The 61,923-nt window shown below is 39.1% G+C and overlaps 1 protein-coding gene across 1 annotated transcript; it reads left to right on the top strand.

The window, feature by feature from the left end:
• Positions 1–19,590: 19,590 nt before the first annotated feature.
• On the top strand, positions 19,591–59,443 carry LOC139733820 (CCR4-NOT transcription complex subunit 4-like). Its single transcript, XM_071644629.1, has 18 exons — positions 19,591–19,617; positions 20,827–20,895; positions 22,298–22,410; positions 23,088–23,177; positions 25,349–25,409; positions 26,274–26,366; positions 27,771–27,935; positions 28,541–28,608; positions 30,340–30,546; positions 35,993–36,139; positions 37,231–37,456; positions 48,771–48,984; positions 49,877–50,002; positions 51,469–51,645; positions 53,733–53,902; positions 56,009–56,147; positions 57,093–57,209; positions 59,227–59,443. The coding sequence occupies exons 1-18, from the start codon at positions 19,591–19,593 to the stop codon at positions 59,355–59,357; spliced, it is 2,340 nt and encodes a 779-aa protein (XP_071500730.1). The 3' UTR covers positions 59,358–59,443.
• The last annotated feature ends 2,480 nt before the right edge of the window (positions 59,444–61,923 follow it).

The following is a 61,923-nucleotide window of genomic DNA, read 5'->3' as shown; positions in this document are numbered from 1 at the left end:
AAGGTCATACATGATGTTCCAGGCTCGTGTAAACGTTCTCGTACCTACTGTAGGGCCCGAATTCACGAAGGTGGTACAATCTTGTCCATGGTTTAAACCATGGACAAAGACCGTTGTTTTTTAATGGGCGCCAATTAAGTGTCGTACGTCCTATTTCGCTACGAAATCAGTCATTTCGTCGACGAATAATCATTTTCTGAATAGGCCATGCGACACTTGGCCCTCCATAAAAAAATAAATAAATAAATAAAAAAATCGGTCTTTGTGCATGGTTTAAACCATGGAAAAGATTGTACCACCTTCGTGAATTCGAGCCTAAGAGAGCAGGCAACAGATATTTGCCAAATGGAAATATTTGCGAATAGAGGTCTTGAAAAATAAAGAGAATAGTAAGAAAAATTTTGCTTCTTTTGACCCTATCTTCAGAATGTACCTTTATATGTAATGACCAATATATCATTTAAAAGGTATTATTTTGTACTTTATGACAGAGACTGTACTTCAAAATCTTCAAAAATGGACTTATCGGTTTTTGCAAACAAATTGACCAGACAAACACATTGAAGGATTAATGGTGGAATTGCAGTTAATGTGAAAAGAAACACATCTGTTATCTTATTCCATTATACCCTTTACTTAAAGAGGTCATCTTTATTGTTTTTGACTTACTGCCTTTCATCTTCTCGTTCCGTCCTTTGTTGATTCACAGCTACAGGTGCAACACGACCACAGTTCGGGGTTTTCCCCGCGATACACCGCATGGCTGCCTCATCTTCGTTTCCCTGTATGACGTAATGCACCTCCGTTTATGACGTCGACACAACTCCCAGGGGTCCAACCCAAAACCTGCTATTCATAAGTCTTCACCTAATATTGCTCGAACTGCCATAGCGAGGTTCTGCGTTTTGAATTTGCCGACACTGAAGGCACGCGCGTGCCTATTTAATATAAGACGGATGATAATGACCACCGAACTGATGGGATCACATCAAGGAGTTATGTTGTGACACGTCACAATAGATCCTAGTCATGGATTCATTGTGATATTGCATGGTAGATTATGGTATTTCAAGTTAAAGTGAGGTGTTACATATCGAGGAATGGTGTGGAATGCCACGACATATTGCGGCAGGCTTATAATGCATCAGTATACAGCTGTACTTTCGAGGTATTTCGAGATAACTGCTGCCTTGTTCTCTCTCAGATATAAAACAAGCTATATATACCAACGTAAAATCAAACGCGTAAATCGTTATATCGCAATCAGTCTTCAGACGTTTATAATTTGGAATGAATTGTATCAAATCAGTGTTGTCAATAATTGCCTTTACCTCACAATCCTTTATACGCATTTCTCGACATTATTTTTCACTTTCGCAGAGGGCGCTGTGCAAATTGATGGTATGGCTAGGACGGAAACAAACAGTAATCGCAAAGTATGACATGTATTCACTTCATTGCCTCACAAGCACCCTGTTTTAGTGGGACTTGACTTTGACACAAAGCTGATTATGAAGGCAAAAACAGAAATCTTGATGACTTTGTTTTGCAGGATGGTCCTGACAGTGCCTATTCAAAAACTCCCACATTGATCTAAACCGTAAACATATCGCGCATATTACTGTTTTCTTTTTCTTTCTTTTTACGGCGGCAGTAAACCTCATGTCTCCATGGTGCTGTGTTTATGAAACCAGGGCCCTGTTTCATAAAGCTGTTCGTAAAGTTACGAACGACTTACGAATGACTGGTGATCAGTTCTGATATGCTATACTTATCAGAAATTCAATAATTCAGCACAAGAACAGATACCAGTCGCTCGTAAGTTGTTCGTGACTTTACGAACAGATTTATGAAACACCCTTAGTACGCCTCCTTTGGTCGTTAGTAAACCAATGGATGTGTGAATCTGAATTACACTCAGTCAAGCAGAATGATTGTAGATATCCTAAGTATGATGAAATGTTTAATGTGCAATATATAGGGCCTGCAAAGTCTCACAAATCCTAACACAATCACGTATAGGGCATAATGTAGACGAAAGATGCCAATATTAAGGAAAAAACCTTCAAGATCTATGCACTGTTACTGTACAAAGGCCATGAACAGGAATATTACTTGTATTATGTGTGAGATATTGGCTTGATTATCGCTGCATGGCTAGCTCAGTGTTGACGTAAACTAACGTGTTAAAGTATCCATTGTTTTACATCGTTAATGTAACAGAGTATTCGCGATTACGTTACCTTTAAAACTAGAATAATCCTTTCTTGTTATTCTTCTGATACAGGCGTTAATGTCTGTCATTAATTTCATACCGTTTGTGTATCCTTAATATGCTTGTTTGTGCATCAGGCCGGGAGTCTATGATTGACCGCTGGAAAAAGTCTGCATGCTTGTATAGATTAATGCTGTTGTTGAAATTCTACGTTCAAGCGTAGCGACTTGACTAAGAGTTTGTTGAACTTTATATCCAGGGGCTTGTAAGTGGCTGCTTTGTGGGCTATGGACGACGTCTGTATACGATGGGATCGGAAATACATGTTGGGCGAATGATATACATAATGGTTGGGTTTCCTTCATATTGTAAATAGGAGCAAATGATTCACGTGTTTGAATAAACAAGAAAATAAAGTTATATTATGTAGAAATTCTGATGGATATAACATTTGTGTTTTGTTACAGTTGTTTTTTTTCCTTCACTTTTAATGCATTTTTTTCACTCATGCACGAATTAATTTGCATTACCCCTGATAATATTCAAGGCGATTCCTGGTAGCATGCGCCACTTGAATAGTAAGAACTGCCGATAGTGATGATACGAAAATAACTATTGATTATATATTCTGAGAGCAAGAATGATAATCATATTTTTCATCAGAATATCATCGCATTATTAATTCTGAGTAAAATGATAACTATAATGATAAGTATAACAAAAATAAAGAAACATTAATAGATAATCATCAATTCATCTTTTTTATTTGTACAACATGGTATGGAAGTTTGAATCTGTCACACATTTTACCATGGACATAGCTTGACAACGACTTGAAAAAAAAAAACACATTAGATTCATGTAACATGGAATGGATAGAAAAAAAAAATTCACGGAACTAAATATTGTTCAATCAAAACACCTATAGCACAATATCATACATCCTTTCACAAATAGTATATGGAGCGTCAAGCATGCCAACATTCTGAAATGCATTATCTAACGTGTAACAGTTCTTTCAATAAACAATAGAGAACATATGAAGAGTTTGTTCGCAAAAACCGATAAGTTCATATTTGCCAAATGGAGATATTTGCGATTAAAGGTCAAGAAAAACAGAGAGAATAATAAGAAAATTGTTGCTTCTTTTGACCATAACTTCAAAAATGTACCTTTATATGTAGTGACCAATATATCATTTAAAAGATATTATTTTGCACTTTGTGACAGAGACCGTACTTCAAAATCTTCAAAAATTGACTTATCGGTTTTTGCAAACAAACTCTTCATATACTTTTGATCCAAAACATAATTTCAGATTTCGATAACGAATCACACATCCCATTGTCCTTCTTTCCATTACACTGTTTTGCGCTGAGTCGAGCAGCTCCTGAAAATATTCACTGCACTTGAGCCAATTAATTATGACGATATCTACTCTACTCTAAATCATTTTTGTATTACACTTAATTGTTTTGAAAATCAAACCGTGCTATTGAATGAGTGAGCTATTAAAAGTATATGTGACTCTGCACCATAAAACCAACAAAAAGTCACCAGACATGGATTTTTATTGAGGGCAGATTCTAAACGAGCAAACTCTAAGCTTTAAAATGATGTATAACTCAAATCAAATGGACTCTCCTAACCTATCTAAATACTGGAAAGAAATCACACACTCATGAAACGCGTGATCTGAGAAAAGAGGCTCTGAAGTACAGGGTCTATAAATTCAAGCTCTTAGTTTTTACCAAACCTTGCTAGCTGTGTGATGAATGGGACAAAACACAGGATGTAAACAACTGGAGCAACAATGAAGGGATTATCAGATTAAGGTGAAATTGAGCATGATCTATTAACACATTCTGTCCATGAGTAATGCAAACTTTTAAAGCAGTAGCTTTATCCTATCAAAAGTTATGAGACTTTTCTACAAGTGAAGAGTATAGAAAGGATTTCAAGAAAGGAAAAGGGACCTCTAAGACATACCTGGGGGTGTTTCATCAACGTTTGTCAGCGCTGACAACTTGAATCACCATAGTAAAAGTCAGTGACCAGAGCATCTCAGCCAATCAAAACCAAGGGATTTGCTGAAATTGTCAGCGCTGACAAACGTTGATGAAACACCCCCATTCTACTATACCCTCCCCCCCCCAAAAAAAAAGGGTTGTAGAAAAACTGCTTAAAACACACTATCCCATTCATGTTATGATCCCAAACTTAAGGATAACGTAGAAGAAGGATATCTCTTTCAGACAGGTAAAACTCAAGATTGACTTGGTTGACCTATTTCACCTTTTTTGAGTCCTCACGTAAAATCAAGGGGTGCGACTTTTTGTTCGTTTTGTGTTGCACGGTCACATGTATTTTCCTTATATTCATAATAGCTACTTTAATTACTTCAATAGCCGAAGTATCAGTGAATTGTGCTCACACAACTCCATTGCCTTCCTAACTTGGTGATGTTCGATTTGTTGCTTGGCTTTCATTGAAGGTAAGGGTATGTAGGGGTGTCCATGGCACAGTCACATGCACGTTTTTCATCACCCCAAAATATAATTTTCTGTTCAGCACATTCACATCTTATGAGCATTATGTTAAAAAAAGCAAAAGAAGCCTTCAACGTGCACCCGATAATATTGAATTCAGGTCTTGCTGTTTTAGAATTTTTCCAGCCTGGATCTCAATCATTGTATGACAGTTTCAGACCTTGTACGAAAACTTGATTTCTTTGTAAAAGTGACGATTATATAGTAACTTATATAATATTGAATTAAAGTAATGCCAATTGTTTTCTTAGTGAAATTTTCTCAAAGAATTCCAAGTAGTCCTATGAACAAAAAAAGAAAGAAAGATGTGAGTACAAATTACTGCAAACATCGCTTTGTTACAATGGTAAACTTCTTTGATATCTTGCAATAATGTTTAAGCAATATTATAGGTTTTTCCGCCCAATTTCATCAGATTTGCACTCGATTTAATGATGCGAGCATTCATTTTCGAGCGAATTTGAATGATCACCGAGATCAACATTCAAAACACTAAATACTTTATTCAATTCAATTTCATCAGCATTCGAATTCCTGATTTTGTCACATAAACGTGTAAACAGCGCGTTCAAATTAAAAATGCACATGAAACGCAGTCAAATTCGCACCAGCATATCTGCGATGAACATTAAGGAATTCAAATTAACGAATAGGCAAACATTTACAGCATCTGGGCAGTGTTTTTCGTTGCTGCTCATGTTCTTTGTATATTCTCCATCTGTTTGAATAATGAGACTGAGAGACTGAACATCGAAATTATGAATAATTACGTAACAGAAAGAATATCCCAATGCAATGTATCCCACACTCATTTCAAACCTCAAACATGACCGAAAACAAAATCTGTAATACATGTACAACTACAATCACACTTGACATATCGATGTTCTCATGTGATCTCTCATTATGTTAGCAAAGTCGGAGTTTAACTATTCTGTAAAATAATGTGATAATCCATTTTGATTTGGAAATAAAGTGAAACTAACCGAATTGAAAAAGAAAACGTGAAAAAGAGATGTCGAGATTGAAATGATAACACTGAACGTTGATGAATTTGCCATTCATCAACGTGAGAATTGCATAGAATTACAGGACTTGGTAATATGCTCACTGAATTTGAACGCTCGAAGGTCTAAGTTGTGTGCCTATAAATGAAATTGAAACTGGTATTCGGTGCGAATTTCACCGTCTATCCAGCTGGCGCGAAATTGAATGCCAACTTTGAGCCTTTAAATTGAATGAATTTCCCTCTAAAATGAATGAAATAAAATCTAAAAGAAATGACATGAAATGAAATTGAATACTCAAATAATGAAAATGAACCGTGAGAGTAGAGCAGTGACAAAAATCCCTTGAATTTGAACGCCTTGTCATTAATTCGAATGCAAATCTGATGAAATTGGGCGGGAAAACCTATATTATTACAGTTCATAGCTATAGTGGGCATGTATGTCATAGTATTCTAAGTGAATATTCAAGCGACGAGTAAACCTACTACCATTATTAATTCCAACAGGCTAATTTGAATTGAGAGGAAAGTTCGTTCAGTATGAGTTGATTTGATGAATTCAACACAGTTATATAGGCCTATAACGATAAACTCCTCCGTTCATGTTTCTGTGAAAACATAGATATGAAAAATATTAGTATATTGACGTCGTAGGTCTTATGCACTGCGTCGCCGCGCGGTTCTGGGAAACACTGCCTCCTACGGCGAATTCGTGTACAGGCCTGGGGCTTCCGATCTGTCAACTCACGTGCTAACCTTTTTGAGCCGCTTTCATTTTCTACAGTCACCGTATGTCTTTCAAAGTAAACAAACTGACATCCTCAGCACAGATCGGGGCTGTCAAAATAATGCTCAGTGATGTGACCCTTACGTCATACTGTTTGAGAGAACTCTACAATCAATCGTTGTTGTTGTTGTTGTTGTTGTTGTTGTTGTCGTTGTTGTTGCTGTAAGGAAGAAATCCATTGCAATTTTTTTTTAATTTCATAAGAAAAAGAGAGAGAGAGAAAAAAAAAATCCCCTCAGAACGGTGCAAAAATGATCAAAGTCGGAAGTTATCAAATTCTGAAATATCAAAGCTTTTCGGAAAATACTACTTCTTGATCAGTCGTTAGGCCTACATTAATTTTTTTTTCTTCAAATCAGCAAGTTGACGATGTCACGCCATCACAACAATTTCTTTGTCATTTCATAATTATACAGAAAATACACAAATCTCAATTCAGTTTTATTGGTACAAAAGTTGCCTCTAAACCACTCGAAATGAATAAGAACACAATTTTAACGACGGCATACTTTGGTACAGGACTATGAATTATTTGTGTTAGCTAAAAATAACATTATTCCCCCAAATTTCATACAAAACATAGGCCCTATACATGAAAAAAAAATTAAGTGCACTGCGGATCGACTCGCTCATTCTTTAATTTTTATTTGTATTTCTTTTTAAGTAGGCCCTATTCATAAGAACTGGTCAAGAAATGTTCTCAAAAAGAAAAAAGAAGACTGTCGACAAATAAGCATTATTATAACTTAAAGATCCGACAGCCTACTTGAAAGAGAAGAAAAAACAAAATTGGTAAAACAAAAAAATGAAATTATTTATTTTCTTAAATCTCGGAATGTGCTGAAGAAATGAAGAGTTTGTTTGCAAAAACCGATAAGTCCATATTTGTCAAATGGAGATATTTGCGATTAAAGGTCAATAAAAATAAAGAGAATAATAAGAAAATTTCTGCTTCTTTTGACCATAACTTCAAAAATGTACCTTTATGTGTAGTGACCAATATATCATTTAAAATGTATTATTTTGTATTCTATGACAGATACCGTATTACTTCAAAATCTTCAAAAATGGACTTATCGGTTTTTGCAAACAAACTCTTCAAATCCTGGAGGTAAATCCTAATGTTCATAGTGAGCAGGCCTTACAATTGCTATCAATGATTTTCTTTAAATCTATAAGTTCTATTAGTTTCTAATTAAATGTTGTATTATTATGTTTTGCGTATGACTCAGCATCACAAAACCAACAAGAAGTTGCCAGACATGGATTTTTAGTTAGGGACAGATTCTGAAAGAGCACTCCCTAAGCTTTAAAATGATGTATTTCTCAATCGAAATCGATTCCCCTAACCTACCTAGATGGAAAGAATGCGCACGCGCTGGAAAAGTGTTGTTGTTGTTGTTTTAAAGAACGAAAGAAGAGAGAGAGAGAGAGAGAGAGAAATGGGGAAAAGTGTAACTGAGTGTGGCGAAAATGCGATAGAGCACCTTTAAAATATGCGGCTCATGCCCTTAATTTCTGAATATGTGTAAAAATCCCATAGAGTTTGCCCCCGTGCATTTCCAATGGAGAAATTGTATAGAAGGTTTTGGAACACCCTATAGTTTTGTGATACACCCTGTACAGAAACCAAGGTTAATGATGTCCAAAGTAGGGAAAAAGGCCAGAAGCCCTAGGGAAAAAGGCCCAGATAATATTAAGCCATAGAAGCAGGGTTGTATAGTACTCCAATACATTTTGATACATGATGGGTTAATAAGACAGGATTGGTCACGTGACCCTGGCTCGAGAGGGTATAAATACCGCGAGCTCACTGCACAACTTTTCAGTTGGGTTGGGGGGTAAGTGCGGATCCACAGCACTCTCTCTCTGTTTAGGAATAACTATAAAATTAATGGGGAACCACTAGGCCAGTGTAACAGAGCTTAGCAGAGAGAAAACCATCGGTTGTAACAGCAGGAACTACAATATAGCAATGCTGCACTGAACCGTATTTCGGACTGTCGTTTCAACACCAGCCTCCTTCTTGCAACTGGTAGTCTTTGGTACTAGACCCTGTGAATGGGTTGCTGTATGGTTGATTGGGAGAATGATATGCCTGGTTTCTAATGCGCCTAGTGAGTCCGAATGCACGTATATAGACGTGGTGTATGAGATAGGCTGCATATGAGAGCTATATGAATAAGGTGCTGATGTGCTGCTACACATAGTACACATTATACCTGTAGACACAAGAATTAAGGCTCTTGGACCGCTCCCCGGCTACGCTACAAAAATTGGTGGCAGCGGTGGGATTTTGGGAAGATTTTGAAACAGGCAATTGTAGTATACAGGGATATACGTTGAGAAAAGCGTTTTGAAATCCCAAGATCCAGTGATACGAGCCCATACTATCACAATGGAGAATCTAGTTGGCAGTCCAGGCATGGAAAGCGATGAAATTATTTTTCAACCACAAGGCAGGCAAGATGAGGGTAATGAAGCCAGAGACTCATCGGAAACAGATGTATCTGACAGGGAGGAAAATGAGGATTTAGCAACAATGCTAGGCAGGCTTTTAAAGCAGAACAAAGCTCCCAAAACCAAACGCAGTAACACAGCTAAGGCTCCCACTTATGACGGATCGTCAGCTTGGGATGATTTTGCAGTCCAGTTTGATGTTATTGCAGAACTGAATGGATGGGGTTACAAGACAAAATCAATGCAGCTGGCAGCCAGTTTGAGGGGAGATGCTCGAGCCGTCTTGAGCGATCTCGAATCAGAGAAAAGGCACGATTTCAAGTCACTGGAGGCTGCCCTAAAGGCTAGGTTTCAACCCGAAAACCAAACCGAGATGCATCGGGTAGAATTAAGAAACAGGAGGAGGGGGAAGGATGAATCCTTACCTGAGCTAGGGCAAGCGGTGCGGCGCCTTACTAGGAGGGCGTATCCCACAGCAAAGGCGGAGCTGCAAGATGTTCTAGCTAAAGACCATTTCATAGATGCGATTCAGGACCCCGATATCCGATTTGGAGTGTATAACGCTCATCCTACTTCACTTACGGAGGCTATTGGGGCTGCTGTAGAAGTTGAGGCTTTCCAAATAGCAGAGCGTAGGCGAAATTTCCCACAAAGGAAACAGGTCCGTAACGTTAACGTTGGGAATAAGATGGGCAGTGTAAAAGATGATGGAGCAGTCATTTCTTCAGATGCAGTGGAGAAAATTGTAGCTGCAGTTATGGCAGAGCTGTCAAAGGCAGGGGTGGCGAAAAAGACTGGCTTCCACAGAGATTCTGAGCCCACACAAATGGGCGGGCGTTCATCTGGTCCGCCGAGATGCTGGAAATGTGGAAGACTTGGGCATTTGCAGAAAGACTGTAAGAACCAGAGCCCCGAAGGTAGAATGCATGCACAACACGGTGGAACTGCAGAAAGTAGGCAGGGAAACTCAGCCCAGCCGAGTCCAGGGGTCGGGGACCGGCAGTAGCTCACGGCCCCATACAGTGTTTACGCGCTTTTGCAGTGGAGAAACAGACGGCATCATTATACCTGTAGAATTCAATGGGCAAGAAATCCACTCTTTGGTAGATACGGGAGCAAATGCAACAATACTAAGTACAAGGGCGTTTGAGAAATTCGAACCAAATCAAAAGCCTGAATTACAGTGGACTGATGTAGACATGACCATGGCAGATGGTGAAACCAAACCAATACAAGGGAAGGGCAAAATGAGCATCAAAATTGGAAATGTCACCCTGCGTCATGACATTTGGATAGCTGACATAGAGCCACAAGCAATAATCGGGATGGATCTGTTAAAGCTTTGCAAATGTACGATTGAACCAAGTCAGAATATGGTTCGGGTTGGAGATGAAATTATTGATGCAGAGCAGCATGACTACCCAACCGTCTACACAGTGCGTTTAACAGAGACAATATGCATTAAGGCAGGAGAAGAGATCGTTGTCCCAGGGAGACTAGATGGGGTACCAACCACATTACCAAATGGAATGATTATGGAGCCGAATGAGAAATTCGTGGAGAAATACCCACTACTAGTGGCTAGAGTACTAATAGGCACAGACAGAGACACAGTCCCAATAAGGATAGCAAACGTCGCTGAAGAGACACAGACGATATACAAGAACACTAGGGTAGCAACATGTCAGGAAGTAGATGAGGTGCTATTAGCCAATGACGAGACAACAGAGGAGTCTATCAGAACAAGCACAGACAGCACAGGCGAGAATGTCTCTGAATATCTGAAGGAATTGCTGGAAGCAAGTACAGAAACACTCAATGCTAGTCAACGGGATGCAGTGGCCTCATTACTACACAATTACCAAGACATCTTCTCCACTGGCAAAAACGATATAGGCAGAACTGGAATTGTGAAACACACAATAAACACGGAAAAATCTGAACCTATCCGACAACACGCCAGGCGCCTGCCCATTCACAAGAGGGAGGATGCAAAAGAACAAGTCTCCGCAATGCTAAAGGAAGAAATAATAGAGCCTTCCTCTAGCCCATGGTCGTCGCCAGTGGTGCTCGTCAAAAAGAAAGACGGATCAACTAGATTCTGTGTAGACTATCGCAAACTCAACGACATAACCAAGAAAGACAGCTACCCGCTTCCACGAATAGATGACTCGCTCGATAGACTCGGAGGAACAAAATGGTTCTCGACTTTAGATCTGTCTAGTGGCTATTGGCAAATTGAAATGGATGAGCATGACAAGGAAAAGACCGCATTCGTAACTGAGGGAGGGCTATTCCAATTCAAAGTAATGCCTTTCGGACTCTGCAATGCACCGGCAACGTTCGAACGATTGATGGAGCAAGTGCTGCATGGTCTACAGTGGCAGACATGTTTGGTGTACTTAGACGATATCATTGTGTTCGGAAAGACATTTGAACAACAGCTAGAGCGACTCACGGAGGTATTTCAACGACTGCGTGATGCTCATTTGAAACTATCCCCCTCGAAATGTGTTCTCTTCAGGCACCAAGTCCCATTCCTCGGGCATATCATTTCTGAACATGGCATAGCAACGGACCCAAGCAAGATTACTGCAGTGAATGAGTGGCCGAGACCAAAAACAGTGAAGGAAGTCAGAAGTTTCCTCGGTTTTTGTTCTTACTACCGGCGCTTTGTGAAAGACTTTGCACGCATTGCAAGACCCCTGCACAAGTTAACGGAGAAAGGCGCTCCGTTCAGATGGACGCAAGACTGCGAGCAAGCTTTCGAGACACTCAGGCGCGCCCTAACATCGTCACCTATCCTCGCATTCCCACGTGATGATGATCCCTTCATCATTGACACAGACGCAAGCAATGACGGAATCGGCGCAGTACTCTCACAAGTACAAGATGGCCAGGAACGTGTTGTAGCTTACTTCAGCCGAGCCTTGAATAAAGCAGAAAGGCAGTATTGTGTGACTAGGAAGGAGTTGTTGGCACTCGTTCAGGGAGTGAAACACTTTCACCCTTACATCTATGGAGCAGAATTCCTGATACGTACTGATCATGGGGCACTGCGGTGGTTGATGGGGTTTAAAAACCCGGAGGGGCAAGTAGCACGATGGCTTGAACTCCTCGGTACTTATAACTTTCGGATCCAGCATAGAGCAGGAAATTCGCATGGGAACGCTGATGGGCTTTCACGTAGACCATGCGTGGACTGTAAGCATTGTGAGCAGAAAGAGGCAAAGGGCTTTGCTTCGGATGATGAGCAGGAAGCTCATGGGACTAATGTCCGGGTTCACAGTGTGGGGATACAGTCGGGTCAGCCTGAGGACGCTCAGGACAGACCGGATAATTGCTCTGGTATAGGGAGCTGGAGAGTTGGGCATGTGGCCGATGCTCAACAAGAAGACAGGTGTCTTCGGAAGGTTATGGCTTGGAAACAGGCAGATTATCGACCACCGTGGGAAGAAGTGTCACTGGAAGGACCAGAACTCAAAGCATATTGGATGCAATGGGACAGGTTGCATCTGAGGAATGGTCTTCTCTACCGTAGATGGGAGAGTGAAGATGGCAGTCAAATAGTCTGGCAGCTTGTTGTACCTGAAAATCTAAAGGCAGAAGCATTAAAACAGCTCCACGATCACAGAATAACAGGTCATACTGGAATCACACGAACAGGGCAGAGAGTAAAAGAGAGATTCTACTGGTACGGTTACCGGAGAGATGTGGAGGAGTGGTGTAACTCATGCCAAATCTGCGGAGGAGCAAAGAAGGTATCTCAACGTAGACAAGCCAAAATGAGACAGTACAATGTCGGAAAGCCAATGGAGAGAATAGCTATCGACATCATGGGACCACTTCCTACGTCAAGGAACGGGAATAAATACATTATGGTAGTAGCTGACTACTTCACAAAGTGGACAGAAGCTTTCCCAATCCCCAATCAAACAGCAGAGACAGTAGCAAAAGTGCTGGTAGAAGAGTTCGTTTGTAGGTTTGGTATACCAGTGGAAATCCATACCGACCAGGGAAGAAATTTCGAGTCAAACCTCTTCAAAGAAGTTTGTCGACTACTGGATATAGACAAGACACGCACCACACCCTTTCACCCTCAATCGGATGGGATGGTCGAGCGATTTAACAGGACACTCCAGGCAATGCTCTCAAAAGTCGTAGCGCCTGACCAAAGAGACTGGGACGAATGGCTCCCATACGTGATGATGGCCTACCGGACATCAATTCATGACACTACTAAATTCTCACCATGTGAAATGATGCTGGGAAGAAGTGTGAAACTCCCAATTGATGTTCTACTACCCAATACAAGCACAGACACTAAAGAAGAAACCAACTATGCATACACGCTGGAAACGAAAATGAGGAAAGTACACGACCTGGCGAGAGAAAACATACGAGGGAGCAGCACTCGCCAGAAAGCAACGTACGACAGAAGAGCGGTATCCAATCCATTGAACAGGGGTGATGCAGTTTGGCTAATCAATACAGCAACAAAGAAGGGACTTTCCCCAAAATTGAGACAAAATTGGCTTGGTCCGTATAAAGTACTCGACAAGTTGAGCGATGTAACCTATCGGGTAAAGAAGGAACCAGCAGGGAAGCCAAAAATTGTACATCGAGACAGGCTGCGACTTTTCAGAGAAAGAATACCGGCAAAAGTGGCAAGAAAACAAACACCCGAGACACAGATTCCTACCAACGAAGACGAATATCGACTATTTCTCCGCCCGAGAAGGAAACCAAAGCGGTATGGGTCTGATGGAGTAGACTAATGTGCGAGTGGCAGTGATCGTCCTCCGTCGTTAATACGTAGTGGTATTGTGTCCAAATTCGGATGAGTAGTGGTAGTACCTTTCACTGTGTGTGGTTTAACATACAGACACTGGTCCACACTCATCCAACCTCAAATTGTATCCTGATTTATTTTGGCAAATTTTGGTTAGAATAAGAATGAACAGAAAAAGAGAGAAAAAAAATTACATTTTGGACTGATTTATATAACGAAGCTAGCCCCACGTCCTGGCTAGCTGCTGAGAACCAACGACACAAACCTGGGAAATGCAGCAGAGGATGATCAACGACACACACACTGGTTTTGTAGCTGAGGAAGATCAACGACACAAACTCCGGTGACTACCATGCCCCTTGAAGAAGAAGAATCCATGAAGAAATTTAGGATGTTAAATAATGCATGTAATGAGACATAGAAGAAATTGAAGCTCTCGAAGAAGATGAAGAATGGAAGAAGAGAAGAAGACGAAGAAAGTATAGACATAAGTCTAACTGTCGAATTGGATTGTTTTGAACCTGTAAGCCCGAATCATGGAGGTCCCAAATTATATTGTTTGGAAAAGTTTGATTTTGTTCCCGGTTTATATCAATGAGAAATTGGTAGAAGAAGCAAATTACAAGAAAACCCAACTATGTCCTAACATTTCGGCCTGGGAATGGGGAGAAATGCCCCACCAAAATTCAAACTCCATGATTCAGGATGTATATATGTACCCTTTGTAAATACATTTGCAAGTTTGTAATCTGCAAGCTCTGTTGACACCCAAAAGCTCATAGGGGAAGTACGAGATAATAGTGGGAATATAATTTGATATGTTTGATTTTTAATGCAGTTGATAATGAAGAGAGTAATGACAAAACACTCCACACCAACCTCCAGGAGTAGGTTTCATTTTAAGGAGGGGGTAGTGTGGCGAAAATGCGATAGAGCACCTTTAAAATATGCGGCTCATGCCCTTAATTTCTGAATATGTGTAAAAATCCCATAGAGTTTGCCCCCGTGCATTTCCAATGGAGAAATTGTATAGAAGGTTTTGGAACACCCTATAGTTTTGTGATACACCCTGTACAGAAACCAAGGTTAAAGGACAAGTTCACCTTCATAAACATAAGGATTGAGAGAATGTAGCAATATTAGTAGAACACATCATTGAAAGTTTGAGGAAAATCGGACAATCCGTTCAAAAGTTATGAATTTTTGAAGTTTTTGTGCAGTAACCGCTGGATGAGAAGACTACTGCAGTGTGTGAATAACTTAGATGTCACATGCGTACAACAATATAAGGAAAATATAAAGAGAATTTCACAAAATTTCATCTTATGAAAAAAGTTCACATTCCCCCGACTCGTTACCGACAAATGTTATGGGTAATATTATTCCCCCTGCCTTTAGAAAGAGCCAAGTCAAGTAAGTGCTCTTTTATCTTATGTGAAAAAAGTGAAAATATGTTGAATTTTCTTTATATTTTCGTTATACTGTTGTACGCATATGACTCACAAGCTGTAGTAGTCTCCTCATCCAGCGGTTCCAACACAAAAATTTTAAAAATTCATAACTTTTGCATCGATTGTCCAATTTTCCTCAAACTTTCACTGATGTGTTCTACTAACATTGTTGCATTCTCTCAATCCTTATGTTTATGAAGGTGAACTTGTCCTTTAATGATGTCCAAAGTAGGGAAAAAGGCCAGAAGCCCTAGGGAAAAAGGCCCAGATAATATTAAGCCATAAGCAGGGTTGTATAGTACTCCAATACATTTTGATACATGATGGGTTAATAAGACAGGATTGGTCACGTGACCCTGGCTCGAGAGGGTATAAATACCGCGAGCTCACTGCACAACTTTTCAGTTGGGTTGGGGGGTAAGTGCGGATCCACAGCACTGCCACTCTCTCTCTGTTTAGGAATAACTATAAAATTAATGGGGAACCACTAGGCCAGTGTAACAGAGCTTAGCAGAGAGAAAACCATCGGTTGTAACAGCAGGAACTACAATATAGCAATGCTGCACTGAACCGTATTTCGGACTGTCGTTTCAACACCAGCCTCCTTCTTGCAACTGGTAGTCTTTGGTACTAGACCCTGTGAATGGGTTGCTGTATGGTTGATTGGGAGAATGATATGCCTGGTTTCTAATGCGCCTAGTGAGTCCGAATGCACGTATATAGACGTGGTGTATGAGATAGGCTGCATATGAGAGCTATATGAATAAGGTGCTGATGTGCTGCTACACATAGTACACATTATACCTGTAGACACAAGAATTAAGGCTCTTGGACCGCTCCCCGGCTACGCTACATGAGAAAAGAGCCTCTGAAGTACAGGGTCTATAATCAAACAAGCGCTTTTCTTTACTAATCCGTGCTAGCTGTGCGAATTATAAGGGACAATTAAACACAGAATGTAAACCACCGGAGCGACAACAATGGAGATATTATCAGATTAAGCTAAAATTGAGAATGCTCTAGTAACACATTTTGTTCATAACTAATGCCAACTTTCAAAGCAGTAGTGTTATCCCTTCAAAAGTTATTGAACTTAAAATGAAGAGTGCAAACGATTTCAAGAAATGAAAAGGGGCCTCTAAGAGAAATACCTGATCATTGTACTCCCCCCCCCAAAAAAAAAGGTTGTAAAAAAACTGCTGAAAACACACTTTCCCATTCATGTTATGATCCCAAACTAAGAAAAATGTAGGAGAAGGATAACTCTTTAAAAAAAGAGAAACACTTAAGATCGTCTCGGTTGACCCATTTCACTTATTTTGAGTCCTCATCTAAAATCAAGGGGTTCGACTTTTTGTTTGTTTTATGATGCACGGTCACATATATGGCTGTTTGCTTACTTTTTATTTCTATAGGATCCCCATTTATAAATCAATGAAAATATACTGCCAATATACTCACCAAAAACGCGAGGCTAAAGCTAAGATCGAAAATAGTGTAGGTCTATTATATTTCATTATTTCACTTGCAACACATCACTTGAATGACATGAATATTTTTACCGTGGCTACTCAATCATCATAATAGTCGACCCATCAGTCATATATCTTTCCAGTACAAGTTTGCTAGGCATCAAAAGAGGGATAAAAAGTTAGATTCATTCATAGATATGATCAAATTGTATCATGTCTCACGATCACATACTGCTCAAAAAAGGGTTTACAAATTACAGTTCACTGCGCTGCACTGACAGTGTTACGTACCCGTACACAAATCGAGAATTCAACTGCATCATTCGGAGGTATGAATCACCAAACATTCCCACAATACAATACGCGAGTTCTTCATCCGGGAACTTTTCTCATCTACGCATGCGCAGCAATCACACGGGCATTTATTGCAATCGTCCGAAAGACTGTCGAGAAGTCCGGACTTCCCTCCAAGTATTGTGGAACAACATCATCGTAAGTAATGGAAACATTTTTCTCGTAAATGTAGTCTTTAAAAGTGTAGTCAATAGAATGGCACCGAAGCCTTAGTCCTGTAGTTCATAACTGTAAGTTAATTGTTTCTAGAAGGGAAGATTTAGTCAAACCTACAAACTACTAAGCCGAGTTATTGTTCGGATAACGGTGTGTTTTGGGCGGCTCGCCATTGACTTTACGTGTGTTGCGATTCGCCTGTTCCGTGTCATATCACACATCAGCAGAACATCACACGCTTGTATGGGGTAGGCCAATGCACGCGATACGTAGGCCTACGGTAGATTTCTATGGATGTCACGAGTCTATGGACTATCAATCAGTTACCTTGACGCACGAAAGTGACCAGAATTTACAGGTTTCCCAGGTTTGACTGGCAAGCTTTATTGTAAATCATCGACAATGGTGCAAACTTTTCCATCGTACTGTTGTCGAAAAGTTCGTATAATGACAGGAACTGTGTTGTTATCTATTGACTTTGCATGGTAAACATTCGTGTGTGCCGCGTTCGTGTTCGCTGTCCGTTGATGTTGTAAATCAAAAGTTCTTCTAATCAGTGGACAACGAGGCTTAAATAAAGACACCAGTCATATTCAGCAGTATAATGTACATTGCAGCAATGACTTGCCTTCGCCTAAAATGATGGCACACACACATATCAATAGATCTATATCATCCGTCAATAACAGTCGGCGTAAGTTGCACTCCAGCCGGCTGACCAGCCAGTGCCAGTGCAGTGGGAATGCTGATACTGCCCTTGGGCTTAAAAAAGTAAACCTAACGTACTGGGGGCTGTTTTTATAAAACTGTTTGTAAAGTTACGAATGACTTACGAGCGACTGGTGATCAGTTCTTGTGCTGAATTATGGAAATTCTGATAAGTATAGCACATCAGAACTGATCACCAGTCGCTCGTAAGCTGTTCGTAACTTTACGAACAGCTTTATGAAACACCCCCCAGGATTAGACTCTAACATTAAAAGGTGTCTGTAGGTCTTGTACCCATTCCATACTTTTAGCTTTGGGTTTCATTTGTGTGTAATAAAGTGTGCATTTATGTTTATTATGGTCATTTCTTTTGTCTTTTAAAGTTTTACAATGTCAGACCAGGTGAATGGTAGCTAGATCTAGGGCCTATGTGATGACTGATGGATGAATCTGCCAAATATTTACAGATGGTAGTTAGTATCTTATAACCACTTCACTTTCTCCTCCTTGTCAACCTATGAATGTGATTTGTTTTATTTTTCTTGGAGTTCATTTATGTTAAGCTTGGTCTAGATTTTAATGGCAAGTGAACGGTACATGGAATTTGCATCAGAAACCAGTAAAAAATGGATTTGTAGTCAATACTTTTTTGCTGATGTCAAATTGCATTTCATTGGATTAACCATAAGCAGAGGCTTCTTGTTGCCTACAGTCTTTAAAACACCTGGTAGAGTGGTGATTCATGGGTTTTTCTAATTCACTTGCAACCCAACAGGATAGATAATATGAAAACTACAACTTTCAGTAGCAATGGTCAAGGTATACGTATATATTTGTACATTTATGTGGTAGGCATCGGTAACGGTTGACTCTAGTCGAGCTTGTGTGGGTGTGTTTGTGTACAACGATTGCATAGAGATCAGTTTCAAAGCTGTAATACATTTCATTACTGGGATCCTTTGCAAATATCCAAACTGGGCTGGCCCTGCCATTCCATGAATCCCCATGCTACTCCATGTCTTTGAAGCAGATTGCTTCAATCAATTATCAATCAATTATTGACAGGTATGTCACCATGGTAGCTTTAGTGATGTACTCCAAGCCTCCTCTCTATTGCTAAAATAACACAGCATGATTCTGTAAACAGGTGACAATGTTTTTTTCTTCAAAGTCTGAAATTGTAAAAAAATGACATTTGGTGTCATAGGCTTGCACAGTGTGAAATTCTAATTCATCATGCAGTTTTGGGCATACCAGTGAGTTCACCATTGTGTATTATAATCATTTGTCATGATGTATACAACATATAGCAGTATTGTTAAACTTTATTTTAAGTTTGGAATATTCAAGCAATGAGTGAAGTAAACCTAGTCTAGAGTCATACTCAGTGTGAGATTTGCTCAAGAATACTTGTAGTCTATGAATCAGTCGTCTCAGTAAGATGACATTTAATTCACCTTTCTCCATCCTAACAATTGCTCTGCTCTTTCTGATACACGTTGTGTTCTGTTTCCAGTTTTGACAGGAATTTATCCTGCGTCTAGAGAGTGCTCAGCGGTCAGTTTTCCCGATCACCATCTTTCTTCTCTTTACCCGTGCTACTGTCCCTCTGGGTGACCAGCCAAGCCACACTCATCATGCTGAACATTGACGATCAAGCGGAAGTGAGTATGGTCGGCATGACAACAAGTATCTCCAGGGCTTCTTTTCTCCGGTGGCACATTTGGGCCATTAAAGGGATAGCTAGTAATCGATCAGTGTGAATCAGTAGGAATGATGAGGAATGATTGTTCCAATCCTTGTGGGATTCATTTAAGAGTACATTATATATCTACTGTTGTGTGAAAATTATTTGCTTCAGAACGGTCTTCTTTTCAAGTAATGTGCAGATTAATGCCCCGTCACTGACCAGGCACGCTAACCTGGACACATTAAACTGCACATTACTTGAATATGAGACCATTCTGAAGCAAATAATTTTCACACAACATAATGAACTCTTAAATGAATCCTACAAGGATTGGAACAATCATCCTCCAGCATTCCCACTGATTCCCACTGTTCAGTTACTAGCCTTCCCCTTTAAAGGGATAGTATAGTGTAGTATTGGTGAAGATGAAGATTGGCCTTTTAACTTTTTGTGAGATACCAAGAAATCATTTGTGAACACAGAGTATATTTTTCCCAGAGGAATTCAAAGTATTCTGTATATGCCATATACTAATGTAGGTCTCAATCAAAACTATACACTACCTTTAAAATCTGTTAATCTGAAATTTTGGTGGTCCAAAGAAGAAATGTAGTGGGCTAGTGTAAACAAAAACATAAACGTCTATTTTGAATCTTTGTTATGTGTATTGAGGAGCCAATGTTACATTTTAGCTTCCACCATATTATGTAGTACTAATGGGTCGAATCCTCCCCTGGCCGATTTGACAGAAACAGTTTGTTTCAAAACTTGTGCACTAGGCAGAAATTGCTCTGGTGGCGAGACATTGACTCTTAGCCCTCTTAGTACTGTACATTCATAATATGAAGAGTTTGTTCTCAAAAACTGATAAGTCCATATTTGCCAAATGGAGATATTTGCGATTAAAGGTCAAGAAAAATGAAGAGAATAATAAGAAAATTTTTGCTTCTCTTGACCATAACTTCAAAAATGTACCTTCATATGTAGTGACCAATATATAATTTAAAAGGTATTATTTTGTACTTTATGACAGAGACCATAATTCAAAATCTTCAAAAATGGACTTACCGGTTTTTGCGAACAAACTCTTCATAATTATGTTTCTTAGAGGTATTGGAATTGCAGAAAGCTGTAAGTTCTTTATTTATATTTTTGGTTGTTTCTTCCCCATTTCTCCCTCCAGTGCCCACTGTGTATGGAGCCACTGGAAATGGATGACATCAATTTCTTTCCATGCACATGCGGCTATCAGGTTTGTGACTGGCCAATCAAAATCATTGTTGCATGCATGACTTCTTAATAGGGCAGACCCTGAGCCAATCAGAATGGTTGTTTCAAAATTAGCAATTATTTGCAATTGATTGCAACTTTCTTGCAACGGGGCCCAGATTAATCATTTGCAGACATGCCAGCTCTTGCTTTTTTGTGCCATATTTCATTTTTGTTTTTTCTTTTTTCTTACAAAAAAAAAAAAATACTGCAACGTTGTTAGAAAATACTGTTTTCTTCTATTAAAGTTGTATCATTAAACAAACTGTTTCAGAAAAGATAGATATGCTGGGATTCTGTTTACAGGGTTAGCATTCTGCATTTGTAGAGCAAATTTAATGTGTCTTTGTCCCTTACAGTATTTCTGTGAGAGGTGGCAGCTATTGAACCAAACAAGCTTTATTGTATAATAGTCGTCTACACTGTGAATGTAAGAGAATAGATATCAGTAGGACATCTTGCAGTCCATTCTTTTAAATGATGCTAGGTTTAAACCACAAAAATTACATTATATCTTGATAAAATATCTGCGTTAATATTCCTTATTTTCTGCATTCATTTTCTGAATTCATTGATGAGACTGTCAAGTTGTCAGTGTGTACTCTGAAGTGTATTATTCTGTATTTCCCCCTGGGTGTACTTTCTGCAGTATGTAGTGTGGATACTCCAGTGTAATCTCTTTGGGAGACTTACCATTGAATTATCTAGAAGTGTCAAGTCCTGTGTTTGTGTAATCCTATGGATTTCTAACTGACATAGGAAATGTTTGTTTCTTTTACTCTGTGCTTTTAATGCTGATTAACACCTGAAAACAGTACATGTAGCTTTGTCCAAAGTCTCTGGCACTAAAAGCGTTAACGCAGTCCAGTGTAATCTTATGACTTAGCATTTGATTAAAGGTCCTGTTTTTCTTTGGGAGAAGTGATTTAAAATTTTTCAAGATATCACATTTGATGCTTATGAGTAGGTCAGTTGTATCACAAAACATCCTACCATATAAAATTCTTGCAATAAAGCTTAAAGTATCAGGAGATATCACTATTTTTCTCAATAACCCATAACTGTAGGCAGTTAAATCAGGTGCTTACAAATTGAGTCCTTTGAATGAGCGTGGAAACATCAAAGCCCAAATTCATGGTTTACATAGTTTAAACCGTATTCATGGTTTAAGTTTTATAGTCCATTGAATATTACAGGTGCAAAATTGGCATACCCTTCACCTGAGTGTTTCAGTGTGGAATTTATTATTGTATGTCTTGCTGCACTCGCGATGTGTGAACACATTCACACAGATGATATCTAGTCAAAATCCACGAGCTAAATTTGAACTATTGTGAATTCATAGCTCTGTCTAAAAATCCACTTTCCTTTCTATCCTCATGCAGATATGTCGGTTTTGCTGGCATAGAATCAGAACAGATGAGAACGGTTTGTGTCCAGCATGCAGGAAGGCTTACCCAGAATGCCCTGCAGACTTCAAGCCTCTCTCAGAGGAACAGTGAGTCCATTCTGATAGCTCTTTATACTGTAGTCCCATACATACTTTTTCATGTATGTTGAACAGTGAGTCCATTGTAAGAGCTTTTACTGCAGTCCCATACATGCCTTTTCATGTTTGTTGTGTAGTGAGTCCATTGCAGTAGCTTTTACTGCAGTCCCATACTTTGTATGCCTTTTCACATTTGTTGTACAGAGAGTCCATTGTAACACTAACACTTAATGCTGTATTTTGTACTGTTTGTTTGTTTTCCTATTTTTTGCCCCCCCCCCTCCCAAAAAAAAAAAAAAAAAAAGGAAGAAAAGAAAAAGTATTAGCACACATGTGAATTGCATGAAAGGAAAATATACTTTTGTTTTTCCGCCAATAATATTTTGCAATGTATTTTACAAGGTTAGCATCCCAGTTGGAGGACATTTGTCAGAGAGTATCAAATAGCAGTGCCTTGGTAAATTCACAAGGTAGATGCTATGACATTATGTATTTATGAGATTGTACCATCTATTATGATCATTTAACAGTGGACTCCACATTAGATCTGTGATATGAACACCGCAAAGGTTCATAAGATGTTCATGTATTTTATTTCAGAGTTTGTTTATTTAATAAATATTGTACTGGATGGAAGAAAAGGGTCAAGAAAGAGCAATGCATTTCTTTTCCCCTGTCCTATCAAGGTTGCATCGGATAAAGAATGAAAAGAGGCAGAAAGACATCCAGCGCAAACAGAAGATCACAGAAAACAGGAAACACTTGGCAAGTGTAAGGTGAGTTCCGTTACTGTGGGCGGTAAGAACACACTCTATTTAGACTGAGCAGTTAGAACACACTTTATCTGGACTGAGTAGTGAGAACACACCCTATTTAGACTGAGCAGTTAGAACACACCTTATCTAGACTGAGTAGTGAGAACACACCCTATTTAGACTGAGCAGTTAGAACACACTTTATCTGGACTGAGTAGTGAGAACACACCCTATTTAGACTGAGCAGTTAGAACACACCTTATCTAGACTGAGTAGTGAGAACACACCCTATTTAGACTGAGCAGTTAGAACACACCTTATCTAGACCGAGTAGTGAGACCACACCCTATCTAGACTGAGTAGTGAGAACGCACCCTATCTTAACTGAGTAGTGAGAACACGCCCCATCTAGCCTTAGTCGTGAGAACATACCTTATCTAGACTGAGTTGTAAGATCATGCCCTGTTTAGACTGAGTAGTGAGAACTCACCCTGTCTAGACTGAGCAGTGAGAACATGCCTTACATATTTAGATTGAGTAGAAAAATCATTTCCCGTTTAGACTTGAGTAGTAATAACACACCCTTTCTAGACTGCCAATAGTAAGAACTCACTCTGTCAAAACTGTAAGTAGTCAGAACACACCCTGAGATCTAGACAGGGGTTAATAAGAACAGACCCTGTCTAGACTGTAAGCAGTCTGTCTAGACCTTAGTGGTTTCCTCATCAGTTTTATCACAACCATGGAGGTGGTGTCACAACTATCAAAGGCCTCTGAATACTGCTACAAGAATTGCTATTGTCTCTGCATACCATGTAGGGTGAATGGATCTCAAAATTTGACATATGTATCAATCAATTTGATGAAGAATTCTGAATTGTGTGACAAGTGACTTTTAATTGTTTTAATCCGATGGAGAACTGGGAATTCTATCAGAAGTCACTTGTAGATCTAATAGAGAACAAAGAATTCTGTCACAATTCCATGTAGGAGTTTCTGACAACTTTGCCCCCTCTTGACTGACTGTAGATTGTGTTCTAAACAATTAGTAACACCGTATAATGTAGTAATTAATGGTTAATGATCTTTTCAACATTCAATGCCTTATCTTCGGAATCGGCTCCCTGATGATATCAAAGAATGTTCATCACTAGATCAGTTCAAGTGTTCATTGGAATTTCATTTGTTTGTCAAGTAGTTTCCATTGTTATGTAAACTAATGATGTGTTTTTCAGGTAATTATACTTCTATGTTTTTGTGTGTTCTTATACATGTATCTGTCTTTTCTCATTTCTGTAAAGTGCCTAGAGACTTGAATGTTGTTTGTGCTGTACACAAATATTTACTATTATTATTATTATGATGATTATTATTATGATTGTTATTTTTGTTATTATCGTCATCATTGTTATTGTTATTGTTATCATTATTATCATTATCATGATTATTATTATTATTATTACCTCCGCCAAGGGGGGAGGTTATACATATTTGTATTTTCGTTACCGTTGGTTTGTCTGTTAGTTAGTTAGTTCGTTCGTTTGTCCGTGTGCAAAATAACTAAAAAAGTAGTTAACGGATTGGGATGAAACTTGCAGGAAAGGTTTAGAATGACATAAGTAACAAACCATTAACTTTTGGAATTGATCCCAGAATTTTGGGGGAATTTATGACAGATTTTTGATATTTTGGCAGGTAGGGTCATTGAACTTGGGAGTTCAGGCTGCTCGTACATGTATTTGAGGTTTGCATGCGCGCACTATAGTGCGTGCTCTAGTTTCTGCTAGAGCAAGGCGCGCCGTGCAGCTGAGGGTTTATGACGTAACAAAGACTTCTATATTGGGGAAATCGGGCGACTTTCAGCACACAATGCTATAAAGTACAGTATGTATGGGTAGAAATCACTGTTATCTCTATGGAAGAACAAGATCAGTGGTGGAAATGAGCTTGGCGGAGGTCTGCGCTCTCAGAGTGCTTTTCTAGTTATTATTATTTTCATTATCTTTATTATTATCATTATCATTATTATGATTATGATTGTTATTATTATTATTATTATTATTATTATTACTGCTACTACTATTAATATTATTATTGTTATTATTATTGTTATTATTATTATTATTATCATCATCATCATTGTTATAATCATTATTAAGTTTGGTTGACTTGCTTTGTGTGTTGTGTGACAGGGTGGTGCAGAAGAACCTGGTCTTTGTGGTTGGTCTCTCACAACGACTGGCTGACACAGAGGTGGGTAGTATTTGAGGACATTGGGAGATTATAAATCATTGGACTTGTGAGGGCGCTCTGTGCGTATTTGTGTCAGTGCCATATATAAATGGAGTCTGGACAACCCTGGTTTTCAGCCTATGAGTTTTAAAGCCTGTGATTGGTCAAAAGTGGTGCTGTGATCTTTGTGGAGCCGTGTCTTAACCAAAGTGCGCTCATACACAGTGCCCATTGTTCGCTAAGCCATATTTGGTAGGTTTTCACTATAACGTCTGAGCGTACACACGTGCTATGCTGGGCAACGACATGGCGTCCACTTATGCGAGTTGGCCAGACTCTCTTTATATACGGCACTGATTTGTGTCGGTGCCATACAGTATATAAAGATAGTCTGGGAAACTGCTGACAGTGGGTGCCATGTTGTTACTCATTATATTATGTGTTTAATAGAGGGTTAGCGTCTACGCTCTGACATCATGATCAAAGTAAGCTAAGCAGAGCTTAGTTAATAACCGACACTGCGAATGCGCTCTCTTCGGAAACGACATGGCTGCACAAAGGTCACAAGACCAGCTATTGACAAATTGCAAGCTTGAAAACTCTTGAGCCAAAAACCGATTTTGCCAGACTCTTTTGATATACTGTTAATTCTATTTTTTTGTTTATATGATTTCATAGCCCCAGATCAACCCTTAGTTTCAATTCTTTTCTTATGTTTTATCTTTGTCCTTTTTATTCCCCTTTTCAAGCACAAAGGGACTATTGTGAAAAACGATATGCACTGAATGAGAATTGTGTATTAGCATTATTACCATGAATTGTTTTGCCTTTCCAAGAACCTATTGAATAATTCATGTCATCATTTGTTTTCTATCTCTTCCACAGATTCTGAAGAAGCAGGAATATTTTGGGAAATTTGGGAAGATCCTGAAGGTAGTCATCAACCAGAATACATCATATGCAGGAAACCAGTCACATGTAAGTTGACCACATAGAGGTATTAATTTCTTTGATAAAGGGAATACTGCATCACAGATGAAATTCGTTTACGAGTTTACTTTGCTCATATTTCATTTTTATTATACATAAACTTCTGGTCAGTTTCGGTTTCCATTTTATTATGTATTTAAGAAAATAAAAATAAAATAAAGCTGCATCACTTTAATGATACCTGCATTCATCCCCAACTTGTTTTCTAATCTTTGGGTTAATGTCAGGTTTATGTAAGCTTCATACCATATGAGGATTAAAGGGGACCTCCGGATGATTTTCAGACTTTTACATTTGAACAACTATAAATTAATTAAACTGAGTACAGAGTTTCAGAATTTATAGTGATTGGGATGAGGAGTGAGAATGTTTTCAAAATTTGTAACAAATTGCAATGAACAAGGATGATGACAAGGCAGCCTCACCATAAGAATGTATGAGTTGGGGCTCAAGGAAGCAGAAGAAAAGAAGAAGGCATGCATAGATTTTTACACAGGTGAACTTGTTGAGCAAGTGGTATTGTAACGGAATTACACTGCTACATTCCTGAAATATATGAGGCTCTGATGTCATCAATACTGTTCAGTGTAATTTGTGTAAGATTTTAAATTCATTGGTTTCTCTGCTCAAGGACCACAATAAAATCCACAAATCTATACATGGAGCTGTCGATTTATGAACTGCATGATGTGAAATCATGAAAATCGTCCGGAATGTCCCTTTAAAGAGGTTTATGGGAAGAATACCATCCCAGGGTTCTCCACAGCTCAGTCAGGTAGAGCAATAGTCTAGAAATCTGGAGGTCTCTGGTTGGTATCCCTATGGAATCACATACTCCATCCTCACTTTTCTTTTAAATGAGAGATGTTCTGAAAGTTCATTTCTATCATACATCTGTGGCAGGTTCATGAGATGCGTCATTTTGTCTTTAAAAGGATGAACATAGGGTAGTGGAGTATGTAACATTCTCCTTGTTTTCTTTTGCTTTCTTTAATTGGATTTATCGTGCTTATCATGTGCAATTAGTAGTTAAATTAGTAGTTTAAATTAGTAGTTATTTGGTAGTTTGATTAGTCTAATTAGTTCTAGTAGTTAAGTAATTAGCAGTTAATTAGTAGTTTTAATTAGTAGCTTAAATTAGCAGTTTTTAGTAGTTTTGCTGTCATTTTGCGTGTGTGTGTGTGTGTGTGCATTAGTATGTTTTCAGATCTGCAGAATTTGGCTGCCATGAATATGTTACATTGAAAATAAAATACAGCTGTATATGAGGGGGGGGGGGGGTACTTCTAATGCTATGCATGTATGATGTATTTTGAATCATGGATAGGTGTACATGTGTGTATGTATTATATGCACAGACATATATTCACTCCATGACCTGTATGTTAACAGGGTCCTAGTGCAAGTGCGTATGTCACATACCAGAAGGCGGAGGATTCGTTACGAGCCATTCAAGCTGTCAACAATGTCCACGTGGATGGGAGGACGTTAAAAGCATCGCTAGGGACGACAAAGTATTGCAGTCATTTCTTGCGAAATTCACCGTGTCCAAAACTAGTGAGTTAGATGAAGCAGTAACGAAGAGTTGTGTTCTTTCAAGTTTGTTTGTGATTTTTTTTGTATTTTGATACAATATCTGCTCTGACATTTATTAAGTTAGTAATTTGTTGACGCATTAACCCTATTTTAACTGGGCTATTTGAGACCAAGTTTTTCCGGGTGGGGGGTTAATTTGACCCCCCTTCAGATCTTGGCCGCTGATCGCGCGATCGCCGTAAACAAGATTATATAGTCATACAGTAGAAAAGAATTGATTTTATATTTTTTAATAAATTAATTATGCAAATGTATGCATGAAATCATATTTCATGGCTAGTAACTGATCAGTGGGAATTCTGGTGGATGATTGTTCCAATCCATGTGGGATTCATTTAATAGTACATTATGTAATCTATTGTTGTGTGAAAATTATTTGCTTCAGAATGGTCTCATATTCAAGTAATGTGCAGTTTAATATTTCCAGGTTAGCAGTGACGGGGCGATCGTTAATGGGCTGTTAACGATTATTTCTCTCCTCTCTGATGTATATTTCATCTCATACGCGGCGTACAAGAAATCTTTAACATCAAGTCCTTTTTTTTGCCCACTCTCCTCATGAACAGGACTGTATGTACCTACATGAGCTTGGTGATGAGGCGGCCAGCTTCACGAAGGAGGATATGCAGATGGGGTAAGATGATGTAGCGTTTAGTCTGTGCCACTTTTGATAGAGGAAAGTGTGCCATACATCAAATTGTACCTGTGGGACTGAACTACGTTGACAAGATCAGTTTTAAGTTAGTCTCTGGTTTACATTGTTTGTTTTTTTTTCCTCTGAACATCCCCGTCGCAAAAATCTAAAGCTCCCTATTACCTCTGCCAAGGAAGGAGGAGGTGATGTTTTCATCGATGTTTACGAATTTGTTTGTTTATTTGTCTGTTTGCAAAATAACTCAAAAAGCTGTGAACGGATTTCAATGAAACTTGCAGGAAAGGTTGATAATGACACAAGGAACAGATTATTAAGTTTTGGTAGTGATCCAAGAATTTTTATGAATTTTTGAAGGAATTTTGTTCTTTTGGCAGATAGGGTCAATGAACTTGGGAGTTCAAGCTGCACGTATTTGACGTTTCCCCATGCGCATTAAAGATAATAAAAAGTTTTGGTACCTCAAAAGTGTCCTTGAATTTCCTTGTCTTAGTTTGTGTTTCAGGTTAAAGTACCTTTCATATAACTAACACTGTGAGACTTACTCGCCCCAAAGTGCTCTCATGTCTTAGTAATCATGCATTTAACTGCGATCAGCAGCCCCATACGCATAGCGACCAGCAGTCCCATACGCATAGCGTAATCGGGCTTCGCATTGTAGCATTCAGGATCATGACAGATTTAGTATCGCGGGGTAAATGTCAACTTAAAATCCCATAAATTCTTCAATTTGAAGACTTACCAATTAACTTGAAGTATTGAAAACAGGCTTCGGGCAACGTTTGGTTCTGCCTATAGTCCCTTTCTGTTCGAATTGATGACTGAATGTGACTCGGTTGACAGGACCTTAGGAGAGCTACATACAGTACACTGAATACTACAGCCAGTGCGTGCGAACACATCACATGCACACAAATTTCAAATCCATGAACGGATAAGATGTTTGTGTGCGCATGCGCTGGCCATGGTATCCAGTGTATGTAGCTCTCCCAAGGTCCTCTCGACCGAGTCACATTCAGTCATCAATTCGAACAGAAAGGGACTATTGGCAGAACCAAACGTTGTTCGAAGCCTGTTTTCAATACTTCAACTTAATTGGTAAGTCTTCAAATCGAAAAAATTTTTGGATTTTAAGTTGACATTTACCTGCGATACTAATTCTGTCATGATCCTGAATGCTATACAATGCGAAGCCCCATTACGCTATGCGTATGGAGCTGCTGGTCGCAGTAAGCTATGCGTACAATGGGCTGCACGCTGCTGGTCGCAGTCAGTGGTTTCGTACAATATTTATCGACGCTGGTCAGCGTCGGCTCTGGTACGAAACCATTATTGCATGATTACTAAGACATGAGAGCACTTTGGGGCGAGTAATTCTCACAGACAACGTACTTTAACATGAAACACAAACCAAGACAAGGAAATTCAGGGAAGCTTTTGAGGTACCAAAACTTTTTATTATCTTTAAAGCGCATGCTCTGCTCAAGGCGCCGCCCAGCATGCAGGAAGCTGTAGGATGTATACAAAAGGTTTCTATTGGGAAATTAAAAAAAAAAAACTTTCATCATGTGTGTATAGGTAGAAATGAGCTGCTTGGTGAAGGTTAGTGCTCTCTGAGTGCTTTTCTAGTTATTATCGTCATTATTACTAGTATGGAGATGTGTGTTGTCATTGTTGTAAGAGTCTTGTCTGTCTGTCTGTCTGTCTGTCTAGGAAACACCAGGAGTATGAGGAGAAATTGTTGCATGACTTGCTGGGTGGTGGCAGCAGTCAGGCCCATAGTCCAGGGGCCGCCACTCACAACCACAACCACTCCACCACGGCTGCAACATCGGCCACCACAAACTCATCAAGTGCTGCGACGAATGCTGCAACGTCGGGTGCGGGCGGGACGACGGAGAAAATAAAATCACACTCAAGGTAGGGTGGTCCTTGGAACGATGGGCAGCATCCCTGGTGCTGAACAACCATAGGAGAAATATAGATAGCCTTTATGGAGAGGTAGCCTTTATGGAGAGGTAGCCTCCTAGTGCAAAGTTTCTTCTAAGTCTGCTGCCTCCCGTTAGATGATACAGTACTCTCCGCATAATCGGGTTGGCTCGAGCAGAGCGTTTCTTACCCGATTAAGCGGAGTACCCGATTAACAGAAGAACACGTCTCATTCACAATTGACACACACAATGTTTTTGTACATGCATTGTACACTGCACAAACACCTACACTGTATGCTTACGGTAACATGCGTGCTTCCACGGCACATTATACATACCTTACATTTGCTCAGTCACGAGCAATAATTTGCACTCTTTTTTTGGACAAATTATATGTCTTCAGAAAACTTTGTCTTTTGACTATAGACTACGATAGTCAAAATGATTGGTCTTCTCTGCAAATTAGGCAGAGAATGCGATTAGCCGTGTAAAATTGATTTCTGAAGGGTTATATCTGCGATAAAATGTGGGTAGAAATTAGATAAGAAGAAAATTATTTACCCGTTAAAGCGGAGAGGCAACCCGATTATCAGGTAATTGTCCCCGCCGAACAAGTTCGAGCAGGGGACTATGAAACGGGCTCCGTACGTGTGTGTGTCCGTGTGTCCGTCTGTCCGTCCGTCCGTCTGTCTGTGCGTCCGTGTGTGATCAAAATGTTCAATTTGCTACTTCTCTGTCATTTATGAGCCAATTTTGATTCTGTTTGCTTTATATGATAGCACTACATGGGAGCTTTGAAACTTCTACACAGAATTTCAGTTGTGACCTTTGACCTTGACCTTTGACCTATATTGTACATTTTGCTTCAAAATGCTTCTCCTTCGCCATTTCTAACCCGATTTCGATTCCGTTTGCTTTATGTGATGGCACTAGGTGAGGGCTTCAAAACTTGTACACAGAATTTTGACCTTTGACTTCTTTGACCTTTGACCTTGATTTTTGACCTGCATTGTACATTATGCTACAAAATGCTACTCCTTTGCCATTTCTAACCCAATTTCATTTCCGTTTGCTTTATGTGATGGCACTACAGTCTGTAGGTGAGGGCTTCAAAACTTCTACACAGAATTTTGACCCTTGACTTCTTTGACCTTTGACCTTGATTTTTGACCTATATTGTACATTGGCTACAAAATGCTCCTCCTTTGCCATTTCTAACCCGATTTAGATTCCGTTTTCTTTATGTGATGGCACTAGGTGAGGGCTTCAAAACTTGTACACAGAATTTTGACCTTTGACTTCTTTGACCTTTGACCTTGATTTTTGACCTATATTGTACATTGGCTACAAAATGCTACTCCTTCGCCATTTCTAACCCGATTTCGATTCCGTTTGCTTTTTGTGATGGCACTAGGTGAGGGCTTCAAAACTTGTACACAGAATTTTGACCTTTGACTTCTTTGACCTTTGACCTTGATTTTTGACCTATATTGTACATTGGCTACAAAATGCTACTCCTTTGCCATTTCTAACCCGATTTCGATTCCATTTGCTTTTTGTGATGGCACTAGGTGAGGGCTTCAAAACTTCTTCACAGAATTTTGACCTTTGACTTCTTTGACCTTTGACCTTGATTTTTTACCGATATTGTACATTTTGCTACTAAATGCTACTTCCAGCGGGGACATATTTTACGCACCGCGTAATTTCTACTTTTCCTTGTTTTAATGTGCATTGGAACTGTTTTGGACATTACTACCCAATTGAACGGAGTACCCGTTTAAGCGATACCCGATTACGCGGAGAGTACTGTACTGTGTAATCATCTTACAGGAGGCAGCAGACTTAGAAGGAAATTTGCATGAGGAGGCTACCTCTCCATAAAGATTGTTTCAACTGACTGATAAACTGCCCTTGATGCAATGAAAATAAGCACCAATTAAAAGTGTTTTGGTAGTAGCCACAATAAAAAATTCCCTGGCCCAGGGACTATGCAAGAGTGGTGCTGTCAAGATTTCATGAAAATCTGATTTTCCTCTCCAAAATCTAATGTTTTTAGGATACTCTGTCATTTTTTTTTTTTTTTAATGTCAAGAAGTAAGCATGTCTACAAAAGACTATACAAGCTACCAGGTCTAGGAGTCTTACAGTATTGGTATAAAAGCTGGCACTGTTTTTAGATCTTTTTTATTTGCTTTTCGCTCAGAACACAATGCAGAATACCCAAAGCAAATTATTACTGTATGTTTACTGGTAATGCAGAAACTTTGGTAGAAAGAACAACAAATACTTTACAGGCTTACAGAAAATTCTGATAGCAAGGATTATGTGGCTGCTAGAACAGACAGTGAGTTGAGTGACTGGTGTGACAGGTGGCCACTATGACAGGTTTAGTTTTATATCAGAGATACCATACCTCTTATGGCATGTGTGATTTGTTATGGGGCATTGGAAAAAAGGAGGAGAAAACGGAGAGGAAATTAAAGATTTTGTGCATTGCTTGATGTGATTGTAGAAGCCTGATGTAGCCATTTGACTGATTATCTGAGTGGATGGCCTCTTTTGGGGGTAGTCTAGTGACAAGGTCAGGCCACACTTGGCACACACATGCTGGTATGGCTGATACTCAGGACTGGAGATCACGTCACTTCAAAGATATTTATATTCTGACATTGGCCTGATTAGAGATTTCCCCTTTTAAAGGAAAAGGTACCACCTTTGGGAATTATTAATCACGTATGAGTGTATAAAAAAAAGCAACAGATATATCAGAATTACAATGAAAAAAAAAATGAATTACAAATTAGAATCCTGCTGGAGTATGTGTGTCCATGATTTCTTTTGTCCTGGTTACTACTAATACACTGATTAATGCAGTGCTGACATACACTAATATAGAGGAATTTGTCAATCAGTTGCAATAAAAACAACTTGACACAAGAATTCCATGAATTTGAATAATTACACACTACCGACTTCATGCTGTAAGGATTAGAACCAACATTTGCTGTCGGGCTGAAGCTCGGTGGTCTAGTGGATAAAACACCTGTCCTCTAATCAGGAGATTGTAAGTTTGAATCCAGTATGAGTATATATGCCCATGATTTCTTTTGTTATGGCTACTACTAAAAACTGATTAATTTACTGCTTATTTACATCATGATAGCGCAATTTGTCAATCAGTTGTAATAAAAATTACAATGATATTTGAATTTCTTGGAGGAAATACAGTCCATTTTCAAACAGAAATTGTTATTAATTTCTGTAGCTATATAGCATTTTATGAAGACATGAAAATAGTTGATCACTTGACTATGGCGTGAAAACAGATAGAGCATCACAACTTCCTTCATTATCGTTTTGAATTTGCCCAAATGTTTATGATCTGATTTTATTTACTAATTGAGTATTCTGTTTGTTTGTGTTTGTGTGTGTGTGTTTTTGTCCCCGCTGAACGAGTTCGAGCAGGGGACTATGAAACGGGCTCCGTACGTGTGTGTGTCCGTCCGTGCGTCCGTCCGTGTGTCCGTCCGTGTGTGCGTCCGTGTGTGATCAAAATGTTCAAAATGCTACTCCTTCGCCATTTCTAACCCGATTTTGATTCTGTTTGCTTTATATGATAGCACTACATGGGAGCTTTGAAACTTCTATACAGAATTTCAATTGTGACCTTTGACCTATATTGTACATTTTGCTTCAAAATGCTACTCCTTCGCCATTTCTAACCCGATTTTGATTCCGTTTGCTTTATATGATGGCACTAGGTGAGGGCTTCAAAACTTCTACACAGAATTTTGACCTTTGACTTCTTTGACCTTTGACCTTGATTTTTGACCTATATTGTACATTGCCTACAAAATGCTACTCCTTCGCCATTTCTAACCCGATTTTGATTCTGTTTGCTTTATGTGATGGCACTAGGTGAGGGCTTCAAAACTTCTGCACAGAATTTTGACCTTTTACTTCTTTGACCTTTGACCTTGATTTTTGACCTATATTGTACATTGGCTACAAAATGCTACTCCTTCGCCATTTCTAACCCGATTTTGATTCCGTTTGCTTTATGTGATGGCACTAGGTGAGGGCTTCAAAACTTCTACACAGAATTTTGACCTTTGACTTCTTTGACCTTTGACCTTGATTTTTGACCTATATTGTACATTTTGCTACAAAATGCTACTCCTTTGCCATTTGTAACCCGATTTCAATTCCGTTTGCTTTAAGTGATGGCACTAGGTGAGGGCTTCAAAACTTCTACACAGAATTTTGACCTTTGACTTCTTTGACCTTTGACCTTGATTTTTGACCTATATTGTACATTGCCTACAAAATGCTACTCCTTCGCCATTTCTAACCCGATTTTGATTCTGTTTGCTTTATGTGATGGCACTAGGTGAGGGCTTCAAAACTTCTGCACAGAATTTTGACCTTTTACTTCTTTGACCTTTGACCTTGATTTTTGACCTATATTGTACATTGGCTACAAAATGCTACTCCTTCGCCATTTCTAACCCGATTTTGATTCCGTTTGCTTTATGTGATGGCACTAGGTGAGGGCTTCAAAACTTCTACACAGAATTTTGACCTTTGACTTCTTTGACCTTTGACCTTGATTTTTGACCTATATTGTACATTTTGCTACAAAATGCTACTCCTTTGCCATTTGTAACCCGATTTCAATTCCGTTTGCTTTAAGTGATGGCACTAGGTGAGGGCTTCAAAACTTCTACACAGAATTTTGACCTTTGACTTCTTTGACCTTTGACCTTGATTTTTGACCTATATTGTACATTGCCTACAAAATGCTACTCCTTCGCCATTTCTAACCCGATTTTGATTCCGTTTGCTTTATGTGATGGCACTAGGTGAGGGCTTCAAAACTTCTACACAGAATTGTGACCTTTGACTTCTTTGACCTTTGACCTTGATTTTTGACCTATATTGTACATTTTGCTACAAAATGCTACTCCTTTGCCATTTGTAACCCGATTTCAATTCCGTTTGCTTTAAGTGATGGCACTAGGTGAGGGCTTCAAAACTTCTACACAAAATTTTGACCTTTGACCTTGATTTTTTTACCTATATTGTACATTGGCTACAAAATGCTACTCCTTCGCCATTTCTAACCCGATTTCGATTCCGTTTGCTTTATGTGATGGCACTAGGTGAGGGCTTCAAAACTTCTACATAGAATTTTGACCTTTGACTTCTTTGACCTTTGACCTTCATCTTACCTATATTGTACATTTTGCTACTAAATGCTACTTCCGGCGGGGACATATATTACGCACCGCGTAATTTCTACTTTTCCTTGTTTAGCAAGGTTTCAATCCACAACTAGGTCAGATTTCAAAGTCAGTTTTAAGACCAAATGAAAATGTCTACGGGAACCTTATGAGCGACTGCTATTATGTCTTGGCGTTGTTTATTTATAGAAAAAAGCAGTCCTCCCCTCTTACGACACAGTCCAGTAATTGTGCTAGCCCCAACCCAGCGCCAGAAACGTGGCCGTCACTCAGTAAAACAAATGGAACGGTGGGTGGCGAGACAAAACCCCCGGAGGACACAACCACACAAAACAGGTAATATTTCATATTTCCCTAGAAAGCCTTTGCGGTTTGTGTTAGCTTTGGTTCTTCCTTTTTTAACTCAGCTCCACTTGGTCCAGAGGTTGTGATTTTGGTGGTCGATCAGAAATTTTCATCAATTATGGTAGCTCAGAAATAACTTTTATGTTTGGATTGTCATGATAGTCAATGCACAGATTTTTACCGGCTAAGTTAAATAGAAGAGAGAAAAACAAATTCTAACATATCATTGATTCAAGAGAAAGGCCAAAATTCAATTGAGAATGTATTTCGGTGTAAGTAAAGACAAAATGGGTACCTAACATTTCTCAACATTTTGTTCATTTACGATGTGATACGCCAGTATGATTGTGAGTTTTGGATTTTTTGAAAAAATCATAGTTGAGATATTTGTATTTTCTTTTACTGTATAAACTGTACAGATATTTCTGCGAACGATGAGGTCTCGGATATTGTTGTATTTCGCGAATTGAAATCGAGGCTATCATATGTGTACTATTACCCTAGCACATGACGACATTTTCGCGTGTTGTTACATTCGAGGTCCAATGGTGCTTCGCGAAATTAGCGAAAATTGAACCCTTGCGAAAATAACAGCTTGTACAGTACATGTGGAGTGTATACAGCATGGTCTATAGGGGTAAGTTCAGCGATCCTTGAACCTTGAGGTATTAATCCCTTTCAGCACCTCCTTGGAACTATCCTGTGATAACACACAATGCAAAGTTCTCTAGTCATTTGTTAGGACAGACACAGTCTAGTGCCTTCGACAGATTAAAAACATGATGAAAGCATGTTATGAATGAAAATTGTTTTGGGTGTGTTTCTATTAAGTGATTGATATCATGTACACAATGTGCATTTAATTAATAATTTTGTCAAATTTGATATTTTAATCAAATAATTTAGATATCTAAGTTAGATGATTGATATACTCCACTGACTAGCACTGTAGTCTTGTGATTTCTCATCTCAGACTGTAATGATATGAATGTATTTTACCTGCGCCACGAAGAATGTGTGTATAAACCTTGGCTGCATGAATTTACTTGGTTTTCTTTTCGATCTGTGATTACTTTGTGCAGTCATACCACACAACACACACCGCCAACAGAGAACAACGAACAAAGAGATCCCCCACGTCAGCCGATACCCCCAGCGACGCACACCACAAATGGACCCGTGCCCCATATAGCGGACACGGCAATCCATTCTCGCGGCAGTGCAGCGCCCCCTATCGACATCCCCCAGAGAAGAGTGTTAGGTAACGGCACAGCCTTGGCCACCACTCCCCAGGATTCGTCCCCACAGGTAGGGGCCATCTCTCTCTCTCACAGTCTTGGTTATAAAAACATTTTGTCAGCCAAAAACAGGAAGGGCGCAACCGTGTTCTTAGATTTTAACTTAAATAAAAACGAAACGATCAATTTTTGTGAAATAAAAAGTTTATTTAATCAAATGTGGGTAGATTTATGAGCATTGTTCCTAATATAGGGTAAAAAAAGCACTTTTGTGGTTTCAATTTCTAACATTCTATTGCAAATGAATATAACTTAGAGTTTACACCATAATGTAGAAGCCATTGAGCTCTGCAACGTGATACCAATAACTTGATACCCCTGAAAATTGTGATAAAGTCCTTGACTAGTTCTCAGCTGACAATTTGTCGTATCTGCCAAAAGATGATTCAATGCGTTATTCAATCTGAGTTAGGTGCATTGCTATGTCAGTGCATGAATCGACTCGTGTATTGCTATACATACTTTGAGTCCCTTAGTTGTTGTTGAAATAGAGCGTGTTTCTACTGAGCGACGAAAATTCGAGGTGATGCCAGCCGATGTGTGGTGATACCGGCCGATGCCGGCCGATACCGGCCGATGCGTGGTGACACCTCGAATTTTTCCTCAGTAGAAACAGATCTGGTAGTGGCCGATGCCGGCTGATGCGAGGTGCTCCGTCGTCCATCTATTGAGGTGGTCGATGCGTGGTGACGCGAAGGACGATTCTCAGTAGAAACACACCGGGTAGCGAAATTCGTGGTGTATCGGACGTCTAAAATTTCTCCCCGCGCTTTTCAATCGGTTCATCGCACACATGTGTACAAAATACGTGTGTACACACAGCGACCGTGTTCGCATCATGCTTTGTTGGTACCAACTCGCTTGTGTATGTGTTATAGGCCCTATACGTTACGTTACATGTGAATTGTGGCATTCATCGCCTATTGTTCGCGTGATTAACAGCCTAACTTATTGCATTACTAAGCCCTCATCACTTACTTGATTTTACACCGCGTTATTTTATTTTATATTGTCTCGAATCGCGAGAGTACCACATTAGTATGTCGCAGCCTTGAGAAAATCTCAACTGGACCCTCGATCTCCAAAGATTTCTCATCAGTCAGTGGCAGGATTAATTACCAGTATGTTAGTTCGGGGTATATTGGATGGGAAGACGAAGAGAAATGGCTAATCAAAAAATAGCCGACGCAGTTGTAGCAAAGCAGGCAGGGTTCGGATCGGCAGTGCGCGCGTGACCCAAATCTGTGACTTAAAAATACCTGACTTCCGGAATCGCCGCATTTGCACGTCACCTTTGCATCACCTCGTATTTTATCGCTCAGTAGAAACAGCTCGAGTGGTCATAAAATACGAGGTGCTGCGTTGGACAAAATTCGTGGCGATGCCAGGGATGTGAGGTGCTCTCAGTAGAAACACGCTCATAGTCATTCGCATGATAGTCCAGGCTAGAAGGCACCTAACCTTGTTTTTTTATATATACAATGGTTTTTGATGGTTTCTTGTCAATTCGAGGGTGCTGATTCCAAATCCGATTGATGCCACTCGCGTAACCTTGAGCATTTTCGGCAAAATGCAAAAATCCAAAATGGCCGCCAAATATGCTAATTTGGCCGTGATCATCACAATAATGTGCATTCTGTGACCAATTATTCCACCAAACTTTGTACATTTCTGTTCCTAGAGTTACCTCATGTGCATTTGCAAGAAAATTTTCATTTCATATAGTTTCATTTGGTATTTCAAGATCATTTTCAATTCAAAATGGCCGCCATTCCTATGCTCATGTACAATATGAATGGCAAAAAGTATGCATTGAAATATATACCTAATTTACTGTATTTCCAGTTCCGTATCTATGCTGTTATAAAATGTTGCATGTGCAATACTAATATGATGGGTGCCACTTATAATATAGGGGGCCTACATGCATTTTTATTCTTCTAAATGCAAAAATTCAAAATGGTCGCCACTCTTTTTCTCCTGTACAATATGAATAGCTAACATATACGTGGAACTAGAAAACTAATTTGCTGGTTTGTTTTTTTCTGACATGCAGCTACATAGTTTGTTAAGATTTAGTGCTGATCATTATCTTAAGGATGTTCTTAACAGAAAGTTTTTCTTTTGTGATGCAAAAGTCCCAATTTACCACATAAATTAGGATTTTCACTAGGAATTACGGATGGAGTTTCGAGCATTAACAATCATAAACCTTGCGATGTTTAACACAATTTCAAATCTTTTATTTTGTTTCAACAAAGAATATATATACTAAGTGCACCAAACACCACGCAAAAAAATCAATAATGGACCATCATATTCTACAAGCAGCTTGAATATAAAAGTGTAATACTAACAAAATATATTAAGAAGCCTAGATGCATATCATTTATCAAGTGTTAAAAATGGAGTGGAAGCTAGAAAGCAAAGCTTCAATGCATTCCCCTGAAGGTACAGAAGAATCATATACAGTACTGTAGAATGTGTCATGATTGCGGACAAAAACATTTATGACAAAACTAACAACCCTTTACAATGTAGCTTTTTTTCCAGCTAGAAGTTGGAGGAGGGGAGTCCTGCATGAGGCAAGTTTTAAATGGATGATAATCTCCATCGCTTTGTTATGGTATAATTTAGGAGTAACGCCTTGATATTATCGAGCAAACTTGATTTTCTTCATTTTTATTGTCTCTAAAGATCTCTTTATTTGGATATTTGGCAGCAGGTGACATCAGCCCCAAATTTGCAAGATTCTCAGGCTAAAGATACATATCAGCCCTGCAATTGCCTTAATTGCAACCACACCTGATGTTCAGCACTTCCTCAGGGGTCAGAGGGTGATTTTTTTTTTTTTTTTTTTTGCCATAGAAACAGGATGAAGACATCAAAGACTTGCTTCACTACCCTTTGAAGCCCTTTGGCTTTTTTGTCGCCAGGCAAGAGACAGTGTTGTAGTTAACTTGGGTGGTATCAGAGATAACATCAGCCCAGCATCTGCACCACCCTGTTTTGGGGTCAAAGCTTTGAAGCGAAGGAGGGAAATCTATAGGTTGGCTTGTGGGATTTCAAATGCATTGATGGCAGGTTGTTCGGGGGGGGGGGGGGGGGGGGGGGGGGGGGGCATGCAATGAAGCGTTTTGTCAGTTTTTTTTTAACAAGCTGTTATAAGCTTCTAAAATCCTTGTATCTGATTGGCTGAGAGCAAATTTGTCAGACAAACTTGTCAGACAAAACGTTTCCCCTTGTAAGGCAATTGCAGGATTGCAGGGGTCGTGGAACCGAGGGTTGGGCAGCAACAGAGGTGGGGGCAAGCATGATGTTTATTGTGTAATACAAGCCCCTTGACTGAAATGGACCCATTACACGTATATTCATCATGAATCTTCTGCGTTATATTAACATTGGTAAATATTCCATGCTTCCACAACTCATCATTGAAGGAAAGGTGTGAGCAAAGTACTCATCTCCAGACAGAAAATTAGTCCCTTTTACAGTGGCAGCATCATACAAGTCATATGCGTCAATTCCTTTACAACCTTAAGTGACTGCATTCCTAGAGAAAATACAAAATCATTCTTGGATATTTCAAAATAGGACTACTGTGGTGGGATGGACTTTCTGTTTACTATAATAGAATATAAAAAATATAGTGGTACCACTAGCAATACTTTACCAAACTCTTTGTAATCCTCCAAACACACTTGTCCGTTTTGTTACATTCTAACCAGCCTTGAGCAATTAGGGAAAATCATGCAAGCACAGAACCAGTGGTAAATTTTATGTACGATATACAGATAAGACAGAAGGTCATTTGTCATTTGTGTTTCAAGCAAATCATATTCTGGGTTAAAATGGCAAAATGTGGGGCTTTTTTATTTCAGCGATTTGACGAAAGAAAGTGAGATGGTCCCTTTGTTCCACTTTCCCCTGCCTCATGTTCTTTCTCGGATGAGGGGGTTGAAAAGTTTGTGTAATATCGCTTTTAGATAATGTAGGACAGAACAGTTATTTCGAACATTTGTGTCATCATCTGAGATTTAGCCGTTTAATTCAATAAACAGTGAATATTATGATGTTGAACATCTCAAGGCAAATAAGTATCAAATGTTCATATCTAATAATTTCTGATAAAAGATCTTGATGTTAGCGTCAATTCAAGTTTTGGTGGGGGAAAACCAGATTGAGATACAATGTAGCAAATTTGGAAGTTTGCATCACAACTAAAACAGCTTTTTGTTATGCTAGTAACAACCTTCTGATTTATAATCATCACCCAAATTGATAACCAGTGTAGCTGCGTGACAGAAAAAAAAAATATGTTTATTGCCATGTGCATTTTGCCGTTCATATTGTACAGAGGAATACTAGTGGCATCCATTTTGAAGATTTGTTTTAAGAAGAATATATAAGCCTCAAAACAATATATTTTATGTTTGTTTGTTTGTTTGCTTGCTTGTTTTGATAGTGGCACTCATCAGATTTGCATTGCACATGCAACACTTTATAACAGCATAGGTACGGAACTGGAAATACAGTAAATTTGGTATATATTTCCATGCATACTTTTTGCCATTCATATTGTACATGAGCATATAAATGGCGGCCATTTTGAATGGGAAATGAACTTTAAATGCCAAATGAAACTATATGAAATGAAAATTCTCTTGTAAATGCACTTTAAGTACGGCCGTGATAAGGCAAAGGAACGTAACTCAAAATTTGGGCATTTTGAGTTATGAGCATATGGCTCCTAAATAAAATGTGCTCTTTTTAATGGTGAATGTCTCAATTCTCAAATGTTTACCATTTCAGAGATAAAAAGCGTATCTCACACACCTTTTTCACAACGTTGCCGTTTCCAGCTAGGCAAAACAACGTAAGCTGAGATACGTATAGAAATGACAAAGAAAGCATTTTCGCTGTTACGGCAAATGAACGTATCTTTACATACACTGTTTTTTCATGGTGGTTTCTCAAGAAAAAAGAAGGAAATTGCGACGCCAAAAGAACGTATGTCATCATACAGCGCTTTGCTGTATAAAATCAGGGCCATGCGCGCTACAGTCAGCACGGCAAAACAACGTATCAACATCGTGGCCATCACAACACACGCTACACTGCATAACTCTATGTGCAAGACCTACATAGTTACGGCTACGTGCTGCAGATCCATTTCAGCCGCGGCAGTGAGTGTGGTGCCGCCGCTGATGCCGGGCCGTTTGCGACAACAGCTGCAGCAGTGCTGCAGCAGAGTACTGGTTGACTGGCAGGCAAGCTTTGCTGCAGTGTGAACCAATCTCTGAAGTCATGCCAGTTGTTCTGTTTTGCAGTCATGGAATGGATATTCTCCTGACCAGTTAATGCTACCACAAAGAAAATCAGCGGTAACACCGGTAAGTTTTATTTTGTTTTTGTCAGGTCTAAGTTTGATCCAGCCCGACCGGACGCCGTGCGAAGTACGGCGATTGGGCTGTACAGAGTGGAAGACAGTACGCTATGCTAGTAGGGTCCAGTACTTTCAATTATAGTTTTCACTAAGATTTAAGAAAACGATGAGTAAAAAAAAAATAAACAAATAAACACAGCAAGCTACGAAAATAAAGAGCAAACATAGATCTATGAGTATGACAGCCTTTCCTGTCGGTGGGCTTGGCAAAACGTGGCTCATTGGTGTGGTTGTGGTTCTACTATTAAAGGACTATGTAAATGTAGGATACTTGTACTACTACTAGTGGTCTAGTAGATCAAGTAGTGACTCTCAAAAGAAATTTACCTATGCGCAAAGGAAGTGGACCCCAATATACTGTTATGATCATCGACATCATTCGACTTGAGGTCTTCTACCTCAAATTCAGTTTTGTAAAGTAACAGCTTTATAGTAAACAGTAGACTCGACTTCAAGCAAATGACAATAAAGCTTGATACTGATGAATTCCATTTAGTCTTTAGTGGCTACATGAACTGATGGCAGACGATATGTTCTAATAATGACATTAACATCATTACTTTGGCAAGAAAAGTAGGGATAAAATGTAATGTTTGGTCTACATCTTTGGTTAAACATAAGTAGTCTTAGATCTTGTGTGTTATTTCTTGAAAGGATGAAGAATGTGATTGTGGTGTTTTCATACATACAGGAATTTACTCACTTAAAATTAGCCTAAAAAAATTCAGTGCTTATTTACGTCGATGTAGGGCAATTTGTCAATCAGTTGCAATGAAAACATCTCGACGGAAGAACTTCATAAATTTGAATAACAAAGCAGTACCCGCTGCATGCTATAAGGATTAGAACCAACACTTGCTGTCGGGCGAAAGCTCGGTGGTCTAGTGGAGATGACGCCTGTCCGGTGATCAGGAGGTCGTGGGTTCGAATCCTGCTCGAGTATGTACGCCCATGATTTTTTATCATGGCTACTACTAAAACACTGATCCATTCAGTGCTTATTTACGTCGATGTAGGGCAATATGTCAATCAGTTGCAATGAAAACATCTCGACGGAAGAACTTCATAAATTTGAATAACAAAGCAGTACCCGCTGCATGCTATAAGGATTAGAACCAACACTTGCTGTCGGGCGAAAGCTCGGTGGTCTAGTGGAGATGATGCCTGTCCGGTGATCAGGAGGTCGTGGGTTCGAATCCTGCTCGAGTATGTACGCCCATGATTTTTTATCATGGCTACTACTAAAACACTGATCAATTCAGTGCTTATTTACGTCGATGTAGGGCAATATGTCAATCAGTTGCAATGAAAAACATCTCAACGGAAGAACTTCATAAATTTGAAAAATAAGGTACTATTTAATGGTTCTCTTTACCTGCTAACTATGGAAGCCTGATTTATTTTCTTTTTAATTCTTTGTGCAATTTTAGTCAGCTGTACATATTCTTTAAAACATTATTTTTTTTCATTTCGATACGATATAATGCATTGTTGCCATGGTAGATCCTATACATGCTAATACGTTCCACCCCTCCCCCATAAAAATGTTAAGGGCAAAAGCTTATGGAATTCAAATATTTATTTTTAAGTTAGGTGGTTTTAAATACTATGTAAAGTTCAAATATTCAGACCCAATCGTCTACTTTAGGTGATACTAACATTCGTGTTGATATACATATTTGCTTGTTTCTCTTTTCAGTGTCCACACCAACCGCCAGCCTAGACCAGCACAGAAAAGGAATGCAGTGTATCAAGTACAATGAAAGGTACACGTTGAATAATCACCTATTAATTCATACAAAAAAAGTATTAGGAGAAGGGGGCAGAAATGAATCCCACCTTTGTCATTATCACTAGCGACACAAGCCGGCATTTGGAAAAATAAAAAAATAAAAATAAAAGAAAGCAGAATCCATGATGATGACTCTCTGATAATTTGAGAATACCACATTTCACAGTTCATTCCTTGGCGATAAAAAATAATAATATTAAATGAAAACTGATGAAATGGTAACCATATTCTGTCTCAAAACAAACACACAGCCTTGTGCATCCTCAAGGGGTATTTGTATGATGTTTAATAATAGATATTGTGAGTGTATTTCATTATTTGAAGAGTTTGTTTGCAAAATACGATAAGTACATATTTGCCAAATGGAGATATTTGCGATTAAGGGTCAAGAAAAATAAAGATAATAAAAGAAATTGTTTGCTTCTTTTGACCACAACTTCAAAAATGTTCCATTTTATGGACTGACCAGTATATAATTTAAAAGATATCACATTGTACTTTATGAGAGAGACTGTACTTCAATATCTTCAAAAAAGGACTTATCGGTTTTGCGAACAAGCTCTTCATAAATACTCATTCTCATATTCTTTGCTTTTTTAGGAGGGGGGGGGATCTGTGAGAGAGGATTTGTTACAAACAACCATGTCTAATGAAGAATTTAATCACATAACTAAAGCAGAATTGAAATTCACTAGCTTTCTTTTATGGAAAATACAGAGTGCCTCATTTTATTTTGTGTTAATTATTCTCTTGCGTTTCTTTTTCATTTTCCTGCAGTGGTCTACCGAGCAGTTCGAAAGCAGAGAAAGGAGCAACTATACAAATTTCAGAACAGCTCTGCACGCCCGTCGGAATCTCATGAAAGATGGAGTGGATTGTGCACTAGATCAATCAACTCTAAAAGAAAAATAATAACACTCGGATTGTTTATATGGGATCAAGTAAATCTTTCACAGTTAAATTAAGAACTCACAAAACTCAAATGTGAAATGTTAATGACTATTCTTACGTTATTAAGGCACAAGAAAGATTTCTTTTTTATATTGATATGAAACTAAAGATTCTATTTCAAAAAAGAATATGATGAGGGCTTATTGCCCTTTGAAATGATGATTATCAACTTTAGGTAAAACTATCACTTGTTCATATCAAATATTGTTGGAAATGCTTGCCCTCAAAATCAATATCATGTTCATTGAAACTTGTCAACATATTTCAGAAAACCAGGGAAATAGTAACCTTTATTTCCTGCATAATTTTGATTTATTTTGAGCCTAATCTCTCCCGGAGCTCTCAGACAACGCAGATGTATTGCAGCGCAGCAAATCGCTGTTGTGATAAGACGTTTATTGAAATGTGTTTAAAGTGAATACTGTTGCAAATTCTCCCTTCGTTTCAGCTGCCTGATAATTGTTTTTTACCCAAGTATTTACTTCTTACTACACTTGATCTTCAACAGCAGTAAGGATTGAAAATACATCGTGTGCTATTTATAATTTGTAATTTGTAGATGTTCTGATCTTCCAAGGTAAAAATTGATGCGAAGGTCTGATATGGTAATAGTATAACTAAGTATAACTAATCTCCAGAAAAAAAAAAAATATATGTTCTGTTCTATTGAAATTGAACATTTTGGTCCCATGGTTCTGTTCAACTGTGGTACGTAATAATAAAGACTACTTTACTCGGGAAGTAAATTACATTTTTTTTCTATTTCTTTTACCATCATGATAATGTTTATAGTTACTGCTGATTTGCTTTCAATGTGATAAAAGCATAATGGCATATCAAACTCTATCTTAGATTGTAAGAAGAAAGCGTAGATACCTATTTCATATTTTTAAGACTTGCAAATAATCGAACGATTTCTGTAATGCTGTTGTCTGTGAGAAACAGATGTACACACATTTTTTTCCCTATAAACCTTTAAGAAAATGTAAATCCGTCTCTGCATCTACGTTTCTGTCATGTCTATCTCAAAGTTATTCAACTGAGAGAATGTTTGCACCTCTGACAAGTCTGAGATGTGTGTGTGTGTGTGTGTGTGTGTTTTGTACTTGCTTGGTTGTGTGTGTGCGTGTGTGTGTGTGTGTGTGTGTGGTCAAGTTACACCTAAAAACATTAAAACCTGGATTCATACTTACCTGATAAATCATTGTTATTATTGTTGTTCAAAGAATTGAGGCATTTTAAGCTTACGGATACAATTCATGCAATCAACCAAACATCAACAACTTATAACGATAAACAAAGTACTTAATATTATTCTGTCTGTTCAAATCCTTTCATCTCAATGGAAATCGTTAAATAAATCAAAGAAAAGATAGAAATTAAAACAGGAGTCTCAATATTAACACATGCGTGTATGTGTCTTTGAAACGAAGTGTATGTGCAGATGTCTATACAATTCTTTTTTATACCCATTTTATTTTAGTGTTTTTTTTTGCCAGTTCCCATACAGTCATAATAGTTGCCACTCATGTATTTTCATACTAAAAATTATACAAATTTCAAGTTCATCTTAATTGTAGCACATCATAAGAAGTGTAATGAAATCCATTTTCAGACTTTACCCAAACTCGTACTTTAGTTGTCAATATTAATCCAAATCCATGCTTTTGTTAGAACAACATGAATGATAAACCACATATAATTATGCTCCCAATGAAAAAAATCTTACATCAAGAGATAAAAAACATACACTTAAAGATAATAAAAAAGAATGGACATCTCAATAAACTATAAACTGTGTATGCAAATGAAGTAAAACAAAAATAAACGGTAATTGGTAGATAACAACTAATTACATTTTAGTACATACTCAGTAAGTTTTTAGAACAAAAAATGAAAATGTTCAATTGCATCGATAATTTTGCAAGCTAACGTGTTTTACTATTCCTTACGTATATTTAAAAACACATAACGGGACTTTTATCATCCAGTTAACAAAATTGTCAAAGTAAATAAATCATAGAGATTGTTGCCATAGAGTTGGGATACGTCATTCTGCCTAATTACATTGATGAAAGGGTTGAGGCGCAGATATTTGTAAGTCAAGATACGTTCTTTTGGCATACTGAAGTGGCTTCGCGGGAGAATGCTTACGCGCCGTAAGTCAGGATACGTTCTTTTGCCTAATTGATATGTTGCCGCGTGAGGATTCTCGCACAACGTAAGTAAGGATACGCTCTTTTGGCAAACTAGAATTACTCATCAGCACAGTGCTGTGATTCGGTAAAATGCTGTATCTATTCTAAACATGGCAATTACTCTAAAACGGGAAGTCCTATTTTACTGAAATTTTCCCGAGATATTCTTTATTGATGCCTAAGAAACTTCGCTGCTTCAAAAGTGTTTTGCTCCTATGACGGAAAAATGGGAACCAATTGAATTTTCAAAGTCGTTTTTCTCAGAACATGATATTCTGAGTTACGTTGTTTTGCCTTATTACGGCCGAGTAGCTCTCGGAACAGAAATGTACAAAGTTTGGTGGAATAATTGGTCACAGAATGCACATTATTGTGATGATCACGGCCAAATTAGCATATTTGGCGGCCATTTTGGATTTTTGCATTTTGCCGAAAATGCTCAAGGTTACGCGAGTGGCATCAATCGGATTTGGAATCAGCACCCTCGAATTGACAAGAAACCATCAAAAAACACTGTATATATCAAAAAACAAGGTTAGGTGCACTTTCTATGGAGCCTAGCCTGGACTATGAGGCATGGCACCCAAACCAACCAGGTCTATTCTATGGTGATTTCATGATCTTTTTACCCACAATTCAGATATCTTTACTAGTTGCGTCTGCTTCCTGTATTCTTGTACTGTTCAGCTCTATTCCGTGGACGGAATATGATTCGCAACCATTAATGCCTGTAGACGTGTTATTCAAATTTGGATTTTACAGGTCAGCCATCTGACCAATCATTCATGTAATTGGCCAAAAGTGATTGTTGAAGTCTAAACATGCCAAAATTAGCCATATGCACCGCATGATATACACATAGTCCATAGGGTGTAATTCTGTTGGCATGGTAGGATTTAATGCAAGGTTTGTGTCTGTCCTGACTTCCCATCAACAGGTGCAATCTCTCCCAGACCTTCTTCCTCCCCCGGTGACCGACACCAGGCAACCAGCAGCTCCGCCCCCTCTCGGGGCCCCGCCCAACCTGCCCCCTCCAAGGCAACCGTTTCCCGGCGACCTAGCGAATCTGTTTGGTGGGAACGGGTTCTTCCCACCCCCGAGCCTTGCCAGACATGTGCCGTCTGTACCAGTGGGAATGCAGCCACGCAGTGGTGGGTAGATTTCCTCTTCATTTATCCATGGACCTACTACACACATGGACTAGTTGTAAGGAAGGTCTTTTTTGATCCCATCATCACCACCGCCACCTGATTATGGGCATCTTAATTAGTATATTCAGGTGCTTGGATAATGACGATTGTGCAATTGTGCATCGACACTGACAAAAGAACCATTTCTCCCTCATTGCGGTCTTATTTTGCTTAGGTGCCTTTTTAGACTCAACTGATTTTGAATAAACAGCAATGAAAGGGAGCAGCAAACCCGAAAGCACAAAGGTTTTCCTATCCCAAAATTGAACATTACTGAAGTGGACACTTGTGGACAAGCGTGTAACATGGCTAAATGATAGGAAATATGTGTCATATACGGTTACTGTCCATGTCTACCCTGGAACAATGTGCGAAAATTGGGAAAAATCATATTACAAATCAAAACTAGCCTGCCAAAATAATTGCTTTCTTGTGTAAAGTACGCACATTTCGAAAATGAATTTACTTGAGCGATAATTTCCCAATGTACGCTACAACTGCACACGCATTTTTCTTGATCTAAGAAAGTAATTACGTAAGTTCTTCGCATGTAGTATATCGATGTTCTATTGTGTATGTGCTCTATCAGAGTGGAATAACCATATGACATTGATAGCCTTTAATCCAGACTTAGACTGTATATAATCACTGCTTTGTATATTTTTTGTATATGCTGTATATCAGAGTGGAGTGACCATGTGACATTAATAGCTTTTTATCCAGACTTAGTCCGTATGTCGATGTTCTATTGTGTGTGTGATGTATCAGAGTAGAATATCCATGTGACATTAATGGCCTTTACTCCAGACTTAGACTGTATATAATCACTGTTTTGATATGTTGTGTATATCAGAGTGGAGTGAAGGAGGTGGATGGACCATGGCCCAGGAGCTCCTACCAGTGGAGAGCCAGACAGACTGGCAGGCAGCTTTCGGCTTTGCTTCTGAGGCCAAGGACAAGCACAATGATGATGATCTTGGTACGTATACCTAAAAAAATATCCAATTTTCAGTATCGCCAGTGTGGAGATACTTAACGACAAGCACAATGATGATGATCTTGGTACGTAGACCTCAACAAATATCCAATTCTTAGTATCGCCAGTGCAAAGAAACTTCTGAAAAGCTCTGTCACAGATGCATTGTGGATTCCATGGTGCCATTGTCGCTTCCGGTTGTCTCGCGTGCGTCTCAGTTCCCATACGATTCAATGGAGACTTATGTCTGCTTTTACATTGTTACTCCATTTTTCTTGGCGATAATTCAGCCTAAAAGAGTTGAATGTTTCTAAATCTTACTGATTTGCGGTCACTAGAGTCATGGTTTACTATTGCAAGGCTTCAATGTGCTGGTCACATGATGGGAAGCGAAGAAATCTTCAACAAAAAAATACCCCTCAATAAAGACAGAACATGACCTGAGTGCATAAGCAGTCAAAACTGGGGCAAGTTTATCCCCTGAGCTGTCCCATAATGCATCTAAAATGCTGCTCTGAGCATGGCACCTAGGTATTAGCGATACCAAGAATTCACATAACTTAACCCATTGAGGATGGACTGATTTCACTGCAACACACATTTCCCGTAGACACCTGCCCGAGTATACTCGGGACTATACTCGGGACTCGTCCTCATCGGGTTAACATTTTTCTTAGGTGACTCATTCATACCACTAGTAACTTTAACTCTTCAACATTACAATCCATAAATTTTAGATTTTAGGTTGCCCGAGTTAGCCACTAAAAGATAACCAAAATGAAAGTGGTGGCCCGACATCTATTTTTAGTGGCCCCGAGCAACCAGTCAACTTCTCAAGTTGAGCCGTGATACGCAGTGTATACATGTTTCAACCGCAACCAGTTGTTTTTCTCGGCTCTTCTACTTTTGCTTGATCATGTAACTTTGCTATGTTATACTGCGCTTTTATCGCAGGCGAATTTTTGGAACCTCCTGGCAGAGATTTGCAAGCCCACGTGGAAAAGCGATCCCTTGTCTGTTTATACTGCTTAGGCTGCGCCTGACAGGTTGCATTTTCATGGAAACCGAGTTTCCCTCCACTCCAATAGGCAGCGTGGGCTTTTGAATTTCTTACATAACGGCAGAGCGATTGACTGCAAAAGTTGTACAGGTTGTGCTGTGTTTACTGGTGATGGGCAGTCGAATATTATTTTATCACACAATTTTCGGTTGAGAATATATGAGAGCCCATTCCGGCATGCACTTCACAACAATTTGTTTGTAGCCATATCGTGTCTCAAGGGCACTTTTTCTGCATGGAAAAAAATCTTCAATTTCATTGTATATCATCATGGTTTTGTACTGATTTTCATCAGTGCGAACAGCCGTTTTAGTTCGGCAGTTGAGTTTCTGTGACCCATTGTCACGCTCCAGGACCATTTAATGTAATGTATGTAACGTGTTTTCCCTGTGGTCACTCTGTCCTGCAGGCTTTGACCCTTGGAAGGAGTCCAGTCAGGGTCTGGCTGACCTCTTGGAGAAGGAGCTTCAGCTGACCCCACCCACAGCCCTTACCCCGCCCACCAAGCTCACACAGCCACCGCCCGGTTTTGGAATGCCCAATCACTGTCTGCCATTTAGCTCCGCCCCTAGGCTCGTCAGACCAGGTACGTACAGACCGTTCCTGTTTTCGGACCAGCTGACCATCAAGACAAATTGACCACCAACCTCCAGACAACCAGATCCCATCCCATTGTCAAGTACTGTAAAAGTGGAAATTCTCGCGGTGTTCAAATTTCCGCGCATTTCGCGCAACCAGAAACTGGCGCGAAAATAAAAGCGTGTGGATATTTTTGCTTGCCATATGTGCCTGTGCGTGATGTCTTGATTGCGCGGAATTAAAAACACGCGAAACTCTTCCGACCCGGCCAAGCGCGAAAAATTAGTCACGCGAAAATATCCACTTTTACAGTATTTGTTAACCACCTCACTTTATGTATATAGTTGGGACTAAGGACTCTCCTAACAACAGAATATTCACGTCCATGAATATGTCATCTTCACCTGTCTTTTATTATTGTTTTTTGCTTGATGAAACCGAACAATATTCAAGTTCAAGTTGATTTATTTCATTTCCAACATACAAATCATTAGGAATACAATAAAATGTTTGTATATGTGACCCGCTACAACAAAAAGGTCCTAAAGTCGCGCACGGTCGAAGCTGTGAAAATCGAGTTTGAAGTCAGAGCATCAAAATTGGTCAAAACTTACGATTTTTTGATTTTGACATATTATTGGAGTCTGACATGTCTTCTATCATCTGTCGAAATTTTGAAGCAAAATGATGAAAGGAAAGACCAAAAAATAGCGTTTTTCTGGGCCATGTTTTTTGGCGTTTCAATGAAGCAGAAACTGGTTTGAAAATTTGGATTGAGCGCCACAGATAGGCTCCGCCCCTAACAACGACCGGAGTGATCTCATTGGTCAGTTTGCTGCTTGCCGCTAACCGAAGCGTGAAGCTCGCACACTGCCAACTCGACTGGAGCGTGCGGGCGGGGTGCGCTATGCCCAGCCGCTTCTCCTGGCATCCTGGTCACTGATTGGTCGGTGAGGAGACCGCCGACGCTGTGCTTGAATGAGCATTTCCGGGGTTGCTAGGATTTACCTTCTATTGTCCGTAGGTGAAAACTAACTTGCATGTCCCTTGATCGCGATTGCGTCGCAAGGAAAACTTTCAGGGCGCTTTTTTTGAAACAGTGATTTCCCAGACGTCTCGACATGCTCTCTTTTAAACATCGATATCTCCGCAGCCGATTATTTTTATAACATGAGTTATATATCAATTTAAAGCAGAAAGATTAGGGAATTTTGTCATGCAATTTTCAAATAATCAACCTCGCCCGACTTTAGGATCATTTTGTTGTAGCGGGTCACATATACAGTTATCAGGAAATCAGTGCAACAATGCAATGAACATAATAACATGTAGTAGAGACACAGGTAAACTATCAACAGAGATACAAATAAATGTATTTTCAATATTCATATATCATGTAATATTCAACCTCCCTTCATAGAATAACAGTTGCGAAAGAATAAGTTTTGATTTATTGGCAAGCCGAATGTGAAATGGGACTATTTTTAATATGTCATAGAGCTGAAGCATAGAGTCTGAAACAGGCCTCTGACTGTGACTACTGATAATACTCCTGCACTCAAAATGTATTCAAGCAACTGAGCCATGGAGTGTAGGTTGTAGATAATGAGAAGAAATTCCTTATGTAATGAAAACCCCAGTCATGCAGTCCTCTCTGTAAATATCAAATTTGTAATTAAAAGCTTGTGGCAATTGTCCTTTTGAAAAGTATTTGTCAGTTAAGTCAGGATTTAAAGCAAAATTACCGCAGGGCCCCATTTCATATGAAAGTTAATATGATAGCAACTCTCGCTGGAATGATAATTGTCATGGTAACAACAAGAATCCAGCTTCCTGATTGGCTGTTGCCATGGGAAGTTGCCATTTCAGCAAGAGTTTTTATTCTATTGACATCTTTTATGAAATGGGATCATGGAGTCACCTGACTTCTGTCGCACCTCAGTTGATGTTTCTTCTCTATTTGCTTATGGTGGTTAAACCTCTTCTTGCATACTTGCAAAATTCAGTGTTCAAAATGTCAAATTTTAAGTGAAGAGTTTGTATTAAAGTGATATATTCTGTCAATTGTTAAAGATTTTTCCTCATTTCTTCCAGATGCCAGTGGCAGTAAAATTCTTCCCTGGATGCAGAGCCAGGCTCCGCCCCGGGGCCCGCCCACGTCAGAAGCCCCACCCACTCAGCCCCTCCCACGCCATCCTACAGCCAATCATGTACCGAGGTTTCATCCAGTGTCAGGCCACTCTCCCCAAGCAACACATCCCATGGTAGGGTGGAATTTACCTTTACAGAAAGCTATTCAGTCTGTTCTTACAAGTATTGCTTTAATAAAATATGGAAAGTTTATGTTTACAATAACTTTCCTCAGGTTTTAAGAAACTAGACAAAAAACCTGTAATACTGATTTAACAAACTATCAGTAGGGGAAAAAGAATAGTTCAGTCGATTAACCCTAACTAGGCCGGGGGGGGGGGGGGGGGGGGGGGGCTCAAAGGCCCCCCCCCCCCTCGACGTTCCGCGCGATGTATCGCAATCGCAAGAAGCTATCACTGCGACGTTTCATGACTTTTTTCTTTCGAGTCTCCCGCATCTTTTGACACCAAATTTGCGACGCCGGGGCGCGCGGTTCCGAAGTTACGCATAAATATGTACATGCATGTCAGACCAAAAATTGCTCAAAAACGTTAATTCGTGTACAATTTCAATGCAAACTGTGCTTACAGGCAAATTTCATAAAAGCATGATTATTTTGGTGTTTTATTGATTAAAATCCATGAATAACATATTTTCTTGTTCGGAGCGATGTCGCGGACGAATTTCATCGAAAAAACAATGAAAAACATAAAGTCGAAAAAACAAAGAAATACATAAGAAATTCCAAAAAACAATGAAATACTTAAGAATTTTTTCTGATATCACAATTTTTTTCATTACATTTGCTTTAAAGGACACTAAAAAGAATATTTACACAAAAAATGTGCCTGTTTTGAGCTTTATTTTGTGATTTATACCAAATAGTCTGATTTTACGCATCATCATGCATAAATTAGCATAATTTAGCATAAATGATGATTTTTTGAAAAAATAACTTCATGGTGTTTTAGATTACATCATAGGCAATGTGTGTGCCAATTTTCATTGCGATCGCGCGGTCGACGACCGAGATCTGGAGGGGGGCCTGGGAGGCCCCCCCTACCCAAATAGCCCGGCCTAGTTAGGGTTAACTATGAGTGCTTTTAGGGAGAGTGAGAATTGATAGTGGGAGCAGTTTCTAGTGAAACTTTACTGACTCAATTCTTGACTAACTGTAGTGTCTACACTATGTGCTGTAAAACCAGAAGCATTCGCGGAAGGAAGCATTTGTGGCAAGAAACTTTTGCCAATTGAAGGTGTCCGCCTTTCTCTTTCCAAAGTGGCTCTTGCATTGAATGCATTGTGTAGACAAAACTTTTGCTTACATTTTACTTCCATTGCAAAATTAGCGAAAATGTCTGTTTTGAGGTTAAGTGATATCTTTTGAAATGAGATGTGCAGTAAGCTGCCAGTGTTTTACTATTTACACACCAGCTTCATTCTCAAGATTTATGTTCACTTAACCTTGTTGATCTTTATTATTTTCTTCCCTTTTAATCAAAATATAAATATTTTTGTACTCATTTTAGTAAAAGTGTTTCTAGTCCAGGACACTAGAACACAAGAACTAACTACACCAGCAATACTGTACATGGCTTGAAGACATGGTAGTATGTAAGACTCTTTATATTTTTTTTTTTTTTTTTTGGGGGGGGGGGCCTGGTTTATGTTAATACTGACAATTTCCCTTAGTCTAACTAGAATAATGTTGAACGCATTTGTAGGACTGGACATCTCTGATGTGCATGTGAATTCACTCAAAATGAAGTGTATGCTCTTGTATTCTTTTTGCTGACTCATACCTTTGTTTTTGTTTTTTATTCACATAGGCAGTAGATGCTGTTTTGTAAAATATTGTGGTGTTCAGCGAACAGATTTTCCATGATTTCTTGCTCCATGAGATATTTTTTTTTCCTTCCATACCAGAATGGCTTAATGAATGTGCGTCTAAGTATAGAATATGGCAATCACGAACTGCGTATAAATTGTCTGAAATAGGGCTGAGTTATCCCTGAGACTGAGTTAGTCTGGATCCTTGTGGCATAAAAGGTGATGTGCCTACTTTTACTATCATTCACGTTTGATGTCAAGATATTCCAAAACAACTCATCATTCTGGCAAATCGCGTCAGCCAGGTATGTTTCTAGATATACTCGTTCGATATATGAAATGGTGCAAGACAGGATCTCAAACCCTTACCAGAACTATGTTTTCACTTTATCTTTTTTCTTCTATACCAGAATGACAACGTTCATCTCAAGAACTGGCAGGACGGACTGCGAGCTCTCTTACCCAACATCAACATCAGCTTTGGCCCCTCTCAGCAACACCAGTCATTCATGTCGGAAATGTCTCGAGTCAGTGCCCTCCAGAACTCAGGTAGGAGTCCAGTACTTGAAGGTCAAAGGTCACAGGTCAATAGGCACAGGTCCCTCATAGGACTTTAATAAAATGTGACCGTGCATCACAAAACAAACAAAAAGTGGCACACTCTGATTTTGTGTGAGGACTGAAAATAGATGAAATAGGTCAAACGAGCTGATCTTAAATTTTTATATTTTCAGGAAGAGCAAGTCTTCTTCTACACTATGCTAAAATTTGAGATCACAAAACAGGCAGGAAAGTGTTTTTTCTAGCAGTTTATCTGAAACATTTTTTGGCAGAATAGTGTGATTGAGTGTGTCTTTAGAATCCCTTTCTCATTTCTTATAAAAGCCTTGTACTCACTCTCCACTTTCAACTCCTATGACTTTTGAAAGGATAGTGCTACTGCTTTGAAAGTTAGCATTAATGAAGGACAAAGTGTGTTAATAAGGCATGCTCAATTTCAGTTTAATTTGATAATCCCTTCATTGTTGTTACTTGAGTGGTTTACATCCTATTTTTTTGTCCCATTCATCGCACAGTCAGCATGGCTTTGTAAAGATTAAGCGTTTGAATAGACACTGTACTTTAGAGCCTCTTTTCTAAGTTCACACTTTTTCTGAGTGTGTGCTTTCTTTCCAATATTTAGATAGGTTAGGAGAGTCCATTTGATTTGAGTTACGTATACATCATTTTAAAGCTTAAAGTCTGCTCTTTCAGAATATGCTCTTAACTAATATTTCATGTCTGGCTACTTTTTGTTTGTTTTGTGGTGCAGGGTCTCAAATGGACCCCTCATCTCTTGTTTATTATGTTGTAAGATCATCCCCTAACATAGCCTAAAGTGACAAGAAATACATGTATAAATGGCAAACTGCATGAAAATAATAAAGAGGTCATAGCTTGGAGAAGGTACAATGTTCCTTGAGTCACCCAAGGATTCTGTGTCACTTGCTACAGGTGACTCGTGGGTCGGGTCACCAACGGGGTCATCGTGGGCAGTGCAAGACCCAGCCATCATCAGCATACGAACAGCGCCCTCAGCGTCCAACTCAAGAGAAGCCAGTAGCACAGAAGGTAGGATTGTTAACAGATGACTTGATATCAGTTTTAAAACTTTTACAGTACAGTGAATTAATATCTTTACTTCACTTTAAATGGCAGGCAAATAAAGATTGTGGAGCTTGTCTTGATATGTTTTTTGCTTCAGTTGTGATAGTCTGTGTGAGTGAGTGGTGATTTATTTTATAAGCAAATGTGCTATTTTGATTACTCCTTCTAGTGCTGCCAGTACTACTGCTGCTGCTGCTACTACTACTACTACTACTAGTACTACTACTACTACTACTACTACTACTAGTACTGCTACTACTACTACTACTACTACTAGTACTGCTACTACTACTACTACTAGTACTACTACTACTGCTGCTACTACTACTACTACTACTACTGCTACTACTACTACTAGTACTACTACTGCTACTACTACTAGTACTACTACTACTACTACTACTACTACTACTACTAGTACTACTACTACTACTACTACTACTACTACTACTACTACTACTACTAGTACTACTACTGCTACTACTACTACTACTACTACTACTACTAGTACTACTACTACTACTACTACTGCTACTACTACTACTACTACTACTACTAGTACTACTACTACTACTACTTCCCCTACTACTAGTACTACTACTACTACTACTGCTACTACTACTACTACTACTACTACTACTACTACTACTTGATGCTACTTTTTATACTGCTTCCACTACTACTACTATATTCCACTGATACCATCTGTAGTGATATAATGATATCTTTCCAGCAATTTTGTGAATTTACGATCAGAAAATGAAGTAGCAGTGATAGCAGAGTAGAGGTAAAAGAAGTAATCATAATTATAGGAGTAGGGTCAATCCATGTCAAATCAACCAATTTTCAGACAATTTGTAATCCGACCCTCTTCAATTTTCTTTAAACTCGCACCAAATGTTCCCCCAAGTGTCTGACGGAAGATTCTGAAATATTGTGCCCAAAGGTCTAACGGTTGCTAAGATACAGCCTCCCTTAGCAACTGATGCGTGGTCGAACAATCGAGTTCTAATAAAATTTGCTATTTTTGATTGACTGCTGCAGCCAAGTTAGATGAGTTACATTACTCATTTTCTGTAAAATGGAAGAACTTTATGATCCTAACATGCACATAATATTATTGCGCACGAGTTCACCAAAAATGGTGGTTAAGCGTCAAAGCTACTGTTTTTGGGTGCATGTTTTGAAGCTGATAACTTCAACATTCAATTAGCTTAGAACTCAATATTATCCATTTTTAAAGACTCTTACTTGCTCTACAGACCTACCAAAAATCGGCCAAAAAGTATGCGTCGTTTTCTCGTAGGGCGCCCTCACAGTTAGATTTTTTCAAAAAGTTGCCAAGTTCAAGGTCACAAATCACCACTAGTCCCATCAAGCAACACCAATTTTTGTGTATTGATAGAAATTTACCTATATTTTCATGGGTTACAAAAACATTTTTGTTACCAAAATGTTTTATAGCTGGTTTATGCATTCGAAAATGGTCATAAACATCTAAAAATTCATGTAAAATGACATGTGAGATTTTGAGCACATTTCAAATTGTGATAGATTAGAGATGAAGTACCAAGACAAAATGGTATCTTCTGGGATGATAGTCTGTAATTAGTACCAAAAGGGTATACATCAGAAATTTTTTAGTCTTATTGGCAAAGACCGTGATATGACTTTTGATACTACATCTTTAGCAACCGTTTGACCTTGGGGCGAAATATTTCAGAATCTTCCATCAGATTCTTGGGGGAACATTTGGTGTGAGTTTAAAGAAAATCGAAGAGGGTCGGGCTACACCATTGGTTGATTTGACGTGGATTGACCCAGTAATAATAGTGGTAGTAGTAGAGTAGCAATACATGTACGTAGTAGTAGTAGTAGTAGTAGTAGTAGTAGTAGTTGTAGTTGGTTGTGTTGCTGTTGTAGAGGTAGTGGAGCCAGTATCATGATAATTTGATAACTTTGATTGTTGTGATTTGTCTAGCAGGTGAAGAGAAGCCACACTGGTTGGAATCTCTCCAGAATCTTACAGAGACAGACTCACCCACACAGATCCAGTCACAGCAAACAAATCATTTCTTCCCCGCAGAACACATACACAACAGGGGTAAGTAACACCACCCGTTTTCCTTAACGGTGGTACATCTGATCCTAACTCCACCACTTATAGCAGGAGTGAGTCTCACCACCTGCTTTTCCTACTGCGGTACATATAGTCAGTCCCAACTCCACCACTTTTTAACCCATTGAGGATGAGTCTTGAGAATACTTGGGCAGGTGTCTATGGGAAATGCGTGTAATAGCAAAATCAGTCCGTCCTCGACGGGTTAATAGGAGTGAGTTACACCACCTGATTTTCTTACTGGGGTACATACATTTTAAAGTTCCAAATCCACCACTCTTAATAGGGGTAAATCCTGCCACATGCTTTCCCTACTGTGTCCATTTACTCCCCCCTCCACCACTCTTTCACTGGGTAGCCTGCTTTCCCTACCAGGGTACATCTACTCCCCCTTCCACCACTCTCATTATGGATAAGTCCTACCACCTGTGTTCCTTCCAAAGTTATCTACTCCCCACTTCACCACTCCTAACAGGGGGTAAGTCCTACCACCTGTGTTCCAAAGTCCATCTACTCCCACTTCACTACTCTTAACAGGGGTAACTCATATCACCTGCTTTCCCCAGCAGGGTCTAACTACTCACCTCCCCCCCCCCCCCCACTACTCTTTGTGGTGCCTTAGGCAGTCTCTCCTTGATATTTACTTTCCTACGCCCGTACCTCTACTTACACAGAGACTTTGTATTGTCTTTGAATATTTCTGTTCTGGTATGTCGTGATTCTTTGTGAAGGCATGCCACCTTTTTGTGATTATTACCTTGCATGCTTTGCCTGTTGAATCATCTTTTGCTGATTGCTTGCACATTGGAGATGTACTTTGGCTTCACAGACACAGTGTTACTAGTTCTCACATTTTGTTTTTTTAATTGTTAGAGCGATGTCAGAATTTACTTGTGGTGTTCTCAGTGACAGTTGTACAATTTTCATATACATTTCAAATCTTCTCATCTATTCTAAAATCATATAAGAACAATGGAAATTCTTAAGACGATACACAGACGGTCACAGATATGTGGAAGTATGGAAAAAATGAATTAAAAAGTAGCGTTGCTCCGGCAAACAGAAGATATGAATTCCTGATATGAAGCTTACCCAGAGACAAATTGTAGCACTAAAATGACTAACAGTGACCTAAAAGTAATTATAAATGTACATGTACATCCATATAAATTTTTGAAAATCTGAACCAAGGGGACTGACAAAGTTAACATTTATAAGATTGGACTGAAGAAGTGTAAACCCAATTTAGACTTAGGCAATCAGACCTTGTGATTTATAACTGTGGCCAGAGTGTTTTGTGTTATCATACATATTCTTTTCCTGTGTGTAGCTTTTGAAGATCTTGGACTGTCATATTTATTGATTGATGGAAAATTGTGAGGTGATGATATCATCTGCTCATTTATTTGCATAATTTTTATGCATTTAAAAACTGTTTTCAAATTGTTATGCAATATTTAGTGAATCTTTTCAATTTGCATAACTTTTTATGCCTCCGCCACGAAGTGGTGCCGGAGGCATTATGTTTTCGGGTTGTCCGTCCGTCCGTACGTCCGTCCGTCCGTACGTCCGTACGTCCGTCCGCTTTCGTTTACGCGATAACTTGAGTAATATTTACTGGAATTTTACCAAACTTGGTCCAAGTATGAAGTATGATGGGGCAACGATTTGATAAGATTTTGGGTGAAATCGGCTAAAGGTCAAAGGTCAAAGGTCAAGGTCAAATCATGAAATTGTATCCGTTTACGCGATAACTCAAGACTGTATGGAGCAAATTTCACCAAACTTTGTTGGAGGATGATATTTGATGCAGGGATGCCAGTTTTCCTGCAATAGCCGGAATTCCGGCTTTTTCATATTTTGGTGTCCAATTTCCGGCTTCGTGATACTAGTATTATATCCGTCTGTGTGGGAAAGCCGGAAAACACGAGAAAGAAAGAAAGAAAGAAAGAAAGAAAAACGAAAAAAATATGATCATCTAAACTTACGGGACATTCACTTTCACGATTTCTGTAGTATGTTTCGCATATACTTGGGCATGAGAATATCACAAAACGACTGTCATGCAAAACTAGCGCGATGTTGCTGCTGCTAGCTGGCGGACATGCAACACGTGCGATGATAGCGATCGAACAGTGTGTGGTGTTTCCATGCGATGTGCTACATCATAATGTGCGGTCGCGGTGCATGAATCATACTGCGCTCTCGCTATAGCCAGCTACAGCGCTGAGACGGTGTGGTGAGGCGATTGAGTCAGCTGAACGAAGCAAAACTACGGAGATACGAATTTTACGGCACTAGGCCTTCTTTATTTTTGCTACAAATTCCTTTTTTTTTTTCTAGAATACGACCACATTATTGTCTGGAAAGCGTTTATACCAGCACGTGCGATCGCGATCGAACAACGTGTGGTGTTTCTAGGCGATGTACTGTGCGGTGCATGGATCATGCTGCGCTCTCGCTATAGCTACAGCGCTGAGAGAGTATGGTGAGTCGATAGAGTCAGCTGAACGACGCAAAACTACAGAGTTTACGGCACTAGGACTTCTTTATTTTTGC

This window comes from Diadema antillarum, unplaced genomic scaffold (assembly GCF_040938485.1).
Source record: "Diadema antillarum isolate AM-2024a unplaced genomic scaffold, OU_Dant_1.0 scf00000025, whole genome shotgun sequence".
Taxonomy (NCBI): domain Eukaryota; kingdom Metazoa; phylum Echinodermata; class Echinoidea; order Diadematoida; family Diadematidae; genus Diadema; species Diadema antillarum.
Note: the sequence above shows the minus strand (reverse complement) of the source record. Positions and strands in the feature narration are given on the sequence as shown.

What these genes read in the sequence shown, in the direction of transcription:
- LOC139733820 (XM_071644629.1), top strand. Translation starts at nt 19,591, where the DNA reads ATGCTGAACATTGACGATCAAGCGGAA. An exon ending in AACGACTGGCTGACACAGAG is followed by an intron (nt 25,410 to 26,273) that starts GTGGGTAGTATT and finishes TCTCTTCCACAG; the next exon opens with ATTCTGAAGAAGCAGGAATA. An exon ending in CCCAGGATTCGTCCCCACAG is followed by an intron (nt 37,457 to 48,770) that starts GTAGGGGCCATC and finishes TCCCATCAACAG; the next exon opens with GTGCAATCTCTCCCAGACCT.